This window comes from Triticum aestivum, chromosome 1D, assembly GCF_018294505.1.
Source record: "Triticum aestivum cultivar Chinese Spring chromosome 1D, IWGSC CS RefSeq v2.1, whole genome shotgun sequence".
Lineage (NCBI taxonomy): Eukaryota > Viridiplantae > Streptophyta > Magnoliopsida > Poales > Poaceae > Triticum > Triticum aestivum.
This window is the reverse complement of record NC_057796.1, coordinates 463,123,839-463,177,359: the sequence shown is the minus strand read 5'-3', so window position 1 is coordinate 463,177,359 and position 53,521 is coordinate 463,123,839. Positions and strand designations below refer to the sequence as shown.

At 43.5% G+C, this 53,521-nt stretch overlaps 1 protein-coding gene and 2 long non-coding RNA genes across 4 annotated transcripts; all 3 read right to left on the bottom strand.

Annotated features, from left to right (window-relative positions):
• Positions 1–29,551: 29,551 nt before the first annotated feature.
• LOC123182979 (ATP-dependent DNA helicase PIF1-like) lies at positions 29,552–33,269 on the bottom strand. Of its 2 annotated transcripts, none has more exons than XM_044595700.1 (2): positions 30,573–33,269; positions 29,552–29,898 (listed from the first exon to the last, which is right to left on the bottom strand). In XM_044595700.1, exon 1 carries the CDS (start codon positions 33,257–33,259, stop codon positions 31,499–31,501), a length of 1,761 nt encoding a protein of 586 aa, XP_044451635.1. In that variant the 5' UTR covers positions 33,260–33,269; the 3' UTR covers positions 29,552–29,898; positions 30,573–31,498. The 2 variants fall into 2 exon arrangements, with proteins under 2 accessions (XP_044451635.1, XP_044451634.1); XM_044595699.1 differs by having other exon boundaries at positions 29,552–29,893.
• A 1,065-nt stretch (positions 33,270–34,334) lies between these two features.
• Positions 34,335–38,586, bottom strand: LOC123182981 (uncharacterized). Its single transcript, XR_006492389.1, has 3 exons — positions 38,507–38,586; positions 37,507–38,415; positions 34,335–37,395 (listed from the first exon to the last, which is right to left on the bottom strand). It is a non-coding gene; the product is annotated as an uncharacterized lncRNA (long non-coding RNA).
• Positions 38,587–41,567: 2,981 nt separating this feature from the next.
• Positions 41,568–43,042, bottom strand: LOC123182980 (uncharacterized). The gene is made up of 3 exons (XR_006492388.1): positions 42,793–43,042; positions 42,372–42,561; positions 41,568–41,902 (listed from the first exon to the last, which is right to left on the bottom strand). It is a non-coding gene; the product is annotated as an uncharacterized lncRNA (long non-coding RNA).
• Positions 43,043–53,521: the final 10,479 nt, after the last annotated feature.

The window sequence follows — 53,521 nt, the reverse complement described above, 5'->3', positions numbered from 1 at the left end:
TGCTTCATTGAAAGAGTTGCTGAAACTTTAACCCTAGATTATGGTGCGGAAGAGGCAAGACAACGAGAGTCTCTGATGTTCCTCTTCTAGCTATTTTAATTCCAGCTCATGAACTGTACAGATCGGCTTTGCATTTGCCCATCGACATGCTACGGCATCATGGATTCATGGCCACCTCCTTGTGGTCGTTGGCCGATGAGGGGCTGGAGCCAGACGAGGCCGTAGAGGGCGAGCCCGATCTGCTGGTGGGCGTTGTTGAACACGTTCACCAAGTTGCTGATGGACAGCGCTGCCGCGGCGGTGGCCAGGGACCTACACGGCGATGTGGCAATAGAAGAGGACCCTGATGGCCTTGGTGCTCTTGACATTGCACCTGAGAAGGATCACATCGATGCACCTACGTATGCCGGCCGGCAATGGCAGAAGGAGAAGATGATGATGAACAGGGCAAGCTTCTAGTCTCTTCTCTCTCTCCGCTACCACCTCATGCTACTGGACATACCCATCCAAGCCATCCCTTTCTTGCAATGCTCCCCCTCACCTTAAATACTAGTCCTAGAACATTAACAATGTGCAGAGAACCTAGCTGAACTACACAATGTGCAGAGGACAACAACTGAGACCAATCAGCGCTGGTGAAACGCTAACCGTTGGTGCGATGCAGTGACCGAAGGAAATTGCGGTGGAATGAAAGAATCTAGCAAGCAAGTTCAGGAATGCAAGATTTAGCTGGTCCAAGAGCACATTTTGGCTCGGCTGTGCTTTTACAGGTCTGAGGGTATGATGGTGTGAAAGGGTGGCTTTTGTGGTGGTGGAGCACCCAAACAGCAGGATATTGTTGGATGCTGCATCGGCATCTAGACGAGGGATTTTCTTTTTCTTTGCAGAAAGAAAGCGGTTTCAGAGATAACTGTGTGTTGTTCAACTGTGCCATTGAGTTTGTTTGGCAAAGTTGATCGTTTCTTTTGATCAAGATCAGCACACCTCAGAGCAAAGGCATCTGCTGCTTTAGTTTGTGTCACGGCATTTATTTATTTTTTGCTCTATTATCTTTTTCTGAAGAGATGTAAATTAAGTATCTCCTGATCTAAAACAAAAGTTTCTTTTTGAAAAGGACCTAAAGCAAAAGTTACTCCACATTAGTTGAAGCCCTTTTCTTGGACTTTCAAATTGTCAATCTGCTTCGATATTCTTTTTGCCTGGGCACTTCATTTCAGTATATTCGCGCATCAGGGGTAAAAATTCTGCACAAATAATCCCTCGCCTTCCTAGACACTCCCTTCCTAGTGGCAACTTCAAATTATTCAAACCCAAGGCAAACTTGTCAGGATAATTTGGACCTTCTTAAGAAAAAATGTAAAAAGAAGGTTGACAAAATTAGATGGCTAACCTGCACTAGCAGTAATGGAAACAATCAACCTTATAATTGGACCCTTTATAATGACAAAACCCAAGTGGAAGTTCCTGTATCCATTTTGCCTTCTGTAGTGGTCTAGCAGAGGCCATGCCAGAATTTTCGGACTGCATGCCAAGCACTGCTTCAAGCGTGGGATCATAAAATGAAGCTTCATTCCGGAGCTGCTTCTTGTTACGGCACTCGCATATGCACCAGGATGTGATCAAAGCATCAATTCCAAAGGATTCGCTGTTTAAGCGTGTCATACCATTTTACATTAAATTCAGTGTTCAGTAGACACATGTCATTGACAAGCACACTCGATGCGTGCCAGCAACGACTACGGAAAGCCCACACTTGCCCTACCTACAATTTAATTGTTTCTCTATCTACTCATCTGTAAATTAATATAAGAGCGTTTAGAATATCTAAACGCTCTTATATTAGTTTACGGAGGGAGTACAATATAAAACAATATGGATAAAACTCAGAAAAATAATGCAGATGCGTGCAGGCAGGCAGTAACCAAGCTCCTATTGGCACTTCGATACAGTCTTCTTGGCGCCACGAGATATCCTCAAGGAATCGGTAGCCCCCCTGCATATTATACAACAGTCGTAAGTTGAAGATCACAGCGGTATAACTGGTGCCCAATACCACCAGGAACCGGAAACACTGTTGCGTACTTTGATCTGATGAGCTGAGAGTATGCAATTTTGAATTATCTCTGTTTTTTATGTTTTCGATAGTAATTGCTAACCAAATGATGTTACAAGTTGAAAATGTACTGGAAGGTTTAAAGCTAAAGAAACGTGATTAAACTGGGAACTGGTTCTTGGCCAAGAAGGCATTGGTATATTGTTTGAAAGATTTTAGACCCTGATGACTGCTAGTGTAGGTGGCATTGCCAACATGAATAACATACAATGTGTTGTAAAATTGTTGTACGTAATGGAATATATAGCACACCGTAAGGCGTTCTCAATCTCAAGATTCCCTGGTTCCGTTTCCAAACCATCAAAAATCGCATCACAAGCCTTTCCATAATCCTGGACAAACAAAGTAGAACATATAAGAAGTTAAAGTTTTTCCATGAAAATGATTCAAGAAAAAACAGTTCGGCTGAGCTCACCTTCATCAGCACTAGAGATGCTCCCTGCCGATAGCACGCCTTTGGCCAATCAAGGCGCTTCATTCTACAAGTATAAGCATCTGCAAAGGCTTTGTCTCCCTTGCCAATTTGGAGAAAGCAGAGACTCCTACCTGAGTACAGGGTCGCATCCTCGTAATCAAGGCCCATTCGCCTACACTCAACCAAATCAAACTAGCAATTACTGAGTGCTAAAACATACACTGAATGACTGGACTGAAGCGCCTAAAGACAATTTCAACATTACCACCCACCAAGGATCGAAAAGGAAGAAATGAGTAAAATACCAGACTCGGTCTGTTATCAAGAATCACTAGTAGGAAAAGGGGCTTTTATCCCGGTTTGTAAGGGCCATTTGTCCCGGTTTTTGAACCGGGACTAAAGGGTCGTTACTAAAGCCCTAACCCTTTAGTCCCGGTTCTTACACGAACCGGGATAGAAGGTCCTCCACGTGGCCGCTGCTGCCAGCCCAGGCAGGGGGCCTTTGGTCCCGGTTGGTGCGAACAACCGGGACTAATAGGCAGGGCCTTTTGTCCCGGTTGGTGTCACCAACCGGGACCAATAGGCAGGGCCTTTTGTCCCGGTTGGTGTCCCCAACCGGGACCAATAGGCATCCACGCGTCAGCATTTTAGGGGCTCGGGTTTTTGTTTTTTTTGAAAGGGGGGGGGTGGGGTTTGGGGGGTTTTGGGGGGTTAATTTAGGTGTTTCATATATTGTGTTAGCTAGCTAATTAATAGAGAGAAGTGTCCTCTCTTATCTCCGTGCTTGGTCGACGCTACGTACTATATACGTACGGAGAGGACTAGACACGCTAGCTAGTAAGTAAATGAAGGAAACAGAAGATCGTCATGAACATATGCATGCAGAGAGAAGTGATATCGACCACCTCTCCTTCTCTGAGAGATTGGTCGAACAACAAATTCTCGTATATCTATCTGACACTACCGGCTACATATATACAATAATTATCTCTTACAATATAATCTCCTAATTAAATTGTAAGAACACAGGGTCCACATAGTATTCTCCGTTTTCAGCGATCACGTGGTCAAGGAAGAATGCCGCCAATTCCTCTTGAATTGCTCGCATACGATCTTCTGCTAGGAGTTCATCCCGCATCCGAAACATCTAATTTGAAGAAGGGGGTCAATACATATATATATATATATATATGAATAAATGAAACTCGACACAAATGATGGTAATAAAATAAAATTGTGAATATTGTTGCTTACGCACTTCATATTGGTCGTCAGAGTAGCCCCGCTCACAGGTCGTGTGGCGGATAGACTCGCAAACGTAGTATCCACAGAAATCATTCCCTTGGTCCTGCCACAACCACTTTACAAGAAATAGAGGTCAATCTAACTGATAAGCAAGCATGCTAAATGGTATTGATGAAACTAGCGCTTGAATCACTAGGAGATGTGCGGAACATGCTACTATAGTACTTACTTTCGGGTGTCTAAATTGCAGCTTCTTCGGCAGTCCCGGAGCTTTTGTGGTGAATTTTCTCCAAACCCTGCCAGACAAAGAAAACAATTATTTGATATCAGGAAATGAACGAAGTTGCTGATATGGTGGATAATGATCAATTTAACTTATTTCTCGAGCATTTGAGTCATGTCCGCATAGTCCTGGGGATCTTTTCGTCTCGAGTCTAAGACGGTTACTACTCCCTGCTCAAGCTTAATCTCTAGGAGAATATAGTGGAAGCTGCGCATGCATGCATAAGTCATCAATTACATTACCATAACCTGGACTAATAAGGGAAACCGAATATGCACAAGACAGTAACACTCACTTGAAGTTGTAAGGAAAGAGTATTATATCTTTGTTTTGATTTAATACCAACGATCGTAGCAAGTTGGCCTCGGCTTCTTTGGGATGTTTTTCAACCGTATATGCATCTATGAGATTTGTGTTAATGAACCCAATATCACCGATTTGTCTTTTCTTCAATTCGGCGATCTTCAATCTGCATAATATAGTGAGGATAATTATAAATACATGCAATGAAAGAGCTGACCTATATAGAGAGACTTAATGACAGAATTAGTACTACTTACAGACAGTAGCAAGTGATCGTTGATTTATCGAGGGCCTTTTGATTGTAAAACTGGAAGAACTCGTCAAATGGAACATTCATCAGTTCAATTCCAACGAGGTCATGCTCCGGTTTAACTCTCAGCGTCAAAGTATTCATCCCATCAGACTCTCTGCAGGTTTTCATGTACCAATCATGTAATCTTCGCATCATCGTTGTTAGAGATCTTTCATCTTTGACGAGAGGCTTCCCGTAATGGTATTTGTGTTCGTCCACCTCCATGATTTCATAATGTACATCGTCGGGCAGGTAATCTCCAAGATTGCTATAACCGGCCACCATCCTCGGATCATTAGCGACGATGTCTTTAGACACCTTGAGCGGGGGGCACGATTGGTTCGCTTGTTCGCTGAGCTGGGCAATTTTTTTCCCAACTCGTCGTTCTTTTAACCTTTGATCACTGATAGTACTTCCCGACCGCTCCGCTTCGACAAATGTCTTTGCAATAATGCGCTAATAGTTGCCTTTCGGCGGAGACTTTGGTGGTTTTGTCAGGGCATCCAGAGTGCGCTTCGCTTTCACCGGATCTACCTTCTCCTCCGGAGGTGGATGTTTCTTTGCTTTCACCCCTTCAAAGAAGTTCTTCACTTCGGCTCGCACGATCTTCGCGTTCTCCTCCTCGGTCCTCTCGTATGGTAACTTCTGTGGAGTCTTCAGAGAAGGACCGAATCTGTATTGCCTCCCGCCTCTGGCAGCTGTACTGCTAGACGCCGACAGAGCAGACGGAGCGGCTGCGACTGTCTTCTTTCCTTGCTTACGAGGCGGAGGAGAAGGACTACGACGCGCCGGAGCAGCCGAAGCGGCAGCGGGTCTCTTCCGCCCTTGCTGACGAGGCGGAGAAGGAGGAGGCTGGCTGCTCTGGCACGCCGGCGCGGGCGGAGAAGGAGGCGGAGTGCCGCCACGCGCCGAAGAAGGAGGCTGATGAGTGCCCTGATCACTCGCCGGAGGAGGAGGCGGAGTGCCGCCACGCACCGGAGAAGGAGGCTGAGTGCCCTGATCACTCGCCGGAGGAGGAGGCGGCGGCGGAGTGCCCTTACTCGCCGGAGGCGTCCAGTTCGGAAGGTTAATGAGCTCCTTCCACCATAGGCACGGAGTCTTCAGAGCTAAACCCAGCCGAATCTCCCCTTCACCGGTAGGGTGGTCAAGATGGAGGTCCTCAAATCCCTCCGTTATTTCATCCACCATCACCCTAGCATATCCTTCTGGAATCGGCCGGAAGTGGTAGGTTGCGCCGGGTTCAGGAGGTAAAACAGAGCCAACAGCTGCCTTGACTTTGAAGTTCTGCCATTGCGCCATAAGGTGGCAATATTGAGACTCCGTGATAGCATCCACGGGGTAGCTAGCAGGAGCCGTCAAGACATGCTCCGGCTGAAGCAGCTCGGTGGAAGCCACGCTGCTTCTCTACTGAGATGGCGGGGTAGCTTCGGGGGTAGTTTCGGCATGTCGATTGCCGTCTCGTTCCTCTAGCGCTTGAACCCTTTCGTGCAGCTTCTAAATTTGGGTCTGCTCCATTTTTTTCCTCCTCTCCTGGCTTTTGTAACCGCCTGCGTCCGGAAAACTAGCCTTCCACGGAACGGAGCCTAGCGTGCCTCGTGTCCGTCCAGGGTGCTCAGGATTCCCGAGGGCCATTGTGAGCTCGTCGTTCTCTCTGTCTGGAACGAACATCCCTTCCTGCACTGCATCGATATATTGCTGAATCTTCTTGACTGGTATTCTCAAAAGCTCGTTCGTCCAAACGCACCTCCCTGATACAGGGTCCAAGGTTCCGCCAGCCCCGAAGAACCAAGTCCGGCAACGGTCTGTCCAGTTCATTGTCTGTGGTTCGATCCCTTTTTCAAGCAGATCATTCTCAGCCTTGGCCCACTTAGGCCGGGCTTTGAGGTAGCCACCTGACCCCGTGCGATGGTGAAGCTTCTTCTTCGCAGCATTCTTCTTGTTTGTCGCTGACATCTTCTTACTCTTTTCCGATGTCTTGTGGGCCACAAATGCGGGCCAGTGATCTCTGATCTTCTCATACCGGCCGATGAATTCTGGTGTCTCTTCTTTGTCGACAAACGTTTTCAGCTCATTCTTCCACCTCCTGAATAGGTCTGCCATCTTCTTAAGAGCATGAGACTTGATTAATTGCTCTTTAACTGGCTTCTCCGGATCCTCCTTTGGCGGTAGGGTGAAATTTGCCTTCAGCTCAGTCCAAAGATCATCTTTCTGCATATCATTGACATAAGACACCTCAGGGTCTTCCTTCTTAGGCTTATACCATTGTTGGATGCTGATCGGGATCTTGTCCCTAACTAGAACCCCGCACTGAGCAGCAAATGCATCCTTTGTCCGGATGGGTTCAATCGGTTGGCCGTCGCGCGCGATTGCTGTGATCTCAAACCTTTCATCCGAGCGCAACTTTCTCTTCGGGCCTCGTCTCTTTACCGCAGTTGTGCTCGATCCGGAGGGCTAGAAAAAGGAAGAAAGACGAGTGTTAATTAATATGTGTACATACCAAAACAATGAATGCATCAATTAGCTAGTCAGCACAGGCTTAACTAATATATTTACCTGGCCGGACTCTGTTCGGTCACCGGAGCCGTCACCACGGGCTCCTTCTTGCACCAGCATTGGGTCACCGGAGCCATCATAATCATGTCTTTCCTCCTCCACTCTTCGATCACCGTAGCCTGCTTCTTCACCCTGTTCTTCCATACCATCATTGTCGTTAAGATACGATAAGATATCACCTCCGGCTAAGATTATGTCCCCCAACACCTCTTCTGCTTGCTCGTCTCGTCCGTGCTCCATTGTTTATGCAAATATTACAACATGACAATTATTACACAAACATGACAGCAGGTGGTTAGTGAAAACGTAGACCTAGCTTATTCCGGGTTTGGGGTGGCCTCGGCAACGCTTCAAGGGTAGGGGCGCGGCGGGAGGGGGTAGGAGACCGACATCGTTTTTTCTAGGGTTTGGGTGTCCTCGAGAGTTTTGGTCGAGCGAGAGGGCCGGGGGGTGCTCCCGTGGTATAAGTTATCACGGTCGAGAGGGGGTATAAATATCGACCGTCCATCATGTTGAAGTTATCTGGGAGGGAGTTATATATATCGACAACGACGACATACATACATGGGAAAAAAATGTTATCGGGGAGGGGGTATATCGACCCCCCCCCCATGTGTTGAAGTTATCGGGAGGGGGTTATATTGACAACGACGACATACGTACATGGGAAAATAATATTATCGGGGAGGGGGTATATCGACCCCCCCTCGTGTTGAAGTTATCGGGAGAGGGGTATATCGACGACAGACCAGATAAAACATAAGAAAACGAAGAAGAAATAAAAAGAGGGGAAGAAGAAAAGGAATAGAGGAGAAGATCGAAGAAAAAAAGAAGAAAAAAAGAGGAGAAGAAGAAAGGAATAGAAGAGAAGAAGAAAAAATAGAAAAAAAATTCTATTTTTTCTTCTTCTCTCCTCTATTCCTTTCTTCTTCTCCTCTTCTTTTTCTTCTTTTTTCCTCTTCTTATTTATTTCTCCTCTTCTTCCTCTCCTCTTCTTCTCCTTTCTTCCTATTTCATCATTGTTCATATTTCATATTTCATATTTCGAAAAAAGTAAATGTTTTGCCTAATGCATTGTTCATATTTCATCATGTTCTATGAACAAAAAAACATCATATTTCATTCACATCCATGCATACATCATATATGTGATCATCTATGAAATAAACATCATATTCTATAAAAAAATCATTACATATATATATATATATATATGAACAAAAACAATTATGATAACAAGCATATATATCATCATATATAAAAAAAACAAGCATATATATATGGAAAAAAACAAGAAAAAATGCTAGGGAGGGCGCCGGCCGGACCAAGGTGAGGAGGACCGCGGGGTCGGCGGCGAGGATGGCGACGGGTCAGTGGGCGCGCGCTCGGGGTAGGGGGCGACGGCGGCGAAGGGTGGGGCAGGGCGACGGCGACGACGGGGACGGGCCGGGGCGGCGCGCGTCGGGGCAAGGGCGCGGGCAACGGCGACGGCGACGGCGGGGGCGGCGGGCGGCGTCGAGGCAGCCTGGCGGCGTCGGCGTCGTCGGGGCAAACTGCAGATGAACTCTGAAAAATTTCCTAAGTGTTTGCTTATATAGCAAAGCCTTTGGTCCCGGTTCGTGGCACCAACCGGGACCAAAGCCCTCTTTTCAGCAGCCCAAAGGGCGGGAAGCGGCGCCCTTTGGTCCCGGTTGGTGGCACCAATCGGGACTAAAGGGGGGCATTGGTCCCGGTTGGTGCCACGAACCGGTACCAATGCACCCCTTTAGTCCCGGTTGGTGGCACCAACCGGGACCAAAGGCCTCTTGCTGCCCGCGTCGCGGGCAAAAGTTTAGTCCCACCTCGCTAGCCGAGGGGCGCCCGCACCAGTTTAAAAGCCCCGGCGCGGCTGCTGTCTCGAACTCCTCTCTAATAGCAGGCTTCTGGGCCTAACTTTGGCGCGCTGCCCGTTGAGCCCTCTAGCCCTTCTAGGCCTGTATTTGCAAACCCGAGGGTTGGAAGGCCCAGCGGGCAGCGCCCCAACAATTTTTTTTTGCTGTATTTAGTTTTTTTGTTTTCTTTTTTGCTTTATTTATTTTGTTTTGTTTCTACTTACAACAAAAAACTTATTTATTTTATTTTATTTTGTTTCTAATTACTTATTTATTTTACTTTATGATAATTATTTTTGCTATTAAAGTTTCTATCAAAAAAAGTTCTTTATGAAAATTCTTTTGCTGTATTTAGTTTTTTAGTTTTATTTTTTTTCTACTTACAACAAAAAACTTATTTATTTTATTTTATTTTGTTTCTAATTACTTATTTATTTTACTTTATGATAATTCTTTTTGCTATTAAAGTTTCTATCAAAAAAAGTTCTTTATGAAAATTCTTTTTGCTTTTAATGATTTTGAACAGAAAATACTTCGATAATTTTAGTTGCATCAATTTTATATGATTTTAGTTTCAATAATACTAGAGGTTTCTTATAATGTTTTGAACAGAAAATACTTTGTTAATTTTAGTTTCATAAATTTTATTAAAGTTTATTTTATTTTGTCGTAACACAAGAAGTCCGGAGTTGTAATAAGTTATTAAAAATAAAAAAGAGGCGCAATGCTCGTTGATTAGCTTCAAGCCTTTCGGAATAGTGTAGACTGCACTGCACATAGCTCCATGCAGTCTACCTTATTCCTCAAGGCTTGAAGCTAAGCAACGTGAAGGTGAGCATTGCGCCTCTTCTTCATCGTCTCTGCACTCAGGGCTTATAAACCGCTCCTAGTGCCTCTCAGCTAGTGAGGTGGGAGTAAAAAACTGCTTAGTAAGAAACTCTAGTACCGGTTCGTGCCACGAACCGGTACTAAAGGTGCTCGTGGGGCCACAGCCTCATTAGTACCGGTTTGTGGCACCAACCGGGACCAAAGGGTGGAATTGGTCCCGGTTCGTGCCACCAACCGGGACCAATGGCCTTGCACAACGGGTGGTGGTGGGAGTTTAGTCCCACCTCGCTAGCTGAGAGAGAGCCGCACCTGTTTATAAGGTGCGGTGCGCCTGAGCTGTCGAGCTCCTCTCTAAAGCAGGCTTACGGGCCTAACCTCTCTGTACATGCCTGTGGGCCTACTGGGCCTTCTGCGGGCCTGAATCCTGGCCCATGGATGGGTTTCTAATCGTATTCAGGCCGTGGTAGCCCAGTAGGTGGCATAATTTTTAATTTTTGGCCTGTTATTTTTCATGCATTTACTAATTATTTTGAGCTATAAGACCCTAAAATTGAAAAGCATTTCAAATGAACTCTGAAAAGGTTGAAAGTTGGCATGGTATCATCATTTCATCCACATAGCATGTGCAAGAAAGTTGAGAGGGTTACGGCAAAAACTAGATGCACTTCATGTACAAAACGGACATTTTCTTATTGCGCCGTAACCATGGATAATCTTCATCGTTTATCAGGATGCTTGGGTCAGCCTTGACTTTGAAGGGAGGAATTTCATGAAACTTTTCATAATCTTCAGACATGTCTGTCTTGCCCTCCACTCCCACGATGTCCCTTTTTCCTGAAAGAACTATGTGGCGCTTTGGCTCATCGTATGATGTATTCGCTTCCTTATCTTTTCTTTTTCTCGGTCTGGTAGACATGTCCTTCACATAGATAACCTGTGCCACATCATTGGCTAGGACGAACGGTTCGTCAGTGTACCCAGGATTGTTCAGATCCACTGTTGTCATTCCGTACTGTGGGTCTACCTGTACCCCGCCTCCTGACAGATTAACCCATTTGCACTTAAACAAAGGGACCTTAAAATCATGTCCGTAGTCAAGTTCCCATATGTCCATTATGTAGCCATAATATGTGTCCTTTCCCCTCTCAGTTGCTGCATCAAAGCGGACACCGCTGTTTTGGTTGGTGCTCTTTTGATCTTGGGCGATCGTGTAAAATGTATTCACATTTATCTCGTATCCTTTGTAAGTCAATACAGTCGAAGATGGTCCCCTGGACAACGAGTACAACTCATCACAAACAGTGGTGTCACCTCTGAGACGTGTTTCCAACCAACTGCTGAAAGTCCTGATGTGTTCACATGTAATCCAGTCGTCACACTGCTCCGGGTGTTTGGAGCGCAGACTGTTCTTGTGTTCATCGACATACGGGGTCACCAAGGTAGAGTTCTGTAGAACTGTGTAGTGTGCTTGAGACCAAGAATATCCGTCCCTGCATATTATTGAGTCCCCTCCAAGCGTGCCTTTTCCAGTCAGTCTCCCCTCATACCGCGATTTAGGGAGACCTATCTTCTTAAGGCCAGGAATGAAGTCAACACAAAACCCAATGACATCCTCTGTTTGATGGCCCATGGAGATGCTTCCTTCTGGCCTAGCGTGGTTACAGACATATTTCTTTAGGACTCCCATGAACCTCTCAAAGGGGAACATATTGTGTAGAAATACGGGCCCCAGAATGACAATCTCGTCGACTAGATGAACTAGGACGTGCGTCATGATATTGAAGAAGGATGGTGGGAACACCAGCTCGAAACTGATCTTATCAACTTGGCATGCTCTTCGTTTCTGAACAAACGTTTCAACCGTGGTATTATAGGAGCATACCACATCACCTTCGCAGGAACCCTCTTCCTGGGGGGCTCGCCGTCAACATCACCAGGGTCATCTCGTCTGATCTTATACCGCAATGCACCGCATACCGGGCATGCGTTCAGATCCTTGTACGCACCGCGGTAGAGGATGCAGTCATTAGGTCATGCATGTATCTTCTGCACCTCCAATCCTAGAGGGCATACGACCTTCTTTGCTGCGTATGTACTGTCGGGCAATTCGTTATCCTTTGGAAGCTTCTTCTTCAATATTTTCAATAGCTTCTCAAATCCTTTGTCAGGCACAGCATTCTCTGCCTTCCACTGCAGCAATTCCAGTACGGTACCGAGCTTTGTGTTGCCATCTTCGCAATTGGGGTACAACCCTTTTTTGTGATCCTCTAACATGCGATCGAACTTCAGCTTCTCCTTTTGACTTTCACATTGCGTCCTTGCATCGACAATGACCCGGCGGAGATCATCATCATCGGGCACTGGTTCCTCTTGATCTTCAGCAGCTTCCCCCTTGCAGCATCATTGGGCACATCGTCTGGTTCCTCTTGATCTTCAGCAGCTTCCCCCGTTGCAGCATCACTGTATTCATGGGGCACATAGTTGTCATCGTCCTCTTCTTCTTCGCCGTCTTCCATCATAACCCCTATTTCTCCGTGCCTCGTCCAAACATTATAGTGTGGCATGAAACCCTTGTAAAGCAGGTGGGTGTGAAGGATTTTCCGGTCAGAGTAAGACTTCGTATTCCCACATATAGGGCATGGACAACACATAAAACCATTCTGCCTGTTTGCCTCAGCCACTTCGAGAAAATCATGCACGCCTTAATGTACTCGGAGGTGTGTCTGTCACCGTACATCCATTGCCGGTTCATCTGCGTGCATTATATATAATTAAGTGTGTCAAAAACCATTACAGAACATCATGAATAGATAATTAAGTGACCAAATTAATAGAAGTTCATCATCACATTAAAACCAAAGTACATACATAGTTCTCATCTAACAACATATATATAGCTCTCCAGAGCATCTAATTAATTAAATCATACATTGAAACTATGTAAAACATTTCAATGCGAAAACAAATGCGATCATAATCGCAACCAAGGTAACAATTGATCCAACGGCATAATGATACCAAGCCTCGGTATGAATGACATATTTTCTAATCTTTCTAATCTTCAAGCGTATTGCATCCATCTTGATCTTGTGATCATCGACGACATCCGCAACATGCAACTCCAATATCATCTTCTCCTCCTCAATTTTTTTATTTTTTCCTTCAAGTAATTGTTTTCTTCTTCAACTAAATTTAACCTCTCGACAATAGGGTCGGTTAGAATTTCTGGTTCAACCACCTCCTAGATAAATAAAATCTATGTCACGTTGGTTGGTATATTTGTCATAAACAATAAATGAACCAAATAGTTATAAAAAGATAATATATACCACATCCGAATCATAGATAGGACGAGGGCCGACGGGGGCGGATACCAAAACCATCGCACTATGTAATAAGAAGGAATAATAAAAGTAACAAAATTAGACAAGTAACTATCTAAAGTAAGAATTTTTTCCTTTCAGAAAGAAGATAAGAACAAGAGGCTCACCACGGTGGTGCAGGCGACGAGATCGGTGCGGGCAATCGACGGCGGTGAAGACGGGGACAGGACGTGACGGACCGCTAAACCTAGACAAATCTCGGGGAAAATGGAGCTCGGAGGTCGAGTTTCGAGAGGAGAAAGATTAACTAGTGTGGCTCAGACATTTCATCGAACACCTCATGTGCATAGGAGGTGAGCTAGAGCACCCAAATGCCCTCCCCTCGCCGGCCAGAAAAAACAGAGCACTGTGGAGTGCTCTGCTGTGGCGATGGGGTATATATAGGGAACTCATTGGTCCCGGTTCGTGGCACCAACCGGGACTAAAGGCCTTTGGTCCCGGTTGGTGCCACGAACCGGGACCAATGACCCCCTTTAGTCCCGGTTGGTGGCACCAACCGGGACCAAAGGCCTTGTGCTGCCCCGCGTCAAAAGTTTAGTCCCACCTCGCTAGTTGAGAGGGCTCGAGAGTGGTTTATAAGCGCTGTTGCGCCCACCCTCTCGAGCTCCTCTCAACTGCAGGCTTTCGGGCCTAACCGTTCTCTTTGCCTGTGGGGCCTACTGGGCCTTCTGCGGGCCTGAATCCTGGCCCACGGATGGGTTTCAAGTCGTATTCAGGCCGTGGTGGCCCAGTAGGTGGCATAATTTTTTTCTCTGTTTTTTGTTTTCTCTTTTGCTTTATTTGTTTTGTTTTGTTTCTACTTACAACAAAAAACTTATTTATTTTATTTCTAATTACTTATGTATTTTACTTTAATTATTTTATTTTTATTTATTTTACTGCTGCTATTTTTATTTATTTTACTGCTGCTATTTTTATTTAATTTATTAAGGTTTATTTATTTTAGTTACTATAGTTTATTTTATTTTATTTTATTAAGGTTTATTTATTTTTATTTACTATAAAAAATGAACATAGATGCGCCTATAGAGAAAATTCAACCTAAATTCATAATAAATTTCTATGAAATTCAAAGAAATTTACTGTGAATTTAGGTCAAATTCCCTGTATAAGGGCATCTATTTTCACTTTGAGAGGAGCTCAACAAGGCAGAGAGGGACGGGCTTATAAACTGGTGTGAGCGCCCTTCGGTTGGCTAGGTGGGACTAAATACTGGCCGCAACTAGGACCAGCCCTTTAGTCCCGGTTTGTGGTATGAACCGGGACTAAAGGGTGGTGGGCCAGTAGCGTGGCCCATTGGTCCCGGTTTGTCCCACCAACCGGGACCAAAGGGGCCGAACGAACCGGGACCAATGCCCCCACGAGGCCCGGCAGGCCCCTGGCCGCACGAACCGGGACCAATGCTCGCATTAGTCCCAGTTCGTGACTGAACCGGGACTAATGTGAATATTGCCCTGTGACCAAAGCCTAGTTTTCTACTAGTGAATAGGCCGGTTAGTTTCCCTTAAAAAAAGGGCTGGTTACCAGTTGTATTCCTGCCAAAATTGCCAAACATTTTTTAAAATTCCAAGGTGCTCACCAGCACACACAAGAGTGATACAAATACTGAACCTGGATCATTGTGTTTTACCTAGAATTTTCACAGATAAAAAGTAGAATTTGACAGATTCTATAAACAAAACACCCAATGGTTCAAGTAAACACATGTCTTGGATTTCCAGGTATAACCAGTGGAAGTGACTGACAGATGAACAGAGAACTGGAACCTTGGGAGTGAAAATTTTGAAGCTGTGCAAGCACTCCAAGTACACCTTGGAAGGAAAATAAATGGCAAAAATGCGGGATAACATACCTTAGTGCATAGTTCAATTGCGGAAAGGTCCCTCGAGTGGTTTTTTTCCATGTAATTTCAAACTAGATGTGTCCTCTTCAAGCCCATTCTCGTCGAACTGAGCCAGAAAGACAAGTAATGAACAAAGATTTATGGGAAAAGATATCACAAAGCAAGTACCTGAAATTGAGCTGAAAAGTAAGAAATGTAGCTAATCTGTTAGAGTTGTGTCGAATATAGTGTACAAGGTAGGTTACAATTGGACTTGTAGTTGTATTGTGTTTAGATAGGATATGGAGTCGTGTCCTAGTAGGACACTTGTATCCTAGGCCTCTTATATATAGCGGGGGTAGACACACGTTGTAACCTATGTCAACATAATAGCACAGGAACGCAGGGGAAGCCGGCGGCATGTGCCGGCCTCCAAGGCGACCGGGTGCGGTATTTTAGCGGTGTCATGGGGAGGAGCGCCCATAGTCAGGCATAAAAAATTATCTACGAGCCCAGATTTGAGATTTCCTTTCATAAATAGTACTCCCTTCGTCCGGATTTACAGCGTTACTTGTGGCTCAAATGGATGTATCTAGCACTAGTGAGTGCTAGATATATCCGTTTGAGCGGCAAGTAATTCCGGACGGAGAGCCCTAAAAAAAAGTTCCGGATGGAGGTAGTACGGATATTCTTATTCCAGCACTTGCACATTTCTTTTCAATGATGAACAAATAAAATATAAAATAGGAGGGTTTTTCTTTAAGCCAAAACTTGATCATAAGTCAACTTGAAGGGTGACATTATTAGTCTGAAGTTAAATATGGCCTTTTTGCACCACTAGTAGTATGTGGATATGCTTATTAGAGATTTTGAGAGAGTCAATTACACCACTAGTACTAAAACTTGGCGTGAAAAGTCACTTTGGTGCAGAACTCATGGAAAAGCCCCTGGCATGGGTCTTGGATTCTTTTTTCTCGCGGGAAAGCCCCTAGTGCGGGTCGGTGCACCTGTCAGTGACCCGCATTCTTTCTCACGAGAAAGCCCCTGGCATGGGTTCCAGCTGTCATGACCCACAAAATAATGTGCAAACACGGTGGCGGCTAGGATAATATCTATAAAATATATAAAATATCTGTAAATTTTAATATTTTTATTAATAAACTAATATTCAAAATAAAATAAACACTTTTATATACTGCATAAATATTTAATTAAGATCATTAAAAATTAAACTTAGATTAGCATCTATTTAAATATATATATATAAATATAATTACTTTGATTTTTTAATTAAATACACAAATTATTACTTGAATATTTTTAATTTATAATTTAACTATATGGATAATTTGAAATAATATGTAAATAATTTAACTATATATTATGGCATGTTGGTAGTGGTGGAAGGTCAGTGGCGGGCGCCCCTGAGGGCCTTGCCCGCCACTACTGTGGTGGCACGGGTGAGCCGTCGAGCGAAAGCTCTGTGTTTCGGCGCCGACGATGGCGACCCCCGTGGGTGCCACGCTCTTCCTGAAAACGTCGGCATGGTTCTTCTTTGCGTGTCAAGGCTCCAAGTGACAACCTTTGTTCGTTTTAGTCTCGACAGTCACGACGCTCTGCGCCGTTCTCCCTCCTGGGGACGTGGTCGTGCAGCTTAGGTGTTCTAGGTTGTAACGTGGAGGTGTGCTTAGATCTTGCTATGTTCATTGTCGGTAGCGTAGTCGCGTGCGTGCTGCCAGATCCTTTATCTTGGGAACAGTTTTATAAGAGGGCTACCTCACCATCTTGTATCGTTCGGCCTTGTATTTTTCTTTGGGGGTTGCTTTATATATAAAATGGGGTGTAAGCCTGTTTCAAGAGAGTTAGCACATAGATAATGACATGAGGTCACTTTATTGTGTGTGTGTGTTATAGGCACGTGCTAGTACCATGCATGCAAGCGCACGTAGGGCTGAAATTAAGCAACCACTTGACAAAGTGTGTATCGTACACATGCACGTGTAGTTTGCTATGTATGACACACGTACGTCATACACGTACGTACTTATACGTAAGAAAGTACTCCCTCCGTTTCTAAATATAAGTCTTTTCAAAGATTCCACTATAAACTACATACGGAGCAAAATGAGTGAATCAAATATATATATATACTAGTAGAGTGCCCGTGCGTTGCCACGGGCTCTTGAAATAGTTTACAAGAGTTACATGTTAAATTCCACACGTACAAACAATAAAACACAAATACAATTATTTAATAACTGAAGTTCATTTTTGCAATGTAAATTGATAACATGAAGAAAAATTAACGACGTGTCCATGTAACAAACCGAGCGATGTTCCAACTAAACATCTATTACAAAACTATTAATATCTAGATGATGCGCTTAAGTAATTCTTTCACAATATCAGGAAAGTTTCCTTTAGCTTCATTCCCACGATGTTTTAGCAAGTGTAATAAAAACTGCTTCCTCAATTCATACCCATCCTGCACAAACAATACATGTAGTTATTATGAAAATTTCACGCCGAAGGTCTTAAAACATGTAACTGACAATACTCACCATGCAAATCGGCTTGACCAATTCTTTACCGTTCCACCAGAGCATAAAATGAAAAACAAAATGGCCAGACACATTCCTGCAAAACTTTAGATTAATAATATATAGAATATAGTGATAACAAAAGTAAATGTTTTTGTTATGAATCCATTACCCGTCTATACTCGTTGGAACACCGAACGGAAATAAACGTTGCCATTTAGATATATCGTAATTCCAACCAGGCAGCTTTATTTCGAGTGCTTCTTTGAAATCCCTTGCAAAACTTTTTAATTTCAGTGCATGCCTCAATTTTTTTCCTCTAACGATTGTGATGTTTGAATAGGATCCAGAATATATAGACGACGTGCCTCTTTCTTGATGACGTACAAGATGTATGGGCCGATGGATGCATAGGGAAGATAAATCTACAAGTGGAGCTATTAGAAACAATAATAAACCATGATAACAATGGACAAAATACTTTACTTACCTTGTTGCACGATGAGATGTCATTGTCCATCCCAGGCCAGCTATCAAATAATGTTGCCAATGTCTGGATAGTTTTCTTCTCGCAAAACTTCTGACCTCGTGTTGACTCTAGCATCATGGACTAAGTAAAAAAAAAGAAATATTGCTTCAACATGTTGATGCTAATGACACATAGAATGAAAAGTTACGATAACTTACACAAAATCGTAGATCCATGTAGTGCACAGGAGGGTCTGTGAACAATACTCCCTCGTCACATGCCAGCATACGCACAGCTGTGTTGAAGCAATCATTGTCCATGGGCTGCTCTATGTTAAGTATGCACTGAAGTTTCTTAAGACTTAAGCCCATTGGATCGGGTGTCGAGCTCCAGACCCATACCTTCCTATAAATTGGATGGTAAGAAGAACAATAATATACAACCTCACATTAAATATTGATACCTGATACTTACTCCAAACAACCGGCATCATCGATCGACATGATGTAGTTGCAGAGGCCGGCAAGTAATTCACGTTGGTCCGTGGGTATGATAGTGATTGGTGCAGGACGTTTGTCTTTGACTACGTCAGATGGATTGTCCAGTATCTCGAGATCAGAATTAGCTAAATTTTCTTGATCGTCAGGTTGATGGTATATGGGACCTCCTTTTAGCTTATTCAGCTCTGAATCGAGCAAAATGACAGCTAATTTTTGTCGAAAATGTTTCATATCCTCCTACAAGATATATATAAAAACAATTTATATATTATTTTGAGATAAAATAACGAGATAATGTATAAAAACGAAATACCTGGGTGAATTGGTCTGACAGTGCATGTGATGTCCAGTATTCCATATAATTTAGCATAAACAGTCCACATGATACGCTATAATATTATAAAATAATGCTTTAGAATACCACACAGATGAATCAAATAAACAAACAATTGTAACAAGTGCTTACCCATCAGTTTGTATTGCCTCATGAAACTGCTCTACAACCGTCCATTTTGTAACATTCAGATCGGGCCACTTATGACCTCTGATAAAATCCGGTCTGTGCTCTACAAGTTTCAGACACTTCTCGAGTCCTAGTAACTATTTTATATATAAGAAATAGTAGGGATCAAGGCAAACAAAAACATATGTTAAGATGAATAAAAATAATAGATAGTTATCGTAGTAGCAAGGTCATTGCGTTTGACCCGAGAACCAAGTCAGTCCAATACTTGAATCTCACGTTTTTTGGCATTGACGACTGCTAGATACCAATGGTAGCTCGGCATGTTAATCGGAATGAATAACTGGTGTAAATATCATACAAGTCACGGTCGCAATTAGATATAAATATTAATAAATCATTATACATATGAATTAATAAAAACAATACATAATTATATGCATGGATAACGAGACAAAAACTAACCATATCTTGCTGTAGATAAGTATTAACATGATGCACGATGCGGTGATATTTTGATGGGTCTATGTCTCTTTCCCCGTCTTCTTTTATCTGGCCAGATACAAACGTGCTAACAACGTGTACCTTTTCACCCGCTCTGTCTTGTAGATGGTCGTGAGCAAACATGCAATATATGTAAGCATTTATCACCTGTAATCAACATTTAGATTATGTGTACATTTTATAATATTAAATATTGTTCATATTATTAATTACAAAGTTTGTGCAATTGGTCTTACACCGTCATGTAAGAACATATCATCTTTCATAAGGCATTCCAAATCGTCGGTTGATAACAAGGCATCTCCAATGTCCACGAACTGGGTATTCTTGGGGGCAGACTTGATTGATTCGATGACTGTAATATCCCTAGGGGTACAAACATAGGCTGTCGAATTCATAAATAAATGAGCCAATTTAGCAATCAAACTGAGCAAAAATAGTTGAATACAAGAGGCAATATCACAAAAATAAGATTGATAGTAATATTAAAAAATACCTTGTGAATATAACATGTAAATTAGCATCCTTTTTTGGTTTTGTTATGAGATATAACCTCTTCGACATTTTTATGTTGTGAATTTTTGTCCCCTTGCAGCAACATCGCATATGAACCCTCAATGGATTCTTTCCGTGCATCTCCAAAGTCCATATCCATGTCTCCTATATTCTGAAAAAACAAAAATATAAAAATAGACCTTTCGTGTTTTCATGTATAATATACATACAGAGGAAGGTTATCTATATGCACCTCTTCTCGTGGTGTTTCAGTGCGGTCTGTCATCGTTACATCAGTGCATATGTCGGAACCCATCACTTTGTATCTACGATGAAATATATATGATGAAATATAAATGATGTTTTCTACTGCATAATATAATCATATATAATATCTGAAAAAATAGTAATGACGCCCAGTAGCAGCAACCATGGATGAAATTTATTTATTTTAATTCCCAATTAGTTAGTAGTAGCGCGGGGCCTGACAATCTTCTTAATAATCAAGAAAACATCAAAGCTTTTGGCTCGTGTTTGAATTTATTTACTCATACTCATTTCCTCAACTAAAATTCAGATATATCAAATGTGTTTTTTACCAGTATTTTTTTCAACTTTTATAGATATTATTTATACAGGAAACCTTTTAAAGCATCAAATGATTATGACTATAAAAATAATGGATTTTATTAGAACAATGTGAGGTGAATCAGACACGGCCGATAAAAAGAAGACCATTTCTTTTTTGGATCGGACAACGCCGTGATCAATCACAATCTCTCCCCCGTCACTACCTAGTACAGTAGTCTAGGTAGTAGTATTAAGAAAAAAACGTCAGATTTCTCAAAAAAAAACGTCAGTCATCCTCTCCACTGCCGCCTCACATTCTTCTCTGGATAATTCCCCACCACTGCCTCACAATCTCCTCCGTTCCCCATTCTCTCCACCACAACCAGCGCTCCCTGGTCAGGTCGCCCCCTCCCCTTCGTCACCACCGCCGGCGCTCCCTGGTCAGGCTACCCTCCCCTTCGTCACCAGCGTCGCCGCTCCCTAGCAGGCCGCCCCTCCCCTTCGAATCAGATCACAGAAGTGGCCGAGGAGGTCCTCGAGCTCGGCATGCTCGCGCCAGTGCTAGGCGCCATTGGATGCGGACGCAGAGGCTCGGGACTTGCACGCCCTACTCTACCCTGTTCCTTCCAATCCGGCCCCGAAGTGCTCGAGGAGGCGCTCGAGGTCGGCATGCTCACCGGCGACGCTGGGTCCCTCCATCCTCCTGGTTCCCTCGCCATCGCCAAGATGAGCCTCTCCACCCTCTCCCGCGCGATCGTCCAGGTCCAGGTAATCTCTCTCTCCCTGACCCTGCCGTATGCTCCTCCCCGTCAATTCGGTTAGTCGCCAGGTGCATCGCCTCACTGAGATATCACCATGAATATTCCTTTTCAAGACTGTCCATATTTTGTTCTGTTAAAGGGCTTTGTTAGAAAATCTGATTTAACTGAGTATTATTCTGCTCTAAATTGCGGCCCCTTCTGGTTGTGAGTGGATCCAAGAGTTCACATGATGCAGTATCTTTTTGAAAGATGATACATTATCTTCATAAAAGAAAGGAAGTTGGAGGAGTTATTATTGAAGAGGGATTCAGTGGTATGTGCTTCTCAAGAGCTAAACTGGAACAAGAAGTGCATGACTCTCATGCCTACACTAACTAATCAGGTAGCATATGCAAATTTTTAACCATACTACATCCAGATATGACATTTGAATATAAAAACAGGCAATTCATATTATAAAATGGAACAAAAATGGGTGTCGCGTTTATTCTTTAGAGAGTGTGTTTTCCTTTCAAGAATGTAATATGAGAAATCATCTGCTTAGTTGGTGGTTGTATTGATGATTCGGCCCTTAATGGTTCAGACTTCCCGAAGGAGAAGAAGGAGGTGCGGAAAGAGGATGGGAGCAACAAATCTGAATCAAAGAGTATGCTTTGTTGTGGATCTTCTATGGAATGTTGTTGCTAGTAACCAAGCATGCTTTCTCTTTAGTTCCTCTATGAAAGTAGCATCAAATTGGGATTTTGTTGATGATTTGCAAAGCTTAATTGAGACATAATTCTCTCAGTTCCCACTTTTGCAAATGTTCCTCAGTGCGTTTTTAGAGTATCTTCAATGACGCTGCAAGTGTTCTAAACTAACCAATATGGTTTCTTAAAAGAAGTCTCCAGCTAAATATATATGCCTAAATCATCCCTTTGTTTGTGAGCACTTTAATAGTTTGACACTTTCTATAGGTGGATATTTTAGCAGTTCAGCTGTCCAAAAGAGAAAATGAGTTGCTTCAGCAGAAAACCGAGGTCACGAGAATAGCGACTTCACTGAAACTGGTGAGTTGATCCTCGTACTTTGGAAGTATCTTTATTCTATGGACCTTTGTAAGCACATTTTAGTACCATGATCCATTCTGTGTTCTCTGTTTACAATGTACTATCAAATGTCATGTGTATTTTCCCTGCTTGCTACTGGCTTTGGAGGAAAACTTAGTTCCGTCGTTTTTAAATGTAAATTATCTGCCATGATTAAGCAAGCCAAGCTGAAGTTTTGCCTTTGTTGGGACTTCTGAAACAGACTATCAAACAGTACTACAAATTTGAAATGGTGTTCTTTCCTTGCAAATGCACAGCAAATTTTCAGGGGCCTGCCGATGGTTTGTTGAACAGCAAATTTTTAGGAGTTCTGCCTGATTTTCTTACCATGGTTAAGAAAATAACATGCTGGCAATGATTTGTGAGTAAAGCATGTTCCAATTCCTCTTGGATTGGCGCGTCGTTTTAGTATTTTTTATAACATGCTGGCAATGATTTGTGAGTAAAGCATGCTTAATCTTGGTATATTCCCATTTTTTCATTTTCACAAATCACTCTTTCTATATCGTTCACAGGCTTCTGAAGATGCTAGGAGAATTGTTGACGAAGAACGAACTAATGCACGCATGGAGATTGAAAATGCTAGAGCTGCTGTACAAAGAGTTCAAAAAGTACTTCAAGAGAAAGAGAACAGTTCACAAAGAATTGGAAAGCAGGTAAATTGTATATAATTTTATGAGCAGCATATTATGTTGTTTTCTGTACTTTGTACCATGCTTACCTGGAACTTATGCCTGAATCTGTATTCCTTATATATTCTTTTATTTATGTCATATACAATTACTCCCCTTGACTTCTGTACAGTTTTTCTATTCAAAACCAGTGGTAGTTTATTTTAATTTAACTATGCAACCTTCTACGTACTGCATCATACAGCAACAGATCTTCCTGCCCAACTTTGCTTTTATTGCTTGCTTGTCCAGATGTTGTGCTTTGACACTGTCCTCAATTTGTTATATTCATTGTATTACTTGCTCTATCTTGATATAGTTAGTATTAGAGTATTACATATCCATTGTGAATAATTTTAGACTATTCCATCGAAGCACTTTGTCCTCAAGCAATTTCTATTACATGTAATGACTTAATATTATGACTCTGATGATATATATCTTCAAGCAGTCCTATTATATTTGTTTGTTTTCTGGCATGTTGAAACACTTAATAAGTTATTTGTTTGTTTTTCTGGCTCAAATATATATATGAGATTTCATTAAAAAGTTAGGCAGTCAACTATGATCATGACTTCAAAAGTTAGGTGTATGACACACGTGCGATGTCCAGAATAGACTATTAGCCTATAATATCTGAAAGAACTGTTTGTATTCAGTTGCAGCCCACCTAATAGGATTGCTTGATTAGATCTACAGTCAATTGTATTCTATGATCTTTTTATAAGATGGCACTATCTCCACTGGTGTTTTTTTTCGGAATTTGATGGTATGCCTGACCAAACATGATCCTAATATAATAACTGTTACCCTTTTACAGAAGAGGAAGATCTAGAAATTTGCATACCTAGAGGAACTCGCCTTCTTGATGCCCCTTGCTTACAGAAGGTACTCCTCGGGAATTTGCCCTCCAAGTCTGGGTATTTTGATCCTTTGATATCTGTGATGGGGGAAGGGAGAGTAAGGAGGGGGATGAGGGATGGCACATGAGGTTAACATATATAGGTAGGCCATGCAGGGGAAGGCTGGGTAGCAGATATCTTTCCTTTTTTCAGATATATTCTTATGTATCTGACAGATATCTTTCCTTTTTCAGATATGTACTTATGTATGGTGCAGATATCTTTCCTTTTTTCATGAAACGCACACCTCTTAATAAATTAGAAAATATGTCAGAAATCAGAACTTACTAAATAATTAAATTGTTGTATTAATTAAATAAACAACTTATCATTGATTGCATGCCACTAAGTTACTTGTTTGTTCTTCTAAAATTTTCCCATATAAAAACGAAATATCTTTTGTCTATTTAAATATTTATTCTTTTTTTAATATTGTTCAATTTGAAGAGGTAAACATGAACTTTCTATATATTTTATGTGTATTTAATTAGTTCAACATGTACTATAAATCAAGTTAAATTAACAAACAAACAATCTTAAATGTTTTGTTTCTGAAAGATGGCAATTAACAGCCTTCGGATTTTGTTGTTTGCACAATCAAAACACAAATGCACCTAATGCATCATCGATCTTTTGCAAGGTCGACATCGACTGAGTACGAGCGGCCCTATGTCACAAGGGGGCGTGGAACTGCTGCAGCCCATCTATGACAGAGCAGACTCCTGCGAATTTGCCCAGCTAGGTACATCCTCTACATGGTAGCAACTTGAAGAAAATTCTTCCTTTTTGCTTCCATGACCTGATATCCTCCTCGCTGATGTATCGAGGAGCCGTGACCCGGCCTCACAGGAAGGGCCAGGGCGAAGACGTATCCCCGATGGCCAAGACACGGCCACGGTGGTGATTTTTGATGGTGAGACAGAGCAGACTCGAGCGACTTTGCCCAGCCAGGTACATCCTCTACACAACTACATGGTAGCAAATTGAACAAAATGTGACTTGATTAGTATAGTAGCTTAGTAGTAGTAGGTTCCTGTACTCGCAAGTTTATGTCGAACAATCACTGCACCGGATATGCAAGCCTGGGATTATATATGTGTGGGGGTCTGTGATATTGTGAGTACAACAGCAACCAGCCCACCAAGAACCCTTTGAAACCACTTAGCCCGGCCTGAGTCAAATACAAGGCCACTGTCATCTTTGAAACCACTTAACCTCAGATAAGACCCCCAAGGTTGATGGTTTTAGAATGTTGATGGACAAGTCTGAGGGGGCCAAACCTAAACAAAACATTCTTTATCTAATTTTCATCACCCCTACTTGCTGAAGATCCTGCAAAAGTGTACGGGCAAAATGTGTTGAGATCAAATGGTTACTTAATTTGTTTTCTTTACAAAAGACCGTAGTTTTCAAATGCCAGATTATAGGCTGGTAAGTGTCTCAAAACTGGAGAGTCTCACCACCTCTTTAGCAACACCAGAGCTCTATCCTCCTCTTCAGTCAGTGGCACGCTGAGGAATTTAGCTAACTTGCTCACAACTTGCAACGGGTTTGAGGATGTATTTTACACCAAGGCACCCGCGGTGTATGTAACTCATTAAATTATGAAGTTATCATTGATTTGTATGCAACTCATTAAAATTCACAGCCTGCACACTAACATATCTACTGTTACCGTGGTTTTACTTTTTTACTGTAGGTACTGATCAATAAGAAAAACTATTCCTCTCTCATTTTTGTTACTCTATTCAGGAGCACATAAAAGATAATCAGCGTTTATTCGCTAGCTGGAATTAAAGGCAACAGCGAGAGAGCAAGATCAAGGACAACTTCAAAATTTAAGAATATATGCAAGGTACGTGCCGTATGACCGTCATATGTTTATTGACTATTCTCTAGCTGGAATGTGATTATTTCGGACGAAGAAAACCTCGTATAGTATAACAGTGCGTGTATGGATGGAGTTATACTATACGAGGTAGTATATGGTGCCTGTATGACCGTCATATGTTTGTTGACTATTCTCTAGCTGATTATTTCCGATGAAGAAAACCTCGTATAGGATGGAGTTATACTATACGAGGTAGTATATGATGCGAGGCACGGAATGTCTGAAAACATCACCTGCCGGACTTTGAGTACGTTGTGAACCTGCCATGGTCCAACACAAAAGTACTTAGGTTCACCTGGAGCAAACCTGGTCCAAACTGTCTGGTCTACAACCATAAAATTTAGATAGAAGGAAAGATAGATATACAACCAACATAGCTAGTGGATGCCACCATCAATCACTCTTTAAACTTTAAAAATATTGAAAATGTCATCTGATCATCTGATCAGCACGGGCATTCAAAAAGATTATTACCTTCAAAATGCCTCCGGTTCACCGGGAGCAACAAACCTGCTCCTGACCGCACAGGTATTATAGTACAAAATATACATACAAGCCAAATTATATAGATAGAACCAAAACAAGCAGACAACGTTGAAGCGAATACGAAGCTAGAGGGTGCCATCGAAGCATTTATTCCCTACATATATATAATCCAATACATTATTCATATTGCCAAAAGGATAAATCTGATATTTGATCCCTAACAAAGCTCTATTGGCTTATTATATCTGCGACATTTCAATATGCATCAGTCCATAGTCATTCGTCCAAAAACCTCAAGGCCGCTGTAATTTCAGCTGGGATGTTTCCAGCTGCTTCATTGCCTTTGATCGTCAGCATCTGGACCAGCAAGTTCTTTCTGAGCTGTATTGAATCCTAGAAAACATAAAAAAATGAATTGTTATATATATATATATATATATATATGTAGGGAATAAATTGTTGAAGAATGAATTGCACAACAAACCTATGTGAGTGGAAGAACATAAATTTATATTCAACAATGATATGGAAGAGAGAAACTTGTTATATATGCACCTACCGAAGTCCTGGAAATGTTATGCCCGAGAGTATCATCTTGGTGAGCCATCTCCTGTAAGAGTTTGAATCCAAAGTCTAGGCTGTGACAAAAAAAACTCCATATGTTAGAACCTATACCAGTGAGGCTGTATTGTGCATGACCAATTAAAACTATTACCACGGGGCTGTAATATAGGTATGATCTTGTGGCCAATCCACGAGTTGGGGATTCAAACCAGGCCTCTCCTGTTGCAATACACTGCCAAATTCTTTCAGAACTATCAGGGCTTCCTTCTTAAGTTCCTTGTCATGAAAGTCCTCTGAGCCTAGGAATGACTCGTTAGAATGATTAATCAGGAGAGTCCTCCTATTTTCAATATTAACTGCAAGGAGGCCGTAGGAGGAATCCACCAAATACAACGGCAATAGGTACTGCAATAGGTATACAAAGTTAATGGTGAACAGATAGTATACACACCAACTTTTAAGAAGGAAAATCCTTACAATGGACGGGGTCATGAGCACGTTGTATTTCGGCAAAGGCCGTACAATGACATTGTTAATCAACAAGTTGGTGCGTTCAGCTTGGCATAAGCCAGTCTGACTCAGCACCCGTGCTAGGCCATGGAATTGCAAATCAAACATATGCGTGGAGCCAACAAAGTCTGTTCCTGCGTTCCTTTGTATCGCGTCGCTACTAAGCTTACACACTGCAAGATCGAAGCAGCTCGGATTGACCCATGTATCACCTCGCATGGTGTCTTGGATAGTCCGTAGACTTAACTCGATCACGAATGGACGAGGGCTCCTTATCCATATTGTGCTGCAAACAAACCGGCATGATAAAATCAGGGTATCATAAAAATATTGTACTTCAATGTGTGGGCAAACAATAGTATATTTTTTCAAAACTTTAGAAAGGTCTGAAATGTATGTACCTAAAAATTGGAGTTGTAGTGTCATTTGAGGACATAAGTACTATTTCGTAAGATAACCAAATCTATTATGATATGTTCGGTTGCAACTTGTTCCTATTACAGTTATGATAAAATCTATAGATGGTACATGTATCATGCACCAGGACCCGTTGCAATATACTACAGTTCATAGAAAATTTGTAGTTTAAAATAACGTGCTGTGGATGGTACTAACATGGCGTAATGTAAAAGGATAATATTAGCGCATGACCACATTTTTGCAACCACTACGTTAGATCTTAAGAACCTTATGGACTTAGAAAAGATCGCATGATCCTAACCAGTGCATGCATGCAACAACTTATGAACGTGACCAACTCATCGACGTGGATTAGGTGAAAGAACAGATTTTTACTCGGGTTTAAAATAAGAAGCCGATAATGCATAATATAATGGTACTGATCTGCAGCTAACAATTGCAAATAAATTATAGATAGAGTTTGGGGCTGCCAGAACAAACTCTAACTGCTCCTCGACTGAGGAAAGCATGACGTAGTTGTATATGTACTCGACCGCGTCGTTCACTCCATCAAAAATCGGCATTGCAGCCATTGGCACGGGCAGAAAGTCGTCTTAGCACCAGGACGAGCGAGCGAGGGGGCAGTGGACAACGGTGGACTCACAGCCGGACCATATATATGAGTGTCGGAGGGGAATCGTCCGGCACCAGGTTGGTGACGCATTAGCATGTTGTATGGATTGGAAGGTGCCCCTTATCATTCCATCCGTGCATGTTTCATTACAAATCCTTGCTAATAAAAGGACAAGCATATGTTTTTCTTGCATACTCCACTGGGCAAATAAATATACGCCGGATTATATATCTATTATATATGTCTCCCTTTCCCGATCGGAAGAAGCATAATTTAACTTTCCTTATAAACAAATCCGATTAAGGGAATATTAATGGCCACACTGGGAAACCCATTGAACGTATGGTAGGCCGGACCGGGAGATTGGACACTATAACGTTTTGGAAGGAAATGACTTTAAGGATAATTATAGTTCTAATTGACATATCCTGGCCGGGAGGAATCGTGGGCATGTACTCGGAAGGTGGCCCATATCCTTCCGTAGTTACAATATTCCATAACAAAAACTATAGGAAAACATGGAATAAAATTATTTTGGTTGCATGCTCCACCCGGCAAATGTATCAACGCCGGATTATATATTTCCTAATTTATGTCTCCTTTCCAAACTTTGCCTCCATATATATAGAAAGAAACAATTAATTTATTTCCCAAATATACGTCAAACACGGGCGTCCGAGAAATATAAAGAAACACAACGTTTTTTCTTCTTCTGTTTTTGTCCTCCTCACCACGATCAAAAAGCCCGCGCCACTTGAAGAACTATTGTTTCCGTGTGTAGAAAGAAACACAACGCACGGGCATACGGCAATCCTTGATTCCATGTACAAAATTAATTATATTATCTTTGGAATGTCATAATGCATGATAGCATGCGATAGCATCTGTCAAGGTAAACGTATTTTCCTTTTTGCGCTGCACTGTATATTAAAAAATTTGAACCTACACTGAGAGAGATTCATACGTGTAGCTCAAATGAGAGTAGACAGGTTACCATTTGAAGTCCATTATTGACAGTTTGGTCATCAAATATATATTAGTCAAATATATAGTTCAGAACTTCACAGTATATGGCTCCGAAATATGACGACACTGTTAAATAGATTTTTTTATTGAATATCACATATTATTAAACCTCCAAGACATAAGCGAACACTTCATAATGTGACAATTGGCAACAAAATGTTGCATGCAAAGCGTTCATACATTTTTATATCTAAGACAAATTGTGCACTTGTGTACACAGATACTTCTAGCCTCCATTGTTCCTAGCTTGAACAACACCATTGACGTACGCACGTGTTTCGTCAAGTGTCATGAGGCTGGCTTCATGGATATCTACGCTAAAAATCAGTGTTATATAGTAGTGACATAGTATTACATAAAAAATACATTGACAACAAATGTAAAATAGAACGCAACCCCTACCTTGTAAAAAAATTCAAACATATGGAAATTAGTAATACCAATGCAGTAAACAAAATGTTCAGCTACCATCTTCTAATTAGTACAGATATGGTTCTATCAGCTGACTTCTCCGTATAGGATGTCAGAAATCACTGCCGGAGCACAGAAATCACTGCCGGAGCACATGAATAATTTTGCAGGATGAAGTCTCCTGTTACAGACACACTTTTGGGCACTATGGCCACTACCACATGGCAACCCTGTCACAAACGGCTAGGTCACAAAGGGAAAGCTGGATAAATCTTCATGGCTGGGAGCTCTGCGAAAGTCCTCCAAGCTTATCTTTTAGGAGTTATCTATCTCTAATAATTTATTTCTTAGATTCATGTTGCCCGGGTTTGATTCATGTTGCACCAGAATATCCATAAGTAATACAGAAGCTTGCTCTAGATAATTAGCTAAGATCCTTACTTGCCATGCTAGTTGCTAGGGACGTACCCAAAAGAATAATCTGGTGCATGCTCTGATCAGAAGGTAAAAAGAGAAACCTAGTATTACATGGCATCTAGAGAAGGATACACATTTTGATGAACATTTAAACAGTTGATACCTGCACAGCCAATCGTCTTGGCTGGGTGCAACCTATAAGTCGACCACCCTCAGCCCAACCAGCGTCCTTAAGATATTGCAGAACGATGCTTGCTCTCTGAACCAATCCTCGCCAGGTCCTAGATTAATGCAGCCTTGTACAATTTTTTAGGTTAGAACTCTTTCAGATCCGCAGTAAACTCATGAAGGTACATGAACCAATGCAAAAAATAAAAATGAAACTTGAACTGAACTGATAAATAATTAGTTCAGACGCGTGAAAATACAAGTAATCAATCTTTTTTCCAAAGATTGCACACTTCAGCGATCAGACACGTGCATTGTCACATTCTCCAGAGTCGCACGGGCATTTGAACATATTTGCAAGTACGCAGGCTACCATTTTATTATCTATTAGATGTACATATGCAAAATATATCTTGAAAAGCTACACAAACTTCCCTTCTGCGTGTGTTGGTCTTATAATTCAGACCAATCATAATCCTATACTTCTGACCTATCAGAATAATACAGGGATAATAAGGACACCAATAAATTTACATTCAACCATATTATCAAAATATCAAAATAATAACAATGGATATGATCACTTGCCGTAACACAAAAGTTTCATTGCATGTTCCAGGTATTTTTCAGGCCAATCATTATATCTGAATCACATATTACACATGAAATACTACGGTGGGTGACATGTACACTGCCAGAAACATTGCGATAGTAGAAAAGATATAACAGCGATGATGGTGCCAACATGACGGCTGATTATTGAAATGCAGTTAGTAGCTCAACTAAATGGAGTATACCTCCAACTATCAAAATACCAAATAAAAAAGATATATGTAAAAAAACGAATTACAATAAATCTTGACCATCACAAGAGTAAATGTTGTGTCATTACATAACCTGCCGGTCTATTAAGACCGGACTTCAGCCTGTAAGGACTTCCTTGTAGACGATGTTCTTCATCGAGGTTAGTAATGACACGGTCGGTCTTTTTCGCTTCTTTGGATTGTCCTTTTGCTTGTTGGACTTCTCCTTCGGCTTCTCCTTCTGAATGAGTATCTTTATGTTTCTCTTTGCGGTGGCTCGAGACAAAGCAACATAGAGTTGACCATGAGAAAACACGGGATTGGGTAGGTAGACACCAACAATCGGGATTGTCTGCCCTTGAGCCTTGTTAATGGTCATAGCAAAGCTAAGCCTTATAGGAAATTGCTTCCTCTTAAACTTGAACGGAAACATGTCGTTTTCAGATGGGTAGAGAGGTATTCGAGGAAGGAAGACCCTCCTGCCAGCGTGTTGTCCAATCACGATTTCTGCATCAATGGTGTTCCTCTCAAAACCTCTAACAACAAGCCTAGTGCCGTTACACAATCCATTTGCTGGATCAATGTTCCTTAGAAGTATGACAGGGCAGTTCAGCTTTAGCTTGAGTGCATGCGGAGGAAGACCGTTAGGAGTCAATCCATTCAGAAACTCCTGAGCGTAGTAGCCATATGGGTCGTCCTCCGCACTGTCAAAGCTATGGTATATTACTTCATCTCCCTGAAAATGCTCTATCATGCGGATGTTTATCTTGTCGACATTGTCATTTGTCGTGGAAAGGATTGCTCGAGATGTCATGTAATTTGAATCAGACATGTTGTCATCTAGACTCGGAAACACATGGTGAATAAGCTTCTCCAGGTCGTCAACCTCGCCTGTAGACGGCAGACAAATGTCTTCAGGGAGTAGTATGTTGCCTTGATCGTTGACTTCCTCAGTGCCATTGTCGACCCTTAGCAAGTAATTTGCAAACCACGTGTCATTATGAGCCCTCATGTTGGTGATGAGCCGAAGCTGCCGCATACCCTTCCATAGATGAGAACTTCGTAGGGTTGCATCAATTATCTGGCCCCGCGACCCCCTTCTGACGACCGGAAGCACCTGCCTAAAGTCCCCGCCAAAAACAACAGTCTTTCCTCCAAAGGGTCGGTCGCGTATTCCCATGATGTCGCGCATGCTATTGTCCAATGCCTCGACCGCTTGTCGTTTCGTCATGCTGGCCTCGTCCCATATTATCAATGAGGCCATCCTAAGCAGCTTGGCGGTCCCACTCTGCTTCGTGAAGCTGCACGAGGCTCCATCATCGCAACTCAATGGGATCTTGAACCTCGAGTGGGCAGTCCTGCCGCCAGGCATGATAGAAGCGGCGACGCCCGACGTCGCGGTAGCGATACCAATATTGCCATCGCTCCTCACCTTGGCAAGCATCGCCCTGTATAGAAAGGTCTTCCCTGTACCTCCAGGGCCATCAACAAAGAATACACCCCCATCACCGCGTTCAACAGCCGCTAGTATCTCGTCGTATGCGGCCCTCTGCTCCAAGTTCAGGGAAGATGCAAATTTAGTATCATCCACGTCAAACTCAACAGTTGATTCCTCGATGACCTCTCTTGCCTCACCCTCGGTTGGGTCAAACGCATCATCTATGCTTGGAAGAGCGAAATCAACAATGTCTTTACCCATGGACTGCAACATACCCCTAATGTCAACCAACACCATCTGCTCCACCTCGATAGGGGACGTGCGTGATCGACGATAGTCATCTGACATAGGATCGAGGTGCCTATCCCATAAACCACGCACGTCGCCTGGCTCGCAGTGCACCAAGATGGTTGCGAAGAGCCTCCTAAGAGAACATGGCATCGCCCACTGCTCAGCCTCAGTAAGACAGTTGTCGAGCGTGTTGTCTGCCTCGATGAGTCCCAACCTTTCAGCAGCTTCTCTAAAGCTCCCACATAGAACGCCGTCCACGGTGAGCAAGTCGTCGAAGGATGTTTTGCCCGTAACATGGTTTAGCAACACACGCAGGTAGTATCGGTCACCCTCGGCAGGATTGGCAGACACGATGCGACCTATTTGAAAACGCTCGACCCGCGGCTTCCAAAACTTCTTTTTCTTCTGCCACGTGAAGCTTCCGGGAAAATCCTTGTACAATATATGCCTAGCCCGAGGGTGTTCCTGGTTAGCCTTGAAATACTCCGTTAACATGGATTTTGAATTATTTTCGGAGGCGACAACATTCTTCAAGTCAGCATGCGCATTGAATGCGACCCTGTGCATATTCGGGAGATGAAGAGGCAACTGCAAGACAGGTGGGTAATTGGCGCAAAGTGGAAAGCCAAATATCCTCCACATAGCCTCCGGAGGGGTGATCCACCTTGCATCAACGTATCTCTTGATCTCATCAGTGTTACCATCGGCGTCGGGATGGTCGATGCTGAAAGAAGCCTTATCATGGCCCTTGTAAAGATATTTGACGGCCTTTATGCTGGAGCATACCTCAACGTTGATGTGGCAATTAAACATCCGCAGCAGGTATGGGTTATAAGGCACAACCCATCTGTTGTCCAACATCTTCCCTCGGACCTTAGCACGCCTTCCATCGTCTCTACGCCGATAAATTGGGTACGAGTCCTTCCCCTGTGATGTGTTTTCATTGAACGGCCGTGGGTATCTGCACTTGCATCTGTTTTCTTGCATGCAAACATTCTTCGGGTTGAGAGCACCGCATGGTCCGTGCATCATATGTTTTACCACCATAGCATACAATTCCGGATACTTATGCTTGTCTGGGAGCTCTGCGGAAATGAGTCGGTCATACTGCTCCGGGACGAGAAGCTTATATTTAGAGTCCATGATCAACAAAAAATGTGCGTGGGGGAGGCCCCTTTTTTGGAACTCGACTACGTATACATATGCGACAACAACACCCAGGATATGCTTCTTGAACAACATGTCCTTCATAGCCTCTAGCTTGCCGTAGAACACGCGAGCCACAATATCAGGTCGGTCTTGCGCCGTCTGACCAGGCAACAACTCATTCGTTATCTCTTCCCATTTAGGATTGCAAGTCATGGTCAAGAAGATGTCAGGCTTCCCGTATGTATGGACAATTGCCATGGCATCCATATGCCTCTTCTTGATGTCGCGGTCGCCACCAGGGTATGTTCCAGGGAGCACTATTCTTACCCCAACAGCGCTTGCTCGCGTCTCCCCCGATGTGATTGCACCAACAACTCCTTTATACAAGTCGGCACGAATCTGCGTCTGGTTTTTCCTGTACCACCTCAACCGACAACTTTCAATCTTGACGTACATGTCGACCGCCCATTGCTGCAAGAGGCGTGCTCCACAGAGTATGGGATTGAAGATTCCAGGCCGTGTCTGCAGCATGTAACAGTAGTAGTCTCTGACAGAGACGCACAACCTGCTGTTGCCCTCTGCACATGATTGAGTACCATCAAAATGAGGATATATTCGAGAAATAAGATATTATTTGTAGCAAAATGGGACACAGACGGCATACCTGCATCCTCATCATCATCATGGACCAGTTGAGAATGTAGTACAACCTCCTCCGTTACATTACGTTTAAGTAGCTTTGGATGCCAACCTAGCTCCCCCCTTGGATAGAATAGGGGATAAGACAACGGGTCATATGGTCCGGAGGTCACACGTATACTATGCCTTTCGTTGTTGTTACCACAAAGTGTTATCCTCCGGTCAAACCTTTTTGCTAGGTCGTTGCCCTCAACCCAAATTGCAGCGACCTCAGATGACAACGGTCTATTATATCTTCTTTGGTCAAGCCTCTTATCGGTGTTTAGGTCTATCCTATAATCATCGAGGTTGTCCTTGTGTGCACCCAAACTCCTAAATTGCTGGGAGTACGGGTTTTCTTTGAGCATGTCTACTAACTTCTTCACGACATCCTGGTCTAATTGCTTGGTGGCCACCTTAGATGAGTTATGGTTGGGTCGTCATCATAGAAGTACAACTGCAGATGTTCTGGACGGGAGCTAGGCCCGAACGAATGCACATTGTGGTAGATGGAGCCGTGCGCACGGAATGTGTACACCCCAGACTTCATGTTTGTGTAGTTCTCATCAAGGCTGACGCCAAGGGTTGTGAAGGCGAAATGCCCGTTGAAGAACCTTATGTTCTCCTGAAAATGTCTAGAATCTGCATCCATGCTTGACCATAGCCTCATCAGCTCTGGGATTGGCTCCGGTTGTTTAAGTTCGATCTGGCCATTGCGACAGCAGAACCCGTCGGTCTCAGAGACAAACTTTTTGGCCTTGCAGTGTTTGCAGTTTGCGTCGAGCTTCAGGATGTGAGTGGTGTCGGGGATGTTTGTGTAAACAAATTCTAATGGATCAACCTCGCTAGGTATAGCAGACGACATGCTCCCTTCCTCGTCATCATCCATGTTGTCATGATCGGACCCTACAAGCATTTGTTGAAACATAACGTTCAAAACAAAAATTACAAAAAAATAATTAACTACAATATAGATGCACGCCGTCCTACTTCATATCTGACCATACCTTCGTTGCGAAACATGTAGTACTCCTCATCCATCAATTCGGCTGCTGTCGGCTCATCGCCCACGACGCCGCTTTGTAAAAATTCGATGTCCTCTGGACATTCGTCGTTGCGAATGTCACAGTAGATAACATCATGTTAGAAGATGGTTGTTGATAATGAGCAGAAGAAAGTGACATTAGCAATTTCATACCTTCGATACCAACAATGTAATTCGTCTTGTTCGTCGGAGGGTCGCCATCAGATGAATCATCTTCGGCGACCCGAGAGACGGATGATGCGCGGCAGATTAAAGTGGGACATTCAGAGGTTGAGTTTGCTAGGTCTGGACGTGGGAGCGCGATGGATTCGTTGCATGGGGTGTTTTTTCTTCTGGCATAATTGGCCTTCCTCTGAGCACTTGACTCCCCCTTCTCAATCACTGACATGCTTTTGCGACGTTGCATTCGCTTTCCTCGTACTTTTTCATTCACTGTTTCTCTGACATCAACAGATACCTTGTCCTTATTCCGCTGATAATCTGCACGCCTCTGTGCGTTTATTTGCTCCCTTTGCGCGTTTGTTAAATTTCTTTTCCGCTCATTATCACGTTGCCTCCTAGCTAGATCATTGTCATGAGTGACAACAGACGCGTCTAATGTTGAATGGGGAAATGTTGCTGCGTCACCCTCGAATTCTATATAGCTGGAGCTATTAGGGTTGTCTGGTTTCGTAATGATTTTAAAACATAGTTAGAACCAATATTATTTAAGACGTCTATAGGAAAAAAAACCATGATGGTGCATTAATATGCAGCATTAAACTGTACGCATCGAGCATGATGGTGGCTATAAGAATATTTAGCTATGAGCAGCAAAACAAGATATGTAAGTCATGGTGAAAATATAGATCATGTTTTACCTGATAACGAAAGTGGACGTATGTTTTCATCATGGATAAGCTTATCCTTTTTCCTCCTATAAGCAGCTCTTCGTAGGGCATTTCTACGATCTCTCTTGAGTTCTTCGTCGGTTTTTTGCTTTGTTTCTTGGGTGTTATTCAAGACCACATCTGATGTCGATCAGGACATTAGACAATAAAACATAACAATGACAGCAATTGATGATGGAGTACGCACAAATCGATTACCTTGTACCTCCATGTCATTAATGAGACCAGATGTGACAGTAGTTGTAGCATGAAATGTCGTCGCATCAACCGAGAATGATGTATAGTTGGAGCTAGTTGGGTTGGCTGGTTAAACAAATTGATGAAAACATGTGGAAAACTTAATCATTAAGACATGAAATCGGGTACTGAATATAATGGTCAAAACCTTTAGAGGTTACCAGATAAAATAAGGGCCTGATTATGTTCATCTTGGAGATTCCGATCTTTTCTCTGCCGATATGCAGCTCTCCTCAAAGCTTTTTTACGGTCTCGTTTGCGTTCTTCTTCTGTTACTTGCGTATTTTCTGTGCTATCATTCAAGTTATCTACTGATGTCTTCCTTGGGTTTCTCTCAAAAGCGAAAGGTAAAAACAACATGACAGCAAACGAGTATGGAAAAAGCACAATCATTTTACCTTTTATATTTTTATCTGCAATTACATCAGACGCTCCCGTAGCTTTAGGAGGAAATGTTGATTCATTATGCGAGATTGATGTATCAACCGAGCTAGCTGGGTCATCTGATATAACATGCTTGGTTAGTATTTATTAAAATGGCTGAACCATGAATGCTAGGATGTAACATAAAATAATCGTACTTGAATTACAAAGGGGACGAAGATCAACTTTCCTGTGCTTATCATCTCGCGTGGGTTTGATTAGCTGCCCCAAGATATGATCTGCCCCAACATTAGTTCCTATAGTTATCCACCACGGGCGTTCAGAAAGCAAAGAGAAGTTAAACATAATCACAAATAGTATGATTGTCAAATACACACATGTAATTAACGACATTGTAAATCTACCAAATAAGTACCAGGGATCACATATGAAGGTTGTTGAACATTTGTGATATCACATAGAGTACGACGGTGAACAATCGGCCCATCGTCTAGATGGTTTATAAAATCATCTGACTTCTTAGTGCGATAAGATGCCCGCCTCCACGCGTTGATAAGATCTCTATGGTCTACCATTTTTACAATAGGTATGAGAGTTAGAGAACAAAAAAAGTATCGATGTTGATACAACATCTATGAAACCAACACGGGGAACATCTATGAAGTCAGGTTACTATAACGATTAATTTGCATACTATAGGTATTCAGAAAAAACCAAGAGTAGTCAGCAAAATCACGCTTAAATACTTACCGGTCTTTGAAAGGCATGGCTGATTATACTCTTGTAACCTGACCATATCCTCCTCTTTTTTCTTCCGATAAGATTCACGCCTCTGTGCGTTGAACTGCTCCCTTGTTTCGCCAACGTTTTTTTTTCTTCATTAAATACAGCTACTGTTGCATGCTGCTCGGAAGTTTTGTCATCTGCATTACGTTAAGCGTAAAAACCACAAAGCCCATTAAGCTCATCTGGGAGATGTCGATTTGGAAGCTGTATAAGCATGCCTGTGAATACCTTGAGTATCATCTCGTAGCTTAGTCGTACCATCCTTATTATTCTCAGAATACGACGGAATCCCGTCGTTTGAAGGTTCCCGCCCTACATCTTAGCAATCAACAAAATATACGTTATGCACGAAACATTAGCAGCAATCTTGACACAGTCTTATACCTGCATGTAAGGGTATGAAGTTTGCATTGTAGTCTCCAACATTTATCCCGCCCGTAAGGACTGCAACACATAATGCATTCTGCCACTTTCAGAAATGGACGTGAAGCAACATTTATAACCAATCTCCGGACAGTATTATACCTGATTCCGTCGAGTAGACGTTATCAACAATTTCAGCTACGGGTATGATGCTCGCATTGTGTTCTGCATCACTTCTCCCGCTTGTAAGACCTGGAAGACATTATGCATCCTGTCATATATTCAGGTCTCGCAACTAAACGAAAACATGGTAGGTTGCATCATACCTGTAGTTACGTCATCTTCAGGTTGATGTTCGCCAACCGTGCTTTTTGAATTCCCCATATGCAACTATTGAATGGCAAAAATCATGAAGACAGAAATGGTAGTTATTTGATGACATTCTGGAAGGGTTATTGTTCAACATATTATATACTGCAACCTGTTGCTAGCATATACTGCAATTGTATTTTATTCTACATAAATACTGCAATGGCACTTTCATCTACATCTTCTACATCTCTGTACTTTCTTAGAATGCAAGTGTTTTTGTTCTATCTTCAGTTCAGCACAAGTGGAAACATACTCTAGGGTCCTGTATGGTTTGTGTTTTCTTTTTTGCCATATTTATACAAGTGCAGGATGCAGGATACCCCTTGGTATTTTTTTTGCCAATTGCCATCTGTAAACATGTGTACTTGAGTCTAAACTGTGTAGAACAGAAATCAATCTCGCAGGCGGATCCATCCCTGTGAAAGCACTTGCCATGGCTGTATGACATGCGATGGATGTATGGGCTGTGAGATGTATGAGATGCGATTGTATGGCATTTGAGATGTATGAGATGCGATTGACGTATGAGATGGTTTGTATACCTATTTTTCGGATCCAGGACGTGTTCTGGCCGGATCCTGGACGTGTGCGCTTATCCTCGTCCAGGATCGGCGCTGGATCCTGGATCAAGGGCGAGGAGTTCAGCGCGGCGGCGAAGTGATGGAGGGCGGCGGCGACCTGATCCAGGACCCGCGCCGGATCGTCGAGGTGTTCAGCGCGGCGGCGAAGTGATGGAGGGCCGCGACCTTGTCCAGGATCGACGCGGATGGAGGACGGCGAGTGAAGCGGGGCGGCGACCTCGACCAGGATGGAGGGCGGCGAGGATGGAGGGCAGCGACTGAAGCGCGGCGGCGCAGGGATGTAGGGCGGCCACGAAGGGAGGCCTCGCTCGAGAACAGGACTCGTCGCTGGTTAACCGTCGTAGGTTTTTTTTTGTCGCAGGTTAACCTTCGTACGTCTTTTGAGGGTCGCATGTGGATAGGTGCGGGTTCGGGCCTCAGGAGGAGGTTTTTTCGGTTTGTGATGTCTTAGTCAGAGGTGGGAGGAGGTACCAAAATAAACCGTGGGAGGTGGGACTAAAAAAAACCTGGAAGCGAGACTACCAACTGCTCCCTTAGGAGTAGAGATACATCCGTATATAGTTTGCAGTGGAAATCTAAAAAAGCTTATATTTAGGAACGGAGGGAGTCAGGTCCGGCACGTACGACACTAGTTAGGTCTTAGTGGGCGTCGAGCATGCATGCATGCCTAGCGAGGATGTTTTGGTAGTCTTATTAAAAAACGTTTTATATTAAACAGAGATAGGACTTTACTAGGTTCATTGCTTGACTGCTGGATGAAAGGAGCTGAGCGACCACAGATCCACCCACCAGCCTCGTCGTCGTTTCCCTCTCTGCTCCCAGCGAGGGACCACGGTAATAGTCGATCTTGAATCCCATATCTGTTTGTGTAGATTGTGCTGTGCCTTAACTTTTTGATTGAGGAGTCCACAGGGACGGGCTCGGGCCGTACGTGGCAGCGATGCCCCGGCGGCAGACGGCGCCGTTTTCTTCGCTTCCTGCTGTCCCATCTAGGTGCGCTCCAATCTCGCCGGACGCCATGCTGTCTAGCTAGCCGGTCACCGCTTTGTGGGTGGAGCGGGAGTTGGGGATCTAGATCAGGATAATTCTGTGGTCGGTTCCAGCCGGCCATCACGACGACGACGCTCGCAGGTGCCGATATTCTTCTTGGATACATCGTTCTGGTCCGTCCTACCTTTTCCGACTTCACTGCTTCTCGGGTGAAAACCTTAACTGCGGTGGGCGGCGACAACTCTCAAGCGCCGTGTCTTTCGTGAAGGTCTCGCCGTGAGAGCTTTGTGATGGTGGACACTGTTTAGGTTCGTTGGTAGGTGTAGATGGCGTGCCCTTCTTCCTCTATGGGGCATCAGTCCCGGGGGAAACCCTAGATCTGGGTCTCCCAGATCGGATGATAACGGAGACTACGGTGTCGTTTTCCCTCCTGAGGGCATTGTTTTGAAGCAGAGGTTCACTGGAGGGGCCAACAGGTGGAGCGGTTCCATCTACCGCGTTGAAGATGGCGGGTCTCGGCGGCTTGGAGCACTGGAGTCTCGGCGTTGGACGTGGTTTGATGGACGCGCGCAGGCTGGTGGTGTTGCCTGGCGTTGTGGTGACGTCAATAGCAGATGGGTCTGGCAAGGTCTATGCAATGATCCCTCCTGAAGGTGGGACGGCGGAAGATGGCGGCGGCGGATCCTAGAGCGTGCGCATGCGGTGCATGTTGTGGAACGCCTAGATCGGTTGGTGCTATTAACTTGCCAGTCAGGCGACTTCTTGAGGTCATTGGATAAGATGGTGTCCGTTGATGCGGTCGGGGCACATCTTTATATTTGTATGTGTAGCGAGTTTGTTCGTCTCGAAGGTAACTTTAGTTTGATCTTTGTATTCATTTTGTTAGACTCGGTTGAATAACTTAATAAAGATGATTGCATGCATTGATGCAAAGGCTGGGTAAACCTACTTTTCAGAAGAAAAAAAACATATTCATACTTTTGGCGTTTTTCTTGTCCAGTTACAAAGAGATTCTATTGGAATTTCATTCTTTTTTTTTGCGGGGAAGGAATTTCATTCTTTTGCCAAGCCAAATATGTACTAAGCAACAATTGCTAGAATATTACTTTTACTCGATTTCATTACACAAAAATGAAATATCAGGCATTATTTCTTTAGAGTTTCTCACACTCTATGATGCACTCAGCCATGGTCGTGTAGCATAATTCAGTCACGAGACAGCAGTTACACTGTGGAGGATCGGGGCATTCATAATGTGGTAGACGAACGCATAGTCTTACACGGACCTTCTCGCTATCCATTTCAGCCATGGTTCTGCCTATTGAAAGACAAACGAACAATTGTGATGCAATTATATATTTTAGAGTAGAATAAATAAACGCGCAACACATATGTGCATACTAGCTAGTCCTGAAATACTAGGTAGTCCTAGACAGTGCTCAAAAACTCACAAATGTTTGGTTGAGCATGCATGCAGATGGATGCAGTGTGTGTGATTAAATCTCACTAGCTAGCTGCATCATAGTGCTACACAACACTAGAGATATGGTGAGACATTTTGTAGAAAATAGCAGAAGCTAATTAGTACACTTGTGACACAGAAATACTCCATGTATGCTAAGTAAGCATATATGCAAAGAATGTAAACAGGAACATGAAGAAGAACAAGAGCATAAATAAACATACAAAGAATTGGAAGAAGGCAGCAGGATGAATGAATGGAACTGATGTGCCTAAAGAAGCAAGAAAATAACAAGGAAGAAAGAAAGAGGTGAAGAAAAACTAACCAGGCATGTGAGCTCCTGAGACGGCGGGGAAGGAGGAGCAGAAGAAGATTTTGTACATCAGACCGAGAAGAAGAAGAGGAAACCCGCGGCGCCACCGGTGCAAGTAGCAATATGAAGAGGAGGATGGGTCTTGTGTTGAAGGAGTGACGCCCATTGTGGAAGCTGGCTGCTCCAAGAAGAAATCGCTTCCCTGCATCACAACAACAGACATTCTCTATGAAAGGGAAGAGAAAAACAAGTGTTGATTGTGTTTCGTCTCTCCTAATTTTAATTGAGCAAGTGCAGAATCGGTGGATTGAGCTGGAGTGAGCCGACGTGGAAGAAGAGGAGGGACCGACTGATGGAGTACTACGTGAACGCGATTGGGAAAAAGAGGGGAAGGCTTCTTTAAATAGGGGGCACGTCCGTCGGTGTTTCTTACTTGGTTGCTAACTGCCTGTTCAGAAGCTCTCCAGTCTCGTAACTCCGCTCCGCGCGAGGAGCTCAGTTCGAGCAGGGGCTCCCTGCAGTTGTGCTGGCGCTCCCTCCGCTCCGGGAGCTGCAGTTGGGGAGCGGAGAGGATCCGAACAGGGCCTAAGTAAGCATATATGGTGGAGTAGCTACGGAAGAAGAAGTCTGACGCAGGCACACAAGCTCAAGGAGGAAGAAGATAGACACACTTTGGGGCACGCACACACTTGTGCCTCTTTTCTTGTATTTCTTCTCAAACTAGAGAATCTTGTTACAATGCCTTTTGTAGTGCACGCACGCACACAGTCAAGCCACGCAACAGCTTGCACCACCACTAGCTCCACCTTTCTTTTTGTAGAAGCAGCAACTAAGCCACCACCTTTCTCTGGCCACTCCCAGATTCACCCTTGGAGACGTGATCTACACAATCTTGGTGATTACCAGGTCCACACCTAGCCTTTCTAACAAAATATATCCATGCATATGCATGTAATTCACTCCTCCCACAAAGTAGGCATGCAAGTAACTGGCACTACTAATTAAACAAATCTAGATTTGCATTGTGTGCACATTGAAACACGAATCTCGGACGTGCACACACTACCAAGGCTTGGACTACATGCATAACTCATAAATAAACATGCTCCAATCAACTATACAACCAGGTTAAAACTCCAACATCAGCTCCCTATCTATCTATCTATCTACCCCCTCCGAACTAAAACCACGACGAGTAATTTGAAACGGAGGGAGTATCTATCTATCTGGGTGATTGATTGATTATGCCACTCCAGTCCAGTAGTAAAACAGACAGAGCAGACGGGGAAAGTGAAGCAACAAGAGAGGAAGAAAGTAGAGCAATGTTAAGAGGAGGAGCAAACTATAGGTTTGAGGGTGCATGCTGCTACAGGGCACACCTCCATGGTGGGTATACCGGCAACATCTCTTTTGAACACCACTACAGTGCGCGGGCCGAGGAGGAGCAAACATGTCCTGCTACAGGCAATGTGACGAGGAAGCGCAAACACCGAAGCAAAGCAAAGTAGTAGAGCACGTCACTCAGTGAAGCCAAGCTATAGAGGGCAAAGTTGTGATGTGCCTTTTCATAGGGTATCAACCGTTCAGCCTAGGAATGAGCTTCTGATAAGCGTGCTTTGTACAAATCATGCATGCTATTAGTGGGTAACAATTACTAGCTACTCCCTCTGTAAACTAATATAAGAGCGTTTAGATCATTATTTTAGTGATCTAGATGCTTTTATATTAATTTACGGAGAGAGTAGATGCTAATATTGTCGATCATGAACTTCAGTTAGAGAGCACCCATTTGTGAAAAGTTTATGGTCCTCAGAAAGTACCTTGATGAGTCTGTCTGTTCTAATTATTCTAGGTCTACTAACGTCATCGGTACCAAAGCCTTATGGGAGGAACTTGTTTCTGCAAAGCTTAGCTGAACAATTATGTGAAAGTTACACTTCTTCATACTAGCTAGTATGGTCAGATGTGAGGATTCTCATTTAGTACATCTGGTGCTACTATTATTTTTCACATTGTCCAAATTGAATTATTTCATGAGCATAGGAAATAATTTTTATTTAGTTTCATTTCACGAGGTTATCTGTGTGCCTTCCTTTTTACAGCACTATCCAAGATGCAAAACCATTCCACTCGAATGTGATTTCTGCAGCAGCGACACATTCAGTAAGCGTACCATTTAGACTAGAAAACGCTGGCCTTGCTTCGAATATAGCACATTCATCTATCTGGTAATTAATATTGACATGCCGAAACTTGTGCACATAATATCTGATAGATCAGGCCATCAGGGTAGGCAGAACATGGTTACTGAGGTGGTCGGTGTCATCTACTCGTCCGTCCCTCCCGTCCCTCGCGTCGCCCCTAGGGCGACTCGGGGGAGTCTAGGGTTTCCCCCCGCCGCCTCCCCCCACCTCCCCCACCCCCTCGCCGCCACCGGAGACGACCGCCGGGAAAGCCCGCGCGGGCGCCGGGGAAGGTGGCGGCGGGGTCTTCGGCGCTTCTTCTTCGCGGAGGCCATCGGATCCAGGGCGGTGGCCCCTGCTGGCGTGGCGTGCGGCGTGCCTGAGGGTTCGGCCGTGAGGACGGCGAGCCACAGGCGTGCCAGATCTGGAGGTATTGCCCCCTTCCCTTCCATGCATCCCTTCCCAGTCCCCGGTTCGGTTTGGATCTTGCCGGATCCACCTCCGGTGTGTTCTGGTGGAGCAGATCGGTGTCCGGGGGAAACCTTGGCCGCCTTGGCTGGCCGGCAGCGGCGACGCCGCTTTTTGGCGCCGCTTTCCTCCTTGGGGGCGCTGCTGAGGGCACCATCTCTCCACTCTGATCCATGTCCGGGTGAAAGCCCAAGATCCGATGTGGATCGGGCGTCGGCGGCGCCCCGTGCACCGTAACCTTCCTGGAGGTGACGCTAAGGACATTGGGACCGGATGGAAGGGTCTGCAGGTGAGGGGTGGGGGTGTGCTGCCTCCCTTTCGGTGGAGCGGTGTTTCTTTCTACATATTCTTGGCGGCGGCTCTTGGCGGCATGGAGCAGCGGAGGCTTGGCGTCAGATGTGTGGTGACGGACACGCGCAGGAGGTCGACGCTGTCTGGCGTCGTGGTGGCGTCGGCGGCAGCGAGACCGGGCAAGGCCGATGCAACAGTACAGCTCTGAAGATGGATATGTGGCAGGTGGCTGTGGCGGCCTCATACCCGGCAGGCGTCCTGGTTGAGGAGCACGCCGGACTGGTGGGTGCCCATACCCGGCAGGCGTCCTGGTTGGGACCTCAGGTCTTAGATGTTAGGTTTGGTTGCGAGGTCTGTTTGGTATTAGGCCCAGACCATCAGCGCCCCTTCATCAGTTAGATAGAAGTAGCGACAGAGGTTGCGAAGATTGTGGCTTTGGTCTTACTGTTGTACGACTTTGTAAGGTCTTGTGTTAATAATTAATAAATTGACCGTATGCATCGTCCAGATGCAGAGGCCGGAGGTATTCCTCCTTTTCTAATAAAAAGGAACATGGTTACTGCTAGATCTACTTCTTAATTTGAAAGGTACACAGTGTGTATATGTTCCCTGTTCGGTCCGACATGGGTGGCAACATGAAAAGCCTGCACTCACTTACCCATGAAATCAGTGATGAAGAAGTTGAATCATTGGTGGTTCATGGAGTTGTGCGTGCAGGTCTCTTTGCCTAAGCCTCATAGTCCATTTAATACTGTTTTTTTTTACTGGGAAAAAGATTTGCCACTTTCATTGATTAAGAAGAAGGTTTAGAGGTTTTTAGGCCAACAGGCCGAATTACAACGGATTACTCTCGCGACATCATATTACTCAAGAACTTAGCCCCCGCGAGGCACCACAACTTAGTCTCATCTTTAATTCTAGCGACAAGCACCCCAACCGGCACAATGGTGCCCGGAAAAACACAAGCATTCCTTTCTTTTCAAATTTCCCATGAGACTAGTATCATAAGAGAGAGCATCGGACGACGGGATTGCGAGATGTTGGATGCAATTATGTTCCACCATGACTTCAGAGACTCCACAGTCCGCCAGGTCAAGGGGAGCACATCAACCAAACCAAGCCAAGATTTGATCATTCCCCAAACTCGCACGATGTAGTGGCATTGGAAAAGTATGTGCGCCGCTGACTCTTGCACTTGCTTGCATAGGGGGCATCGGTAACAATTAGGCCATCCCCGTCGTTGAAGTCTATCAGCCGTCCAAATCCTATTGTTGATAACCAATCAAGTGAAAACTTTGCATTTGGGGGAGCCCCGTTCTTCCATACCAATTGTGACATGTTTGTGTCCACCAAGCCCAGGAATTGAGCCTTATAGGCCGATGCCGCAGAGTAAATACCGTCACTAGTGAAATTCCAAGAGATAGTGTCAGCCACATCTGGGATGAGATGGACAGCCAAAATTTTCCCCTGATGATCGACGAATTCAGCAAGATGGCTAGCTTCGCGGATCTCATCCGTACGCACCTGCGAGACCCAAAAGTTGTTGTGCAGAGCCTTTTGCACCGAGCATCCCCGTCTTTTTGATATTTTAAAGATTTTTGGGGCGATGTCTTTGGGCCTTATTCCATCTAACCAAGCAAATTCCCAAAAGGAAGCATGAAGTCCATCACCAACTAAAACCTTGGTGGCAGCCGCAAAAATGTCCTTATCCCTCCCAAAAGGAAGCATGAAGTCCATCACCATTTAATACTGTAGAGCGGCTGTAGGATGTTTTTGTACGTTGGATGTGGATGCAGCAGCCGTGGAATATTCTCTTTGCTGAAGATGAGATCTCAGCACGGGCGTATGCAATGCCACACATGCAATTGTTGTGGCCATGTTGACAGTGGATCTAGATCGACCGGACATCCGTTTTCTTTTCCATAATTTTTTTAGGTCAGGTGCCAATGCGGTTTCCGCATCGCACTCGCGGGGAGTTTACCGAGATGGGAAGCTCATGATTATAGGAAGAAAAATTAAGCAATGAGAATATCCAACATGCGAATTTGACTGTCCGTGGACCATGGAATTCAACATGGCCTTGGCACACTACGAGTTTCACTCCTGTATGAGTAATTGGGTCGTGCAATGCAATAGTATCTTGGTTTCCTTGACTTCTTGGGCTTTTGTTTTACTGCACCGCGTCTCATTTTGCAGGAGGTTATAAATATTGTCCTTGACACTAATAGTAGATCTATCAGCGTACTAGTAGAAGAACATGGCACCTAGCACTTGGCATGAATGAATGATTGGTGGCATGGCGTGGCCGGCATGTGCAGATAACGCGTGAGGCGAGACATACAAGACATGGGACGTCCCTGGTTCATCGCCAGTGTAATTTATACCACTTCAATCTATGCATATACGTATAGACCTACAAAGCATCTTCCTTGTACTAATGTTAGTACAAAGTAGACTTAAGTTAGTACAAAGTAGACCTACAAAGCATCTTCCTTGTACTAACTTAAGTTAGTACAAAGTTGAGTCAATTATTTTCGGACGGGCGCATATTTATGTATATACCTACAAGCCATCTTCTGGTTTTCCCCCGGAGTCAATATAAACCATCCTCTGGTTTTGAAGGAGCACCATGTTCGTCCCTGGTTCGGGAGTATTAACGTTCCTCCAAACTACCCATATGAGGCAGTATGCCTTCATTAGCTTTCTGTGTTGGGCTACCCTGTTAGTTTTACCTTCCGTGGATAGGTTATAAGGTTCCGTGGATAGGTTATAAGGTTCATAATAATGCCACATGTGGTTTGTTAATGCTGTGATCGTTTCGTTCCATCATTTTGTACGGAGAATGTAAACCTTAAGCCCTCATGTGCATGATAATGTTATCTACTAACTACTTTTAAGTTGTGTTTATTGCATGTTCTACTTGAATGTCATTAGCCTCCACCTCTTCATTTAAGCTGCAAAATAAATATTTGTGTGTTATTCACTACACCACAACACAAATCTAATGGCATGTAATCTACCAGGAGAAAGCATTCAGAGGGCAGATAAACTGCCGGGAGATTGGTTCTCCCGACAGATAGAACTGCCACAAGAACGGCTGCCGGGGATTAGTTCTCCTGGCAGATAAACTATTCCTGGCAGTTTATCCGCTGTCATGTATGCATTTGCCGGCAGTTCATTTTCTCCTAGCAGACTGGTCATGGCAAATGAACTATTGTTACCGGCGGTGAAACTGCCAGCACAAGCATGTCTACCCTGCAGTTAGTATGCCATCACGTTGATTTCCCTAGCATTTGATATCCATTCACTATGTCAGGACATTAGGATAGATCACACAACCTATACATGCACTTCAATCAAAGTTACATATATGCCTCATCCAAAACCTTAAATTTTCAGAAACATTCAGACTAAAGGTCAATATTTCTACATCCATACATGGGTTCAGTAGCATCCAGCTACAACAGTAAACAAAATTTACATAAGACTGTAATATTTTGTGTCCTCAAACTGAGCTACACAAATGTTTTAAGCTCAGCGCATGACTGTCGCTATGTCCACGAAGACAAATTGCATGCTTACTCCTTTGTACATTTCTGCTCAGCAGTTTGTTTGATGGAATTAACATATTCATGAGTAGTCTTCTGAATACTAGACTCGCACCATCCTGTGAAACTGCATTATTCGAAGATGGCCACATGTCCTCGGCAGAAGAGTTACGGGCTTGCAATGCTTCGAAGATGTTACTATGAACAGAAGAAACATCATGTAGACATCCTAGTTGGCGAGTACAACTGCTATCATGTAGAAACATCTCCCTGTGATGATGCCAACCTGAATAGATACGATGGTTCAAGTGCTATGAGCTAATAACTTTGGTAAATGATCTACGTTGTAGCACACAAACAATGCGGAAATTCGTAAGCACGGACGAGCGCGCCTAGTCTCGGAATCGCCAGCCGTTCTTTCGCATGGGATGAGGGCCGCGTCTTGTATCGTCAATTGTACACGGTATACGTAACTGCGTAACGGCTGCACACACGTCGATAGCTGACGCCCGTTCGGCAGTACTAGCGGCTAGGAAAACCAGCTGCTGCACGGTGTTGGCTCCCGCTGAAGGTGCACACCAGGATCGCATCAACACCTGTCACCGGCCATCCGCGTGGTGTAGTTAGAGCATTCGTCAACTCAGGTCCTAGTAAAAGAAATTACAAGCGCATCTACTTCAACTGTGGGCAACTGAAAAATAGCGTGGCAATTGAAAAGGCTGTCATGTGTTTTTTTAGAACAGATTTTCTTAAAATTTGCCAATGTGGCCATTTGCAAATTCCTAAGCTTCTTTATCCACATTTGCCATGATCTACAAAGGTATTTTTGCCATGATTTTTTTGGACTATGACAAATTTCTTTTTTGGACCATGTCAAATTTCTTTCTTTTGTGTCATTACGAATCTATTATTAGACCCTAGAAAAAAAATCTTGTACAGTGAAAACTTTTTTTTGTTTTACCATGGCCGATTTTATAATTTGGACTATGTAAAAATTGTATTTGGACCATGGCAACTTTCCTTTTGTAATATGACAAATTTATTTGTTCAAACATTGTTAATCTTTACTTTAAATTTTTTTACACGATGTCAATTTTATTAAGTACACCATGCTAGTTTTATTGTAGGTAACATGGCACTTATATTACCAAGCAGTTTTTTATTTTTGGTATTGTATGGAGCATTGGAGTATATTAGACCAATGGCAAATTTTACGGTAATTTAGTTTTTCATAAGTCATGCCAAGATGGAAATCATTGCAATTTTGCTAGGTGCTGTTTCATCTAGGCATTTTTGCTAGGTGCCTGTGTTCACTTACCTACAATTTTTTTGCCAGGACAAATGACACATCATGGTACCTTAGTACGGGTACCGTCACTAATGCCATTTTAGTGCAAGGGACGTGAAACCGGCTTCAGTGCGGCGCATCGGCCAGAGTAAACTTCTCCGTCACTACATCGGCATTGAAGTGCCGCCGCCCGCTCATCCGGTCATGTTCGGTCGCGTACTCTATTGGGCATGTATGATCGGGCCGGCGAAGTGAGACATTGCCATGACGGCAGGGTGTGATAGTCTACATTTGGTCCAGGACATGAGTTCCTGTTGAGTTATATCTTGTACTCAAGTGTAAATAGCTTGTTGTCAGAGGGTCTAAAGTGTAAAATGGTGTACTCTTGATTATAAAGAAAAGGAAAGGAAACGGAGAGAACTCTCCAGTAGGCTCCTATCCAAATCCTGAGCACACGAACCATGGAGTCTTGCTATCCCCTAGTTAGTGTTCACTAATCCCTACATGGTATCAGACCACGGCGGTCCGGACGGAGCTTGGTGTGCGACATTTGACGGCAGCGTGTTCGAGTACAGCGGATCTGAGGATTTCTTTTGGGGAAGAACGACGGGGAGGTCGGGAGGCGGCGCTCCGGATTCCGGATCTGAGGTATACCCCTGTTTTTCTCCAGGGATTCGTCTTGTGAGTTGCAACCTCAAGTTTGGTCTGAATCCTCTGCGGTTCACTACCTGAAGTTGTGTCTATTTGTGGTGATTCTACTGCGTACGGAGTCACTGATTTGTGGTTATTGGTGAGGTTCGTCCTGATAGCTGCGACCTCTGAGAGTTATTGATTTGTTGGCCTAGTTCTGTGAGTTGCCGAGTTAATTCTCAAGTAGTTGCTGTTGTTGGAGCAAGCAGGCATGGGAGATAACAGCAAGGATAAGAGTGTGGATTCAAGTGTTGAAAAACTTTGTGAAAGTATGCAGCGAATGCTTGCTCAGCTGATGGAGCAGGCCCAAGTAAAGTCTAGTAGCTCGACTGAAATTCAGAAGTCTATCCTTGAACCGAATCCAGTTAAATTGACTGGCCCGGGCGACTATTTTAGTTGGGCTCGCAATGCCTCGTTAATTTTGGAAGCTCATGGCCTGCATAAGTACCTAAGTGAAGATGAGAAGAAACCAACGGATGTAGTGCAGGAGCAGTGGGAGCAGAATCAAAAGCGAGTCATGGTTTGGCTACTGGGCTCAATGGAAAAAACTGTTCGGGAACAAGTTGAAAGTTTTCAAACTGCTGCTGAAGTCTGGACAAGCATTGAAAAACAGTTTTCTGGTAAATCAAACAAAATGCAGGTTAGCAAAATATTGCATGAGATGTGGCACTTTAGGCAAGATCAAAAATCAGTTACAGAATATGCAGGGGAACTCAAGAAACTTTACAGAGATCTGGAGTTCTTCCGGCCATTCAAGCCACATGATCCTAGAGATTTGTCTCTCCTCAGAGAATGGTTTGAACCATTGTTGGTGCAGGTTTCTTTGGAAGGCCTGAATCCCGAGTTTAAACTTCGCTCTCAGATGATACAAGCATCTCCTGACTGGCCTACCTTGGATCAAACTATTGCTAGTATCCTTGAAGAAGAAACTCGTTTGGCTAACCAGGAAGCAATGCAACAGATGCATGGTGATAATCGTGCTGCACTTACTCACGCGCAAACCTCTGTTACTTCTAGGAGTGATCAAGCAAATACTACTAAGTTTGACTACAGAAGGAGAAACAAAGTTGTGTGTGATCATTGTAAGATGTCTGGCCATGTGAAGAAGAATTGTTTCGAGTTGGTTGGTTATCCTCCGGGATGGAAGCAAAGACAAACAAGCAGGTTCAACAGCAGCGGTAACAACTTTGAGAAGAAGCAGGACCGAGCTCATCTTACATCATCGACAGCAGAGTTACCTGCAATCGTTGCTCATGCGCTAGAAGAGTTCAAGGCAAAGTTGATGGCCGTTGCTACCGAAGGATCTAGTGAAGCTGTCGGCTCTCGGGCTACAGAAGGTGAGAACCATTTACGTGCGCCCTGGATCATTGATTCAGGTGCGACAAATCATATGACAGGATCACCAAAGAATTTTTCATCATACTTGCCTCGTTCTGGGAGAGATAGAGTTCGCATTGCTGATGGGTCTTCAGCTCCCATAATGGGTTGTGGATCTGTTAACTGCACATCAACCCTATCATTAAGCCCTATCTTACATGTTCCTAATTTTCCTGTGAATTTGTTGTCGGTCAGCTCTATTACAAAGTCACTAAATTGCAGAGCATGGTTTGAACCTAAATTTTGTGTATTCCAGGATTTGAAGTCAGGAAGAATTCTTGGGACTGGAACTGAATATGACGGCCTCTACTACCTCGACAACGCATCGACTTCACTTGCACTTAGTGTGAAATGTGTCTCCGCTACAGATGAGTTGTTATTACTACATTATAGACTTGGGCACCTATCGTTTCAGTCACTAGGCCGCATGTTTCCCTCACTTTTGGCCTCCTGTTGCAAAGAGCAACTTGTATGTGATGTATGTGAACTAGCAAAACATACGAGAACTAATTATCCTAGCAACAGTGAGAGGAGTAATGTACCTTTTGAAGTAGTTCATTCAGATGTTTGGGGGCCAGCAGTTGTAACCTCTCTATCAGGAGAACGGTGGTATGTAACTTCCATTGATGAATCTAGTCGATATACTTGGCTGTATTTGCTCAAGTGAAAATCTGATGTTTTGTCCGCATTTAAAAACTTTTATACTCTGGTGTGCAACCAGTATAATGCTAGTGTTAAAGTATTTCGTTCAGATAATGGAACTGAGTATGTTAACAAGGATTTTGATAATTTCTTAGCTTCACATGGCATTATACATCAAACCACATGTGTGAATACAGCTGAACAAAATGGGGTTGCAGAACGAAAAAACAGACATCTGCTAGAAGTTGCTAGATCCCTCATGTTTATGATGAATGTGCCAAAATTCCTTTGGGGTGAAGCTGTCAAGACAGCGGCATATTTAATAAATTGTATGCCATCAAGGGTTTTAAATCATAAGACTCCGGTTAAGTGTTTGAGTGGTGCTAATTCTTTCATTGTTCCCCCCAAGGTTTTTGGATGTACTTGTTTCGTTCATGACTATAGGAATTCAGCAGGGAAGCTTGATCCACGTGCAGTTAAATGCATATTTGTGGGTTACTCTCCTACCCAGAAGGGGTACCGGTGCTGGAGCCCTACCGAGAAAAGGTTCTTTGTCAGCATGGATGTCACATTTCATGAAAATGAGCCATTTTATCCTATAGATGGTAAAATTGTTCATGGTGTTGATAGTCAGGGGGAGAATATGAGTAAAGATGTTACTCCCAGTAGCTCAGC

What these genes read in the sequence shown, in the direction of transcription:
- LOC123182979 (XM_044595700.1), bottom strand. Translation starts at nt 33,259, where the DNA reads ATGCCATGTTCTCTTAGGAGGCTCTTCGCAACCATCTTGGTGCACTGC.